Below are 72,089 nucleotides of genomic sequence, written 5' to 3' on the forward strand. Positions count from 1 at the left end.
TTGTGATGTATATTCACTTATCTGTGCAAAAAAAAAAAAAAAGAGCACAAAATAATTCATTTTTCTTTTGTGCAGATGCTGGAGTCACTGTTACTTCTGGGCTTAGTGTTCTCCGGACCACAGAGAAGATGCAAATGTCAGGCTCATTATGCAGGGCGGGAGGATGGTAGTCAAGTGTGCACCTTTTCTGCGCCGGAGAACACTGGGAGCGGAAGATACACTGACTCTCCAGCACCTGCACAGATCAAAAGTGAAGCCAATGCCCATAGAAAGGCGGAGTGATGGCAGGCAGAATACGAAGGTGCGGGACTTCCCGCCACACACCTGGCATCACAGGGACACAGTGAAGAGAGGGGAAGAAAAATACAAAAAAAAAAAAATAAGCGAGAAGGCAGCATTATCTTCCGGGCAGTGTACGTCCCCCCCATAGCCTGGAAGAACAAAGTGATAAAATATGATTTTTATAGAACAAGGCATCATCCATGAGACACACAAGTAGGACTAATTTCAGCTGTCTGCAACCAGTGTGACCATATTAATAGGTCAGATCGCTCAAATGTGGTGACAGATTACTGCTAATGATGTATGGAGCTATAAGAAAATTTGCACACAAAACCTAATTTTTTTTTTATTGCAAAATTTCTATTAATGAGACTCGATTTTTTTCTGTGTGGTCCACTTACTTTATAATAATAATAATCTTTATTTATATAGCGCCAACATATTCCGCAGCACTTTACAGTTTAACAGTTTCAAAACACAAGTCATAAGTAACAACGTTAATAATACAATAATTAAAGCAAAATAAGACGACCCTGCTCGTGAGCGCTTACAATCTACAATGAAGTGGGGGAGATACAAAGTACAGGTGTGTATTTACAGTGATGTATTTACAATGATGGTCCAGCCATCTTGAGGGAGTGAGGGATGGATGGAGATAGTGAATGGGCTACTCATGTACACTTACACATAGAATGACTTTGATTAGTGAACGTGATAGGCCGCTCTGAACAAATGTGTTTTGAGGGAGCGCCTAAAACTATGCAAATTGTGGTTAGTCCTAATTTCTTGGGGTAGAGCATTCCAGAGGATAGGAGCAGCACGGGAGAAGTTTTGGAGTCGGGAGTGGGAGGTACGGATTAGGGCAGAGGTTAGTCGAAAGTCGTTTGCAGAGCGCAGCGATCGGCTAGGCCGATAGACAGAAATGAGGGAGGAGATGTAGGGGGGTGCTGCACTGTGGAGAGCTTTGTGGGTGACAAGTACTTTGAATTGGATCCTATAATAAATGGGCAGCCAGTGTAATGACTGATGAAGAGCGGACGCGTCCGAGTACCGATTAGCCAGATGGACGACCCTGGCTGCTGCATTAAGTATGGACTGGAGAAGGGATAGTCGAGTGACGGGGAGGCCAATTAATAGAGCGTTGCAGTAATCAAATATTACGCATGTCGTAGAGACTGCACATTTGTTAGCTTGTACTTTTCTGCTGCAACTCAATTTATTACAGGTACGTTATTTTATTACAAAGGTTCACAATAAACAGCTTGTCTAAGCCTCGTACTTATGCAAATTCTCCAACAGCCGCATATCAAGTTCACGGCCCCTTTTGTGGCAACGTAACCGGAGATTCACTGAATCCAAGTTCCAGTAATACAGGCAGCGTATAATGGGGGGTAGAGTAACAGCTACTGGTCCTCCAAGAGGAGTGTGAGCATTTTAAGGAAACCTACTGTGCACCTTATATGTAGGGTGGGTCCGGCTTCTGGATGCACAGATTGTCTCAAAGTACTGCAAAGCCACACCATTCCCAAACTACCCGCCAAAGCAAATCTGGGGAACAGAACTTTTATCAGCTTTGGGGACTTTTTGATCTGGTGGGGAAATGCTCTTGCTTCTAGGGCACCAAAAAAAAATGTTCTGCCTTGGTCAGGCTCACATGGGCGTATTTCACGAGCCATATACCAACCAAAATACTTGCACCGATCGGGAGTCTTATGATCAGTTCTTACAACCCTGTAGACACATATGAGACTATAAGTTTGAGTTGTGAGAACTGCATTGCTGTCCATATACAGACCGTGAAATAAGCCAGTGTCAACCCAGTCTTACAAATTAGACAGCTGTCAGACGAAAAATAGTTTGGCCAGCATCCATCTCCACCCCAACTCCTGCATACACAAGACCGTCCAACTCTGCCAAGTGCTCCTATGTTCTCTGTGCCAGAGCTGATGCCAGACTCCTCGGGGGCGGTTCTTCTCCTAAAGAACCAAAAGATTGGCAGTCTGAAATCAGACATGTTGGATCCTTGTCTCCCTTGATATCATCTGTCTGGGGCCAATAGGAGGGGGCTCCATGCACTGTCGGCTGATGACACCAATATTGACGAGATCGGGTAATTTTAATCTTGTGTATTTTGATAAACGCCAGCTAAGTGCCTGCTTGGTTTGCATGCCTACTTTCCGACCCCCAGTAAATGAAATTCATCTGCTACCTGACCCCTTTGGAGGTGGCTTATCTGCCCCAAGAACATAAGAAGTCCATTATACCTAACCCTTCTTTTCTACAATATCTGACACCCCCATACAAATTAGATGGCCTCCTTTCTTTCCCCACAATGGCAGTCTAAACTAAAACGGGCTGCACAAACAAGATGGGTGGCAATGTACTGCCTCGCATGGACTAGATGTCATCCTATTGTGTGATACTGGGTCAATTTTATTTTTTGGGTAAATTTTCCCTTTGTAAGTTGCCCTTAAAAATGGAATTACTGCAATTAACGGTTAAAAACAAAAGGTCACGTTACTACACAAGTAGAGTAAAAGTGATCCAGAATACTCACCAGATCTCTCCTAGGTGCAAACATCTCAAACACTTGTATAAGTTGCCCATTTTCTAATGAAGGTATTACTCATAGCCAAACCCACATACTCGACCTTCTTTCAAGCCTGCAGCCTCATTAACTCAGGATGGGCAGGTCTCCACATGAACTATGTCTTTGAGGCTAAAGATTTATTATTCGTTCCTTTCCTTCCCTCTACACCGCGCCATGACTTGTCCACTTACGCAAGTTGTAACATTAAAGCAAGTCACCGACGGCGAGTCTCTCACCGGCTAAGTAGCATTTTATGGGGATAAAACAAACCAAAAAATACTAACTTTCACGATGACTTAAAGGATTTGGCTACAACATTTTTTTTTCTCATAAAAATAGGCCAGTGGGGGTCGACTGCTCAGGAATACTTATTTATTTGTATTATATGATTGTACACACCAATACTCAGTTTCCCGTCCCAGCACTGCCTCTTCAAGTTTTTGCAGACCGATAGCAGCTGTGGCAACATGACTAGAGCGCACTTGACTCCCTGCACTCAATAGTGATGACCAGACCACTGAGCCTAGTGATTGGCTGCAGTGGTCAGGTGAACCTAGGATGGCTGCGGTTGTTATATTCTACATCTGCACCCCTATAATAAAAAAAATAAAAGAATTAAATCTATAAATTTAAATCCGTCACCTACTGGACCTTTCCTTTTTTTGCTCCGTCTTCTGCCAGTCGTTTGGCTTCTTTCATCATGTCATCACTGCAACCAATCATCCAGTGATTGGCTGCAGACATCACATTCCGCATCAGCCAGAAGACAACTTGTTTCTTCTGGATGGAATGTGAAGGATAGCCCTTTTTTAAAAGGGTATGTTCCAATAGGACAGATACACTGGGGATTTTATTTTTAATCACAGATCTGCTTGAGGAAAATCCACAGCGTATTTCAGTACCAGAAAAGGGAGTAGGTTTCCAAAATTGTATTCAATAAAAACAAATAAAAATAAATAAATGTGCAAATCTGTGCCGCAGAAATTAAATCTGCGTCATGTCAATATATGTTGCGGACTTTCACCCATTGCAATAATGCATAAGATTAAATATGCTGCAAATTGGTAAGAAAACCATTCGATTTGGTGCAGATTTTTGAAGTGCAAATTTATCAAGTTCTGTGTTGACGTAGAGTCAAGGGCTTGTTCACACGCTGCCTTTTTATTCCAAAGTGAGAGATTTCGGAAATCTCATGCACAGTGCGACTTTATTTTTTTCCTTGCGGATTTGAACCAAAGCGTTCATTTCATATCTGCAGCGTGTCAATTCTTTCAACCATTCAATTGAATGAGAAAAAAAAAAAAATAACTCAAGGAAAAAAAAAATGAATCAAAAACACGTATTTTAGGCAGTGTTTTTCTTACCAACACTATTGGTTAATGGCGCAGAAAAACCTGCTGCAAATCCTCAATGTGCGCACATAAGCTTAGAAGACTTGTCACTAGAACAGAACACCCCATACATACAGGCACCAAGAAGAGTGCAGAAGTGCGAGAGTAGAATGGGGGGGAAAGAAGCGCCTGAGAAGTTCCAAGATGCAGAATGATTTTCAATCTTTTCTCATTTTTCGATTTTTTTTTTTTATTTACGTAAGGTAATTGTATAAGCGGTGTTCACTATATTTCTGTAGTTATTTTCATACATATTAAGGTTAAAGACATTTACTTGGGGGTACAGATTGTGTTGACAAGGGTGCGGCGTTTTGCCTTAATGATTAGCGGACAAGTAAATAAAATAGCCCTAAATTGTGATGTCTGCTCTTGCTCGGTGAGGGGCATGTAATGATCAAATGAAATGGTGCAAGCATGGCCACTTCTACATTAGGGACACAGAACCCCCATTCTTGTAATTGGTTGGGGGTCCCAGGTGTATGACACCCAGAGAGCAAACATTTATCAGCAATAACAGTCAGTCTTAAGGTACTAAGAGTCAGTGATAAGCGGTCAGAGGAGCGCTTAGGAAGCAACCCAGGGGCAGACAAATGTCAGGTCAGGTCTTCTTTCGCCAGGTCAAGGGCTGCGCAATGGGGACGAGATTCGCCCCCAGTTATGCAAATCTCTTCATGGGGGCATTTGAATCTCTCTTCATCGCGCAGTCCGACCTGGCAATGGGCAAAATAGCCTTTTATAGACACTTAATAGATGATCTGTTCATCATCTGGACTGGCAGAGAGGAGGAAGCACTTGAATTCAGCCGCAATCTAAATTTGAATGCCTGGGGCCTCCGCTTCACAGCTAATACCTCCACTACGTCCATCCAATTCCTGGACCTGTTGGTACATGTTGATAAATTGGGATGGTTTTTCACCACCACACATTTTAAAGAAGTAGATGTGAACAGCTACCTTAGTTTCAGCAGTGGTCATCTACACAAGTGGATTCAGAACATTCCATACGGGCAATACTGGCGTATACGGAAAAAATTGTACAGAGGATACTGACTTCATTGAGGAGGCAAAAGTTCTGAAACAGCGGTTTCAGCAGAAAGGGAAGCCTAAAAAAATTGGTCCAGGATGCATTCCTGAGAGCCAAAACTTTCACACAGAAAGACTGTATAAGCAAGATTATGAGTAAAACCGCTTGTTCCTTCTGGTACGGATCTAGGTAGACGGAGTTTCGTTACCACTTTCAACCAATCCTATGGGTTGATTAAGAAGCTCCTTACCAAGTACTGGTTCATCCTGAAAGGGGACCCAGTTTTGACCAAGCATATTCCCCCCCCCCCCCCCCGACCTAGAACGGTATTCCGCAGAAACCGCACGTTACGGAACCTTGTTGCACCAAACACCACCTTGAGTTCAGGCTCCCTTTCCTCTCTCCCAATTTCTCTGAACCCTGGTTGCTATGCATGTAGAGCCCCCAAATGTCTTTGCTGCACCTCCATTTTAAATGGGGTACATGAATTAAATCCAACACTACAGGTACCTCATATAAAATTAATTTTCATGTTAACTGTCAATCTATTTCTGTGGTATACTTGATTGAATGTGGTTGCGGCCTACAGTACGTAGGTCGAACCATACAAACGATGCATGCTAGATTGAACAAGCATCAACAGAATATCCGAAATGGCTTTCTCCTGCACAGCCTTTCCAAACATTTTTTAACTGTGCATCAAAAAAATCCAAAAACTTTGAAACTAACGATTATTGACCATATACCTGATACCGTGGCTGATCGCTTCAACAGTTTAATCAATAGAGAAAGCTTTTGGATATTCAAGCTTGGCACACTTGCCCCTGAAGGCCTGAATTTAACTATAAAGTGACCAGATAACTTTATTTGCCTTTTTAGCATCAGTGCGTTTTACCTAGATGCTATTGTTTACATGCTTTTATTATTAATATGGGTTCTCGCTTTTTTTTATTGGTCTTTTGTTTTATTGTTAATAATTTTATTCATTTTTATCTATATTATTTTATTGCTCCTTTTAGCACATTTTATACATTTAAAACTTGTTTACCTAATGCTGTTTTATCTCATGTAAGTTGTTTTTATCTCTTTTTTTTATAATATATGATGTCATCTTGTCGTAACATGTGACTATCATAACGTGACTATTTTGACTGTTGTGATTGGCTGCCTCCCATTTAAATACCCCATCCCCTATGTCATTAATAAACTTCCACCTGATGAAGACGGATTCTCCGTCGAAACGCGTTGTGGTTTAACCCCATCTCTTGTCTGAGTCTCTTTCCTGCGCTCCTAAGACCGTTTCCATTTTCTCCTAGTCTTAAGGTATTGTCACACTTAGCGATATGACGCGGTCAGGATCGCTGGTGCATCTCTAAGTGGTGGCTAGTGAGCTGTCACACAGGCAGATCTCACCAGCGACATCGCAGGGGATGGGGGTCTCTACTTACCTGTCACACTAGGCGATCCTGCGTCCTCCCGCCCGGCTCCACGCTCGTCGCTCATCTCTCCACAGGAAGCGGATGACGAGAAACAGTCCTGGATATTCTCGCGCGATCAGCGATAACCAGCGGGGGAGCGGGTCGTAGGTAAGTATCACACACAGCGATATCGCTAGCAATATCACGTCACAAGTTATAGCGATATCGCTTAGTGTGACAGTACCTTTAGATCAACCTTTAACTAGCAGGTCACATTTTCCTAACCAATTAATGTCCAGAAGCGACAAGCTCCACCTCTGAAGGTTGTGTATGTAGCCATATAAGAGGTAGAAACTATGAAAACGTTCTTATGCTCACTTGTATAGCGCCATCATATTCCTTATCACTGTGGAATATAGATTCCCTATCAGTATGTCTTTGGAGTGTCGAGGAAGCTGAAGAACCCAGAGGAAACCCACGCAAACATGGGGAGAACACACAAACTCCTTGCAGATGTCGTCCTTGATGGGATTTGAACCCAGGACCCCAGTGCTGCAAAGCAACAGTGCTAACCACTGAGCCATCGTTCTCTGCTCGATCACCCAGGGCTCCTAGGCCTACGGTCCCGGGTGCGCATAGAAAATAAAAAATATTTTGGCTGTGAGCGTTTATAGGGTCTAATCTGGTAACCGGACACAAAGCACCATAGTAAAAAAACTGTATCTGAATGTGATAAATAAAAATCGGCATCAGGTTCCATAGTTTTTTTTTTTCTTATTATTTAATAGATATAAAGCCAAAATATATAAATAATGAAATACTTATAGCAACAAATAATAATATTAGTGGCGCAGACTCCGCATCATTTTGTAGAGCTTCTTTGCACTATAGGAAACGGTTTTCTTTACTCCTGAAAGCGGGGAAAAAAAAAAAAAAAAGAATTAACGGAAACTGTTCATAATGACTGTAATCTATTCAGAATAAGAACATACAACGACAATATTAGCAGGCTTACGGGAAAGCAGAGCAAAATAATTCGTTGGACCCATGCCCGGAGGTCATGTTGGATCAGAACCTCATCTTCTTGGTCTGAGGCAACACCACTGTTGCGGCACAAGACGTTGCGCCAGGACTACTAATCAGAAGAGGCGCTGGGGACGCCAGCAGGTAGGAAAAGGTTTCCCAGGGCTCTGGTCCATCTGCCACGGACTACCGGTGTGCCTACTGGTCCAGGGTCCTGGGAATGTTTTTGTGCAACTTTAATTTCCGGATCTTAAAATGATTTGGCAATACAAGATCCCGTTACCACTGTAGGATACAACTGTCATGTATTACACCTTATTACAGGGTGGTCTCGGTGTCGACAATTCCTTATTTGTCAGACGGTTCCCCAAGAATTAAAATGTTTTATGGTTTGTATAGCTTCTCAATAGTGTTCAATTTTCCAAAAGAATCATTACCCAATTCCTACAAAAACCAGTTGAGTGTCTGTGTAATAGACAGATGTTTTGGGATGTCCAAGACAAGAGACACTTTTTGCAACTGCTCTTTACCCTGGCTAATAGAAGGTCTTGAATGGTGGACTCTGCTCATTCAAGTCTATGGGTCTGTGAAAAAACTGAACCGCACTCGAATGACATCCGAGTGGGGTCTGATTTTCACAGAATGGAGAATTATTTTTTTTTTTATTCTCCACATCCAACAAAAACAGATCCCACTCTGACCAGTGTCGAATTAGCATAAATCGGACAATTTTTCTCGGATGGAGCAACAACAGTTGTGTGACCATAGCCTAAAAAATAAATGACTCCGCCATTAACTGTATGTGCGAAAGAATTTTAATTCAAGCGAGTCCGCTCCAAATCCTGGAAGAAAAAGTGCTAAACACTCAAAAGAATGAACATAAGCATTTTTGCGCACATACAGCTTGTTCACACGTTCAGGCTTTTGAAAGACTCAGGTTTGACCTGACCATGCTTCAGGCATTTTCCGCTCTATGGACACTCTGCATTTTATAATGCAAATCAATGAGTCGTTTTTGCTTAAAAAAAAAAAAAAAAAAAAAAAGCCAGCGGTTTCTTCATTATTTGTTGAAGTTAAAAAAAAAAAAAAAAAAAAGTCCAGAAAATGCTAGTAAAAAATATGCTAGATAGATGCTCAAAGAAGAAAAAAAAAAACAAAAAAAAACACACCAGCAGCCAAAAACATTGAAAAAGCACTAAGGAAATGGATTAAAGAAAAAAATAAAACAAAAACCACCAAGGTTTCCACTTGAAAATCTCATTGGGTTCACCCGTCAGGAAAAGATATTCTTATGCCACGTTGAGTATTTGGTCAGTATTTGACAGCCAAAAATCAAGAGTGGTGACGGGTTTATATTATACTTTTCCTCTTTTTTGTTCCACTCCTGGTTTTGGCTTACAAATACTGAATGTGTGCGCATGGCCTTACGGTCCCCATACACATTTGATAAAAAGTTAAAGCAACCCACTAATTTTGGTAGGATGGGCAAACTTGACTCCCACGTGAGGATGACTCGCCACGGCAGATAATGTTGGGGAAGAGAAGGATCGGACAGTTTACACTTCTGCCAGAGCCAAGAGTTCCTATGTGTGGGGGGGGTGATAAGTGGGAAGGAATCAGCAATCTAATCTGTATGGCCGTAGGGTGTGATCGCACATTGCAAATGGAGTCCAGACAAAATTTATTATCCTTTTTATGCAAGTACTAAATAAAGATATTCTGATTAACAACGACAGCAACAAAACAAAGATTTGGCCAAATGGTCGTAAAAGTATCTCTTTGTCCATTGCCAATCGGCACAGATCAGTCACAGTCTGGAGATGTCCTGGGGCATGTTTAATGACTTCATCACAGACTATTCGCAGCAGACAGAAGACTCGCACCATTGTCTTCGCTTCTGAACTAAATTGTGTCTGAAAACTCAACTGGCATTTACCCAAAGTCCAGACAGAGCAAAACATCTCACTCCTCTAAACACTAATGATGCAACTTTTTTTTGTTGTTGTTATTTTGTATTTGTCCTCCATCAATTACACCTCAACAATAAAAATGTGGGTAATTGGCAAAAAAAATAAATAAATACATTTTTCAGCCGAATTATTTTTGACCCTACACATTACAGATTAGCTACAATGGAAATCTGCAAGAAAAATACTAGGCTGAAAGGGAGTCAGGATAGGGCACCCCTAGCCAAAATTACTGTGATTGCAAACAGATAAGCAAGGTGAAGATGAAATGATCTCTAGAACACTGAAAGTTAAAGATTACACATTGCCTTTGTATTTTAGGCACACAAAAAAGATAGATAGATAGATAGATAGATAAAATTGAAATAGAATACATGAAAAAGGTTACTTCGGGTGCCAGGTCTCCCACACTTGGAATTCCCTTCCTTGCAATGTAATATAAAATATATATCAAGCTTGAGAAAGGCTCGCAGTAGCCAAAATGTTGCCACGCCACCTGGGCTATTGAAGTCCTTTATTGTACTTTAACCCCTTCACGACCCAGCCTATTTTGACCTTAATGACCTGGCCATTTTTTGCAATTCTGACTAGTGTCCCTTTATGAGGCAATAACTCAGGAGCGCTTCAACGCATCCTAGCGATTCCAAGATTGTTTTTTGGTAACATATTGGGCTTCATGCTAGTGGTAAAATTTAGGTCGATATTTTTTGTGGAAAAAAAAAAATATCGGAAGTTTGGAGAAAATTTTGCAATTTTCAAATTTTGAATTTTTATTCTGTTAAACGAGAGATTTATGTGACACAAAATAGTTAATAACATTTCCCACATGTCTACTTTACATCAGCACAATTTTGGAAACAACATTTTTTTTTGTTAGGAAGTTATAAGGGTTAAAAGTTGACCAGCGACTTCTCACTTTTACAACAAAATTTACAAAACCATTTTATTTAGGGACCACATCACATTTGAAGTCACTTTGAGGGGTCTATATGGCAGAAAATACCCAAAAGTGACACCATTCTAAAAACTGCACCCCTCAAGCTACTCAAAACTACATTCAAGATTATTAACCCTTCAGGTGCTTCACAGGAACTAAAGCAACGTGGAAGGAAAAAATGGACATTTTAATTTTCCCAACAAAAATTTTCTTTTAGCATCAATTTTTTTCCATTTTCACATGGGCAACAGGATAAAATGGATCCTAAAATTTGTTGTGCAATTTCTCCTGAGCACACCAATACCTCATATGTGGTCATAAATCACTGTTTGGGTGCACGGCAGGGCCCGGAAGGGAAGGAGCGCCATTTGACTTTTTGAATGGAAAATTAGCTCCAATCGCTAGCGGACACCATGTCGCGTTTGGAAAGCCCCTGTGTGCCTAAACATTGGAGCTCCCCAAAAGTGACCCCATTTTGGAAACTAGACCCCCCCAAGGAACTTATCTAGATGTATGGTGAGCATTTTGAACCCTCAAGTGCTTAACAGAAGTTTATAACGCAGAGCCGTGAAAATAATAAAAAAAAATTTCCTCAAAAAATGGTATTTTAGCCCAAAATTTTTTATTCTCACAAGGGTAACAGGAGTAACTAGACCCCAAAAGTTGTTGTCCAGTTTGTGCCGAGTACGCTGGTACCCCATATATGGTGGGGAACCACTGTTTGGGCACACGTCTGGGCTCGGAAGGGAGGGAGCACTGCATGACTTTTTGAAAGCAAAATTGGCTGGAATCAATGGTGGCACCATGTCGCATTTGGAGACCCCCTGATGTGCCTAACCAGTGGAAACCCCTCAATTCTAACTCCAACTCTAACCCCAACACACCCCTAACCTTAACCCTAAACCCAACCGTAATTCCAACCCTAACCGAAAAATAAATATATCTTCTTTATTTCATTATATTTCCCTACCTATGAGGGTGATAAAGGGGGGGGGGTTTATTTAGTATTTTTTTTATTTTGATCACTGTGATAGGGTCTATCACAGTGATCAAAATGAATGAATCTGCTGGGTGTCGACTGTGCATGCGCCCGCCATTTTAGAAGATGACGGCGCACATGAGGGAAGACGGAGGAACACCGGGAGGGACACCGGGACTCGGGAGGTACCGTGGGGAACCGGAAGGCGGGGGAGCGGAGGGGAGAAGAGGGGAGGGGAGCAAATACTGATGGCGTCAGCAGATCGCTCCGTCAGTCGTGGGGGGGGGGGGGGGTGGCGGCAGCAGTTCGCGGTCTCCAGCCATGTCTGATTATATTGCAGCATCGGCCATGGCTGGATTGTAATAATTCACCAAGTTTCATTGGTGAAATATTACAATTGCTCTGATTGGCTGTTGAAAGTGAAACAGCCAATCAGAGTGATTGTAGCCATGGGGGGGGGGGGGGCGCAAAGCTATCCCCCCGGGGTGAAGTACAAGTCCTCCTGTACCTGTGGGTCGGGTGACCTATCAGTGGCCCCGGTCACCCGACCCGCAGGAACGCGAGTCCCCCATGACACATATGCTGCATCACAGGTCAGAATGGCACAGGTTTTCATGACGCATACGCTGTGTCACAGGTCGGGAAGGGGTTAACAAGTATTGGAGTGCTGCCTCTTTATTCCAATTTAGATAGATAATAGATTAATATATATATATATATATATATATATATTAACTTTTGGTCTGTACTGATTATATATATATCACACACACACACACAGATATATACATACTCAAGTAAAAGCTGACCCGAGTATAAGCAGAGGCCCCTAATTTTGGTACAAAAAAAACTGGGAAAACTTATTGACTCGAGTAAAAGCCGAGGGTGGGAAATGCGCAGCTACTGGTAAATTTCAAAAATAACAATGGATACTAATAAAAGTAAAAAGGTGGCCCCATATTAATATATGCCCCATATAAAGCTGCAGAAAGGTTAATAGCGGCCCCATAAGATGCTCCATATTAATATATGCCCCATGTAATGCTGCACAAAGGTTAATGTTGGCCCCATAACATGCTCCATATTAATATATGCCCCATATAATAATGCTGCTGCAGCGATAAAAAAAAAAAAAAAAAAAAAAAAAAAATTTACTTTCTCACCTCTTGTCGCTGCCCCTCTGCGTCGCCGGCTCTCTGCAGTGACTGTTCAGGCAGAGGGAGCGTACTAAACACGTCATCGTGCCCTCTGACCCGAACGTCACAGCCAGAGGATCCGGGAGGCTGAGCGCAGCGGTGGAACGGGACAGGTGAATATGGCATGGTTCACCCTCCCCAGTGCTACTCACCCTCCTGGCATCTACATATCAGGCTCTGCTACATCTCAGTCCCGCTGTCTGCATCTCTCTTCCTGTTGTCTTCCTGTGCGGTCACATGGTACCGCTCATTAAAGTAATGAATATGCTTCTGACAGGTATGTCCATCCACCCAGCTCTCCTGCTCTCCTGCTGTCTGTCTATGAAGGACACACAGTGCGTCACCCAGCTTTGCACATAGACTTGCCTCTGCACCTAGCATTCACATGGTATGCCTTTCAGCTAACCCCAGCGTTATTTATGACCTTGTTTACTCTGGCTTGATCATATACATCTGGTCCACTCTTAATTGTCTGGCCAAGATGAGCAGAGACCACTCCTCTCTGCTTCACACCTGACTGCACTTAGTTGTACATATATTGCAGAGTACAAGTCTGCATAGACTTCAGTCTGCATTGTGATTGCTATAAGTGTGTGCTAGAAGTGTGAAGATTAATTTAAGAATTAAAACCAGAAGGATGTATACAGACTGTGCCCTGCTACCTGCCACCATCGCACTCTAACAAGCATCTCTATTCTTCTGACAGGTATGTCCATCCACCCAGCTCTCCTGCTCTCCTGCTGTCTGTCTATGAAGGACACACAGTGCGTCACCCAGCTTTGCACATAGACTTGCCTCTGCACCTAGCATTCACATGGTATGTCCATCCACCCAGCTCTCCTGCTGTCTGTCTATGAAGGACACACAGTGCGTCACCCAGCTTTGCACATAGACTTGCCTCTGCACCTAGCATTCACATGGTATGCCTTTCAGCTAACCCCAGCTTACCCCAGTGTTATTTATGACCTTGTTTACTCTGGCTTGATCATATACATCTGGTCCACTCTTAATTGTCTGGCCAAGATGAGCAGAGACCACTCCTCTCTGCTTCACACCTGACTGCACTTAGTTGTACATATATTGCAGAGTACAAGTCTGCATAGACTTCAGTCTGCATTGTGATTGCTATAAGTGTGTGCTAGAAGTGTGAAGATTAATTTAAGAATTAAAACCAGAAGGATGTATACAGACTGTGCCCTGCTACCTGCCACCATCGCACTCTAACAAGCATCTCTATTCTTCTGACAGGTATGTCCATCCACCCAGCTCTCCTGCTCTCCTGCTGTCTGTCTATGAAGGACACACAGTGCGTCACCCAGCTTTGCACATAGACTTGCCTCTGCACCTAGCATTCACATGGTATGCCTTTCAGCTAACCCCAGCTTACCCCAGTGTTATTTATGACCTTGTTTACTCTGGCTTGATCATATACATCTGGTCCACTCTTAATTGTCTGGCCAAGATGAGCAGAGACCACTCCTCTCTGCTTCACACCTGACTGCACTTAGTTGTACATATATTGCAGAGTACAAGTCTGCATAGACTTCAGTCTGCATTGTGATTGCTATAAGTGTGTGCTAGAAGTGTGAAGATTAATTTAAGAATTAAAACCAGAAGGATGTATACAGACTGTGCCCTGCTACCTGCCACCATCGCACTCTAACAAGCATCTCTATTCTTCTGACAGGTATGTCCATCCACCCAGCTCTCCTGCTGTCTGTCTATGAAGGACACACAGTGCGTCACCCAGCTTTGCACATAGACTTGCCTCTGCACCTAGCATTCACATGGTATGCCTTTCAGCTAACCCCAGCTTACCCCAGTGTTATTTATGACCTTGTTTACTCTGGCTTGATCATATACATCTGGTCCACTCTTAATTGTCTGGCCAATATGAGCAGAGACCACTCCTCTCTGCTTCACACCTGACTGCACTTAGTTGTACATATATTGCAGAGTACAAGTCTGCATAGACTTCAGTCTGCATTGTGATTGCTATAAGTGTGTGCTAGAAGTGTGAAGATTAATTTAAGAATTAAAACCAGAATTGGAACTGAAGGTAACTGAAGGTAACTGGACACAGTCACTGTAAACAATGTTTCTGTTTGTTTTCACTTTCACCCCAATAATCCTTCACTTTCTGCTAATTCCCCTAATCCCTACTCCTAGTAAGGAACTGTTCATCTCTTCTTCAATCCTCCCCATCCACCTCACCTCCGCCTCAAAACTGTTCCTTAACAGACAATCCTCTGTCTCCAAACACAGACAGCCCCCTCATGCCCTCTCCTGCTCCCACCTGCTAACACTTTCTCTGCTCCTTCTCACTGCTGGTGATATCTCTCCAAATCCTGGTCCTCCTCACCACATTCCCACAGTCATTTCTACCTCCCATCCACGCTCTATCACAACCTTCCGTAACCTCTCCAACCTTATACCCATTCACCCAGCCCCCGCTTCCCCAGTCCCACTAACAGGAGCTCTGTGGAACGCTCGCTCTGTCTGCAACAAGCTTTCCTACATCCATGATCTTTTTGTTACTACCAAACTCTCCTTCCTCGCCATCACCGAAACCTGGCTCACCCCTTCTGACACAGCCTCTCCTGCTGCACTTTCGTATGGCGGCTTCCACCTTTCTCACACCCCCTGCCCCAGCAGCAAATATGGTGGAGGAGTTGGTTTTCTCCTGTCAGATACCTGCTCCTTCACCCCAATCCCACTGCCACCCTCTGTTACCCTCCCTTCCTTTGAGGTGCACTCTGTGCGCATCTACTCCCCCTCCAACCTCCAACTGGCTGTCATCTACCGCCCCCCAGGGCCAGCCACCACCTTCTTTGACCACTTCACCACCTGGTTACTTCATTTCCTTTCCGCGGACATCCCTACTATCATCATGGGCGACTTCAACATCCCCATTGACACTTCCCTCTCAGCTGCCACTAAACTTCTATCTCTCACTTCCTCCTTCGGCCTCACTCAATGGTCTTCTACAGCCACCCACAAAGATGGCCACACACTGGACCTCATCTTCACCCGCCTCTGCTCCCTATCTAACCTCTCTAACTCACCTCTTCCTCTCTCTGACCACAACCTGCTCACATTCTCTTCCCTCTTCACTCCATGTCTACAATCCCCACCCCACAAACTTTCACACCCTCGCAGGAATCTTAAACACCTTGACCTACACTCATTCTCCGAATCCCTCCTCCCTCTTACAGATATAAGTTCCTTACACAATGCGGATGACGCTGCCGCTCTATATAACACCACAATAGCTGTAGCTTTGGAATCCGCTGCCCCACTTACACATACCAAAACTCGCAAAATCAACAGACAGCCCTGGCACACCAGCCTGACCAAAGAGCTGAGGCGAGCTTCCAGGGCTGCTGAGCGCAGATGGAAAAGATCCCACTCCAACGAGCATTTCATCGCATTCAAACAGTCCCTCACTACTTTCAAGACCACACTCGCCACAGCTAAACAAACCTACTTCTCATCTCTCATATCCTCCCTGTCTCACAACCCTAAACAGTTATTCAACACCTTCAATTCTCTCCTCCGCCCCCCAGCACCTCCTCCCTCCCCACTCATCTCAGCTGAAGACTTTGCCTCATTTTTCAAGCAGAAAATTGATAACATCAGGGACAGTTTTGGTCAACAACCCCCAGAGCCCTTCCTCCCGACTTCCTAGCCCTCCACCTTCAAAACCAACTTCTCCACCATTACAGAAGATCGACTCTCCACTCTACTCTCAAGATCACATCTCACCACCTGTGCACTCGACCCGATCCCATCCCACTTCATCCCAAACCTCACCACAGTCTTCATCCCAACCCTAACCCATCTCTTCAACCTATCACTAACAACTGGTGTTTTCCCCTCAAGCTTTAAACATGCCTCCATCACACCTATCCTCAAAAAGCCCTCTCTTGACCCATCCTCTGTATCTAGCTATCGCCCTATATCACTTCTCCCATACGCCTCCAAGCTACTGGAACAACACGTCTACCTTGAACTGTCCTCCCATCTCTCTTCTTGCTCCCTCTTCGACCGCTTACAATCTGGCTTCCGGTCACACCACTCCACTGAAACTGCCCTTACTAAGGTCACCAATGACCTCTTAACTGCCAAGAGCAAGCGACACTACTCTGTCCTCCTCCTCCTGGACCTGTCGGCTGCCTTTGACACAGTGGACCATTCCCTATTATTACAGACCCTCTCATCCCTCGGCATCACAGACTTGGCCCTCTCCTGGATCTCATCATACCTAACAGACCGGACATTCAGCGTCTCCCACTCACACACCACCTCCTCACCTCGCCCCCTATCTGTCGGAGTCCCACAAGGTTCAGTCCTAGGGCCCCTGCTGTTCTCTATTTACACCTTTGGCCTGGGACAGCTCATAGAATCTCATGGCTTTCAGTATCATCTTTATGCTGATGACACACAGATCTACATCTCTGGACCAGATATCACCTCCCTACTAACCAGAATCCCTCAATGTCTGTCCACTATTTCATCCTTCTTCTCCACTAGATATCTGAAACTCAACATGGACAAAACAGAATTCATCATCTTTCCCCCATCTCACGTGACCCCCCCATCAATTACAGTAAATGACTGCCCACTCTCCCCAGTCCCACAAGCTCGCTGCCTCGGAGTAATCCTTGATGCTGATCTCTCCTTCAAACCACATATCCAAGCCCTTTCCACTTCCTGCCGACTTCAACTCAAAAATATTTCACGCATCCGTTCATTCCTCACCCAAGAATCTGCAAAAACCCTAGTCCATGCCCTCATCATCTCTCGCCTTGACTACTGCAACCTCATGCTCTGCAGCCTCCCCTCAAACACTCTCGCACCCCTCCAATCTATTCTAAACTCTGCTGCCCGACTAATCCACCTGTCCCCCCGCTATTCCCCAGCTTCTCCCCTCTGTCAATCCCTTCACTGGCTCCCAATTGCCCAGAGACTCCATTACAAAACCCTAACCATGACATACAAAGCCATCCACAACTTGTCTCCTCCATACATCTGTGACCTCGTCTCCCGGTACTTTCCTGCACGCAACCTCCGATCCTCACAAGATCTCCTTCTCTACTCCCCTCTTATCTCCTCTTCCCACAATCGCATACAAGATTTCTCTCGCGCATCACCCCTACTCTGGAACTCTCTACCACAACATATCAGACTCTCACCTACCATCGAAACCTTCAAAAAGAGCCTGAAGACCCACCTCTTCCGACAAGCCTATAACCTGCAGTAACCACCGATCGACCAAACCGCTGCACGACCAGCTCTACCCTCGCCTACTGTATTATCACCCATCCCTTGAAGATTGTGAGCCCTCGCGGGCAGGGTCCTCTCTCCTCCTGTACCAGTTATGACTTGTATTGTTTAAGATTATTGTACTTGTTTTTATGTATACCCCCCTCACATGTAAAGCGCCATGGAATAAATGGCGCTATAACAATAAATAATAATAATAATGCTCTCCACCCCTATGGGAGTGAAGATGCGTCCATATTCATTACTTTAATGAGCGGTGTCACATGACCGCACAGGACGAGAGAAGCAGACACTGGGACTGAGATCTAGCAGGCCTGATATGCAGATGCCAGGAGGGGGAGTAACATGTTTCCTGCTCCCCCGCCAGCTTTCTGGTGTATGACTCATGTATAAGCCGAGAGGGTCTTTTTCAGCCCAAAAAAGGGGCTGAAAAATTCGGCTCATACACGATATACGGTATCTATCTATCTATATATTATTTTACTCACTTATATATCGCCATTATTTCCACAGCGCTTTCCGAACATTATTGACATTGTCCCCATTGGGACTCACAACCTAGAATACCTATCAGTATGTCTTTGCAATGTGGGAGGAAACCCATGCAAGCACGGAGAGAACATACAAACTCCTTGCAGATGTTGTCATTGAGATTATATATATTAGATGGAGGCCCGATGCCCCAATTTTCAGTTTTTGAATTTCCACAAAAATTTAAAATAACCAATAAATTTCATTCAACTTTACAACTGTGTCCCACTTGTTGATTCTTCACAAAAAATTTACATTTGGTATCTTTATGTTTGATGCATGATATGTGGGAAAAGATTGAAAAGTTCCAGGGTGTCGAATACTTTCGCAAGGCACTGTATATACAGCTGTTCCCCAACTCTAAGGACTGTTTTTTCCAGCAGGGCAATGCGCCATGCCACACGCTAGGTCAATCAATGTGTGGATGAAGGACCACCACATCAAATCCCTGTCCTGGCCAGCCCAGTCTCCAGACCTGAACCCCATTGAAAACCTCTGGAATGTAAACAAGAGGAAGATGGATAGTCACAAGCCATCAAACAAAGAACTGCTTACATTTTTGTACCAGGAGTGGCATAAGGTCACCCAAAAGCAGTGTGACAGACTGGAAGCATGCCAAGAAGCATGAAAGCTGAGATTAAAAATCATGGTTATTCCACAAAATACTGATTTCTGAACTTTTCCCTGAGTTAAAACATTAGTATTGTTATTTCTAAATGATTATGAACTTGTTTTCTTTGCATTATTTGAGGTCTGCAAGCACGGCATTTTTTTGGTATTTTGACCATTTCTTATTTTTTGAAAATAAATACAAAATTTATTGCTTGGAAATTCGGAGACATGTTGTCAGTAGTTTATAGAATAAAAGAGCAATTTACATTTCACTCAAAAATATAAAGAGAAAAATCAGACAAAATGAAAACTTTGCAGTGGTCCAGAGCTGTGTATATATCGTATTGAAGTCAATGCGCTGTCAATCAACAACTACAGGTGATTTTGCTGCGCAGTTTCTAAATGAAAACCATGCTCCTTGCCGTGGCACATGATCATCCTGCAAACAGCACATGAAAAATGAGCCAGGCATTTTTCCTACAGGGAGGAAGGGTGACTTTAATCCTTGTAAAGGCCCCATCACACTTAGCGATGCACCAGCGATCCCGACCACGATATGACGCGGTCAGGATCGCTGGTGCATCGCTAAGTGGTCGCTAGTGAGCTGCCAAACAGGCAGATCTCACCAGCGATGCAGCAGCGGTCGTTACTTACCTGTCAGACGAGGCGATGAAGACGTCCTCCCGCCCGCGTCCACGCGTCGCTCGTCAGTGCCAGCAGGACGCAGCCGACGAGAAACGGCCCAGGACGTTCTCGCGCGATCAGCGATAACCAGTGGGGGAGCCGGTCGGAGGCAAGTATCACACATGGCGATATCGCTAGCAATATCACTGCTGCGTCACAAACTCGGTGACGCTTTAGCGATCTCGCTTAGTGTGACGGGGCCTTAAGACATGACCATAAAATAAGAAGCACATTGTCCTTCATTTACTATTTCCCGCAGTGGATGATTTTGTGACTCATTACTTTTAGTAGACGGAGACCTTTGTCTGCAGTAAAACGCACAAAAAAATCCACGTAATTAGTAAAGCACATCACTGTTGACGTTTCCAATTTTAGGGGAAGTGTAAAACTTTCCCAAATGTAATAATACTTTTAATGTTCTTAAGGGGTTGGCCGCATTCAGGAAAGCAGACCAGACACTCTGCAAAATAGCAGGTACTCGCCTTCCCTGGGTCCAGTGCAGTCATCTGCTGCTGCGATCTCAGGGTTTTGGCTGCAGCGATTACATCATGTCAGCAGCTTACATCACCGCTGCAGCCAATCAATGATCCCAATGGCTGCGCCGAGATATACAGCACAAGCCACTGAGCTAACAGATTTGATGCAGCGGTGTTACATGTTGAAAAGGCGATGTCAACACTGCAGCCAAAACATAGACCGCCGAAGCCTGCGTTGGACCCCGGGAGGGAGAACACCTGCTGTGTTGCGGTATTATTTTACAGTCCTGAAAGTGGACAACCCCTTTAATGTACGTCTGATCTACTGCACACTACATAGTAATATACAAAGGTATGCAGCGAGTCGGCAGCAAGGATGAACAGAATTGCTTCTCATCAATGTAAAGCCGAGATAGTTTCCCCAAAGCTTCCTCAAGGGTTTAGACTGTCCCTTTGCTGTCCCTTAAGACTTAAGCCTTAAGCAAAATACTGCAGTGCGCAGGCGCCGGGAAAGGTCAGAGAGGCCCAGCGCCTGCGCACTGCAGTACTTTGCTCTGCCCTCAACAGGGAAGATAAGTACATCTACGCAGGAGTGCGATGCCGGGGAACCATGAAGCAAGCAGGAGGGCGGCATCGCAAGAAGATGGTAGGCGCCGGACCCGGACCTGCGACACCCATCGGACAGGGCCGCCCCCGGGTGAGTATAATAAAACTTATTTTTCTTATCTTTCAGGTCGGATCGGGGGCAGATATACAGCATTACAGAATGCTGTAGACAAGCCCTGAAAGGCGATGGCCGCATCTTATAGCGGCCAAAAGTGCTGACAGGTTCCCTTTAAAGATTGTTATAGGAAATACGAGTGTTTTCTAAAAGACACATGCCAGGACCCCCTTATGAAAATGCATCAAGAAAAGGGTTTACGTATTCAGAAAACCCTTCTTTACTGCCTGCAGTTTGTTTTAAAAATGAACAAAACTGTGCTTTATTCATTCTCACCAGGTCCACTGCTAAATCTCCACCGCTGCGTTTTTGTCGGCAGATCTTACATCACATCGAAAGCGCTGCAGCCAATAACTGAGCTTAGCGGCTCGTGTCATTAACTAAGGCAGAGCCGTTGAGCTCAGCTGTCTGAAGCTCTGTCGATGTGACGTCGGCACCGCAGACAATAACAGACACAGGGAGCAGCGGTAATGACTGAGCTGGACCTGGAGAGGGTTAGTAAGGCGCACATTTTAAAAAAAAATTTTTTAAGCAAACTGTAGCTGGTGAAGAGGGATTTTCCAAATCTGGAAAACCCCTCAAAGACGCGTCCAATCCACAGGCAGTCAAAGGCTGGGAATAAGGAGGCAGGTGCCGTCACATTGCTTAGTGTACGAGTTCATTTAGTTAATTAATAAAGTTAATAAGCTATTAACCTGCATATTAACCAGGGGGATGCCTCTTATCAGCCTTACCTGCCGGCCCCCTTCTGAAGCCACAGCTATAGGGAAACAGAAAAAGGGTGACTTTTGTTTCACGCCCCCAAGTTAGGGCTTTTGGGGATTCCGTCTAGAAACTAAGGGTATTTCCTTGAACTTTAGGGAATCAATACAAGAACATTGGGGGTCCGGCTTCTGTAGGGCTAAGTGTAGGATCCACAGAGCTAAGAAGTGGCTCAGCTCCCGTTGCTTGTGATATAGTGGCCATGGGTGGTACTGCAAGCTCTATCATGTAAATGGTGGGAGAGAGCTTGTAGTACCATTTGTGACCACAAAAAAAAAAAAAAAAAAAGTGTGTGGTTGTCTCACTTCCGTTGAGCCAAGGCTCTTTCAATCAGCTGATCGGTGTTGGTGCAGAGTGTCGGACCCTCACCGATCTGATCCCATTAACCTATTCCTGAGCATAGAGTATCACTATCAACTCCTCAAAAATTGCCGTACTTGTACATCCTGATGGAGTATAATGCAACGGAAAGTACATGTATAGCACGGGCACATGAGTTGTGTCTGCCCCATCTGCAGAAAGAGCCGTCTGTAAAATACTGGAGCTAGCTCTGACCCTGGCCGCTTAACCCCCGATGCTTTGGACAACAGCAAACAGCACTGAAGGAGTACGGCAGAGGGAAAGCGCTCCTCAGTCAGCTTATCGCCCCCAACACCACCTGGCTGCAGGGTGCAGATGGGTTATTTTGACAACTATAGAAATTTGGTATCACTGAAATTGTGCTAACCCACACAATAAAGTTAAAGGGGTATTCCAGTCTCCTATCCCAATATGTAGGTGTAATAAAATTAGCAAATACCTCCAATTAAAAATGTAGTATAGTTCTCCTGATAACCTATGTCGCTTACCCCTTGTGCACGGCGTTGCAGTAGCTTAAGTATCCATGGTTACAACCACTGGCAACCATCTGTCACGCTGTGAGTCGTCGTAGCCAGATACCTAAAGGGGTTGTCCACTAGTTTAAATTAACCCCCCAATGTATCCCCCCGGGCCCCTAATGAATTTTGTAAATACCTCATTTTGCCTATACTGCCTGTGAGTGGCGCTATCAGTGGCCGCTCACAGGCAGCACGTGACCCTCGGCTGAAGCCGGCTCTTGCTTCTGCTGACGTCCCGACAAGTGCTGGCAACAGCCGGGGTCCCTCTTCCTCCTTCCGCGCAGGCTGCCAGCCTTGTTTGTTGGGGTTATCCCCCCCCGCATCACACCCGGCATCGACCGCGCGCCCATTCATTGAGAAAGCGCGCGGTGGATGCTGGGTGTGACGTGGGGGGTAACCTCGCCCACAACCCAGCTGCCACCGCGGGGACCCAGCGCCGAGTCACGCCTCACTTGTCGTGACATCAGTGCTGGGTCACGTGCTGCCTGTGAGCGGACACAGATAGCGCCGCTCACAGGCAGTATAGGCAACATGAGGTATTTACAAAATTCATTAGGGGCCCCGGGGGGATACACTGGGGGTTAATTTAAAGTAGTGGACAACTCCTTTAAGCTACTGCAATGCCTGCACATGAGGTAAGCGACAGTGAATCAGAAGAACTATACTGCATTTTTATTTGGAGGTATTTGCTAATATTCTTATTACACCTACTAGATATTGGGATAGGATCTTGGAGATGGGAATACCCCTTTAACGTATTTTGTGCAGCATCTGGATAGTATAAAATGTACACAGACAAAATCAGAATTGCATTTGTTTTTTCTTCATCTCCATAATGAGTTACTAAATTTCCTCTATGATCCTGCTTCAGGTATAGAAGCATTTTGTGACGTGCGGAGGACTGGTTACGGAGCTCTTACCAGCGGTGACTATTCCTTTAGCGCTTTGACTCAAACTAGAAGATTTCACTATGCCAGATATAGCTGTGGAGAGATGGAAAACAGGCGTCACTGCGTCATTCAAGGAACAGTGTGCGATAGTAAAAGGAAGTCATGGTCACAAAACTAGTTACTAATATGCCCTACAAATAAGATTCAGAAAGGGGCACTCCCATCTTTATCATTTATGGCCCAAATTAAGTCTTCATCAGTGGGACCTGGACCGAAGAGGCTCAGACGGGGAGGACTAAGTGCCGGACTGGGCAATTCGGGTTCACTGGACCCCCATTCTCTGGCCTATCTGATGGATAAGCAATAACTTATTGATCGGTGGGCCTCCGACTGCTGGGACTACCATCAATCGGCAGAACGGGGAATTTTCATCCCTGTTACAATGGAGCGCCAGTGCCCATGCCCGACCGCCACTTCCTCCGTTCATTCATCCCTATAGCGCCACGCTTGGCTTGATCCGGCAGCACCATAGGAATAATAATCTTTATGTTTATATAGCGCTAACATATTCCGCAGCGCTTTACAATTTACACACATTATTGTTCCGGCAGCACCATAGGAATAAATGGAGGCAGTCAAGTGTATGAACGTGGTGATGAAAAATACCCTGTTTTGCCAATGGATGCAGGTCCCAATGACCGAACCCCACATTGATCAGTAAGCTATCACCGATCCAGCAGATAGGGGACGCCCTCTTGACATTGGAGAACCCCTTTACTGACTCGGTGCTCATTCCGATTACTTACAATTTGGGTATTACTTATGGACTGTACTGTCAGCTCCAATAACACTGAAGAACATATAGCCGAGGACTAGTTTAGCTTCACACTGTGACCTGTGAGATCGTTCAGCACTCTGAGCTCCTCTTTCTTCGGTCAATATTTCAGGTCGGGAACGTATGGGCCCCCGGCGAAAACAAAGACAGCTCTGAAAGTCTTGTCAAGAGGAAGGGGCTTAGTAGAATGGGCCGATGAAATGAATGCCTCTAGGAAGGAGAAGTAGGCTATCCTATTCTTCTGTCGTACACATGATGAACATATTTAGAACCAGCAGCAGCTATAAAAATGTAAGTGATCTCATACAATGGCGGAATCTGACAATTTTAGGGGAGGCTAAGAATCAGTTGAGGGTTATATTAGTCTGAGATAACAGGACGTGTCCTTTAGAAAGCTTTTCTTGGAAAAGTCAACGCACAAAAAACAAATAAAAAAAAAAAAAAAAAAAAAGGCGCATTGCTCAAAAATGTATATGCAAACCAAGTAATCACTTAGAGCAAAAAAAAATGGTGCTACACTGGTCCGGCGTCCACTTCGATAATTTGTGGCAGCCGGATTATGACAGAGTGAACTTCCTCTACCAGCACTCGAATGCTGGCGTACTTGACATCATAACCCAGGGTAAGCAGCAGAGATGACAGTACATAGGGCTAAAATGAATATACACTCACTGGCCACTTTATTAGGTACACCATGCTAGTAAGGGGTTGGACCCCCTTTTGCCTTCAGAACTGCCTCAATTCTTCGTGGCAGAGATTCAACAAGGTGCTGGAAGCATTCCTCAGAGATTTTGGACCATATTGACATGATGGCATCACACAGTTGGCGCAGATTTGTCGGCTGCACATCCCTGATGCGAATCTCCCGTTCCACCACATCCCAAAGATGCTCTATTGGATTGAGATCTGGTGACTGAGGAGGCCATTTGAGTACAGTGAACTCATTGTCATGTTCAAGAAACCAATCTGAGATGATTCGAGCTTTAGGACATGGCGCATTATCCTGCTGAAAGTAGCCATCAGATGTTGGGTACATTGTGGTCATAAAGGGATGGACATGGTCAGCAACAATACTCAGGTAGGCTGTGGCGTTGCAACGATGCTCAATTGGTACCAAGGGGCCCAAAGAGTGCCCAGAAAAAATTCCCCACACCATGACACCACCACCACCAGCCTGAACCGTTGATACAAGGCAGGATGGATCCATGCTTTCATGTTGTTTACGCCAAATTCTGACCCTACCATCCGAATGTCGCAGCAGAAATCGAGACTCATCAGACCAGGCAACGTTTTTCCAATCTTCTACTGTCCAATTTCGATGAGCTTGTGCAAATTGTAGCCTCAGTTTCCTGTTCTTAGCTGAGAGGAGTGGTACCCAGTGTGGTCTTCTGCTGCTGTAGCCCATCTGCCTCAAAGTTCGACGCACTGTGCGTTCAGAGATGCTCTTCTGCCTACCTTGGTTGTAACGGGTGGAAATTTGAGTCACTGTTGCCTTTCTATCAGCTCGAACCAGTCTGCCCATTCTCCTCTGACCTCTGGCATCAACATGGCATTTCCGGCCACAGAACTGCCGCTCACTGGATTTTTTTTCTTTTTCGGACCATTCTCTGTAAACCCTAGAGATGGTTGTGCGTGAAAATCCCAGTAGATCAGCAGTTTCTGAAATTCTCAGACCAGCCCTTCTGGCACCAACAATCATGCCACGTTCAAAGGCACTCAAATCACCTTTCTTCCCCATACTGATGCTCGGTTTGAACTGCAGGAGATTGTCTTGACCATGTCTACATGCCTAAATGCACTGAGTTGCCGCCATGTGATTGGCTGATTAGAAATTAAGTCTTAACACACAGTTGGACAGGTGTACCTAATAAAGTGGCCAGTGAGTGTATATAATAGGTCTAAAAAATATTTAAAACCAAAAATATAATGAATATCTGTATGTATAAAATAGTCATAAGCCCAACGCTAATCAGTATAGGATACGCTGATTTTATATTATAATATATATATATATATATATACACACAACGGAAAAAACAGTGCATGAACATCCAAGGTAAATAGAAATATCACAAATCTTCATTAAAGACACAGATAAAAAATGGCATAGTGGCATAACAGGAGTGACACAAAAAACGCACAAAGATGCATAGTATCCCTAAGATGTGTGTACATAATAAGACATATTATGTCTCTGCTTCCGAAATGTGCGTTGGGCTTGTTTCTCTGCGCCAGAGGTCTAGTGTCCTCTCTTAGGTATGAGTACTACATGCTAAATTTAACTTCTTAACCCTTCATTGGGTCGCTGACTGTCTGGGGATTTTACCCTTTATGCTGTAATGACTGGTCGGCTGCCTATTATATATGGATATATGTCTTATTATGTACACACATCTTAGGGATACTATGCATCTTTGTGCGTTTTTTGTGTCACTCCTGTTATGCCACTATGCCATTTTTTATCTGTGTCTTTAATGAAGATTTGTGATATTTCTATTTACCTTGGATGTTCATGCACTGTTTTTTACGTTGTTTCTTTAATCATAACCCAGGGTGCCAGCATCTGAGACATGATCAGGGCAGTGTGAATATTTTTCTGCATCTCTAATTTTAACTTTTTTCATTGGGTGAAAACCTCAGCAAGTCTGTGGCATTACCTGCATTTAACATAAGCGCGTCTCCAAATAAAACATAATATTATATGGATATTGGGTAACCTGAGAAATCATGTAAAATCGCTCCTGTATTGTAGAAAACATTACATAATTAATAGTGATGAGAGCATGTGATGGGATAAGGTGTTATCTGAGCATGCTCGGGTGCTAACCGTGTGTCTTCGACGTGCTCGAAAAACAAGTTCACGTCCTCGCGGCTGTATCCATCATGGCTGTTACACAGCCAGAACACATAAAGGGGACTGCCTAACAAACAGGTGTGTTGTGGCTGTCCAACAGCTGTGAGACATGCAGCCGCAGGGAATCGAACATATTATTCGAGCACACCGAAGACACTTGGTGAGCACCAGAGCATGCTCAGATAACACGTTTCCACTTAGAGGGAAATTCCAAAAAAAAAAAAAAAAAAAAAAGTGGAGTTCCCCGAGCAATTATTCATCATCCTAGTGAGTAATTATTACTTTGCTCAGATTTGCCGGGAATATGTTTAATATGCAGATCTGCACGTTTCCTCCATATTTCCTGCACGCACGAGCAGTAAGTGACTGACTAATGTTTTTCAGATTCGTAGCTACACGTCACAAACAAACTACAAACAGGAGTTAAAGGAGTCTACCTGAACAACCCCTTAGTAAATACTATATTCTCAGGTGTAAAATGAAAAGGCACCGTTTTAGCGGCGTTAAAACTCCTGGTGCTCGCTTCATACTGTTGTGCCATTTGAGCGCTGCTGCCAATCAGTGACGATCAATGGCCTGTAGTTCACACTTGGACATCAGAGTTTTGTCAAAAGGAAGTGTAAACGACACAGACCATACGTGGACGCTGATTGGCTGCAGCACTCACTTGATATTACAATGTCATGCTAGCACCCATGCCAACATAGCTGAAATGGAGCTGATGCGATAGGTGTGTACCGGGTTGTTTTTATTTTCCACTAGGGAACAAAGCATTTAAAAAGGGGCTGAGTGGTGGACGACCCCTTTAAGAAGTCAATCAGTACAGAAGCAGGGTACCGTTGAGGGAAGTGTGCATACAGCCCATTAGTGGCAGAGCAGCAGGATCGTCACTAAGAAGTGCTTACCTTGCTGTACCACATTCCCACAGTCCGGGTCCTGAGCTACTTGCAGTAATACCTCTTCCACATCTCTATTTCTTCCTGGCTGGTCCATAAGAGCCGTTATATTCTGCTGTAAATGCTTTGGCAAGCTCATCAGCTGAAGAAACTGACCATCTGGGCTCTTATCCACCTACAGAGAAAAGGAGAGGATTGTACGATGCACTGAAAATTGGATTTTCAATGGCGTTTCTAAAAAAGTGAGAAGTGTATATGTGTAATCAAATCTAATGTATTATATGTCAGATCGCATGATGCTTGGCAACTATATTCCATGTACGAACCAAGAGAACTCCTCGTGCATGAGCAAAACACATCCGCAGGCCCCTAGACCCAATACACATCCACGGGCCCCTCGTCCCAAAACTTTGGTGGCCAGTGTGCAATGTTATATTTATTCTTTCAATGTATCAAAATAGCATAATATGATTATCTGGATGTCAATAAACATTCAGGACACGGAGTCAACTAATGTCCCGATTATATGAGAAACTGTTCATCTTCTCATAAGGTAAAAAGCCCACCGTCTCCCTTAAAGGGGTTAACCTTAAGACAGGACAAGTTCTGATTGGTGGGGACGCGACACCCAGCACTCCCGCCACTCAGCTGTTCCCGGTGTCAAATCAATAGGGGGGGGCATGCGCAGTACCTGGTCGCAGCCACCATTCCATCAACAGAGCTGTGCCGCTGCCTAACTGAGCATTTCTGGCTGCCATCGACACCAGGAACAGCTGATCAGCGGGGATGCCTGGTGTCGCACCTCCACCAATAAGACACTGATGACCTATCCTAAACAGAGGCGATCAGTGCTAAAGTCCTGACAACCCCTTCAAAGAGAACCGGTCATCACATTCATGCTGTCAGAGCCATGGGCCCATGAATCAGTCTGCCTGTGTGATTGCTGGTAGGTATGGATTTCTCTGCAAAGCTGCTGTGTTTCAGAGTAAGCTTACTTTGAAAAGTTGGTTGGCGACTATGCGACGTGGATGACTAATCTGATCTTAGGTTGGTGCCTCGGCAGCTTTTGACCCTCTCCAGTTGATGGACAGGTCTCTGCCTGTGTGCATACATTCAGAGGGATTGGGGCCAAGGAGAGCCTGCCGGGGATCTAGTTATCCAAGACACGCAATCCTAGGCCGGCTCTTCAAAACAAGTTTACTCAAAAAAAGCTGCAGCGTTTCAGAGTAAAACATACGTGTCTGCAATTGGGCTGCCGGAGGTTTGGGCAGCATGAATCCAATGACAGGTTCCCTTTAATGTGATAGGGAGCACATTTCCTCCATTTAGTAAGAGGTGATAACTTTGATGAGAGAACGAGCTCTGATAAGGTGTTATCTGAGCATGCTCGGGTGCTGATAGTGTCTCCGGTTCGACTCCCTGCGGTTGCATGTCTCGCGGCTAACTTAGAATGACTTAACTACTGATGTCTGTCCCTAACTGAGCTGATCCACCTAGAGGAGGCCTCTCCAGGATACATGATGGTTTTTTTTTTTTTTTAGATATTAACCACTTCCCAAAATTTGACATACTTGTGCATCACACATCGGGTGGGGGTGTACGACGTGGACACAGAACCTCCTCTAATCTATCACAGAAAATAGAGAAAGCCGAGCACCACTGGTGATACACAGAGTCAATACCATCAGCTGATCAAAAACACCGCAGGCATAAAACCTTTTTTTCCCTTCAGGTGCACACCAGAGCAAGATGTTTAATCCAAATAAAATGAAAAGAGGTGGCACTCACCGGAATGAAGTCCAATCTTTATTGGTCCAAAAAAATGTTTAAAACATCTCAGGCAGGTGGGGGGCTAGAGACTGCGAAGACGACGGCCGTTTTGCGCCGTGTTGCTCTTCTCAAGACCCGAAGAAGTGCCACCTCTTTTCATTTCATTTAGATTACTCCTCCAATCTATGTTCTTTCTAAAGTTAATGTCAGACAGCGGCATCTAAGTGATTCTACCTGATGTGGGCGTCCATTCAGACAGTTCTTGATCAGCGAGGAGCTAGATGCCAAGACCCCCACCGATCGCTGGAAATGGGCAGAAGTGCTTGGCTGAGTACTGTGCCCCTTTGGCTGTAATAAGACATGTAATGTTAGCATTCAGACCTATTCAGAGGTAGGATCAGAAATGAGGGAATGTGCGCACAACATCGGCACGGGAGACATGTGTAGAGTACGGACTACGGCCGCTTCACGCTACTGCGCTTCAACGGGTCCTGAATTTTTGTTTCCTGAATTGTCTATTTTTTTTCCCTTGGTAAGTATAAAAATAGGGAATGGCTCCAAGCAGAAGAAGCCTGAAGAATGGTCAGGTCACTACTGTTAGCCGCTTGGTGGCTTTGGAGACATGAAGCACATAAATGGAGCTCAAAACTACTGAACATTTGAGCTGCAAGTCAATTTTATATTGCTGTGCATTATGTTCAAACATTTTGTAGAGTTTCTTCAGCACTTTTTATAAACGATGTACCCACAGGAGCGGTTTGAGGTGTATGTTTCTGGATATTTAACAGTTGTTGTCAGTAATTGACAGCAGCGGTAAAACTGTCAGCTTGTCGCTGTTACAAGCAGGTGGCATCTGCCTGGTATAAAGTGGGCTCAGCTCCTCAGCCCACTCCATACCCGTATACCCCGGTTGTGATGCACAGTTACGTCAAGGTGTACGAAAGAGTTAAAATAAGACTATATTAGAGAACAGAAGATATTGACCATTCACTAATATCAATAATAATGAAGCACATATTACTTTTACAATGTGGCAAATACCCCGACTACCCTGGTTCCTTTTACCTCTATTTTGCCCATTGATTGCTTATACACGGCCTGAGGACACTCCTGTAAGATGTTACTGTACAGCTTCTGGAAATGTCCGAGGTTAGGCCTGACAATATTTGTCACTTTAGCTTTATCTTCACCGACTACCATCCTGAAGTCGCCTAAAGATAAGGAGTAAGAGGGATAAGAAATAAGAGGATTAAAAAGTCAATCTACGTTTTTTTTTTACCTTTGCAATAAAAATGTATGTGCAAAATGGAGGACCATCTCTAGGAACAATCAGTGCTGCTCTCATCCCAAATGAAATGATAAAACAAGCATAAGAGTGGCAAACGTAAAAAAAGGAATTAAAAAAAAAAAAATAATGACAGCATTATTTTTAATTTGAGTTTATTAAACTTTAGTTTTCTTCCTTAATTGAATCTTTTTTTATGTTCTAGTGAAAGAAAGACAAATCCCACAGTCTGCCCATCACTGAATTAGGATGTGTTCACACTGAGGTTTTTTTTTTTTTTTTTAGCAGAAACTGTCAAAACAAAAAGCTCAGTATGAACAATTCTCTTTTTGCACACCTATTTTTGGGTTAAAAAATTGATAAATCAGAACTTTTTTTTTATGTTTTTGCTGCCATTTTTCTCTTTTTTTTCCCCATTTTTGGAGGGGTAGAAGAGTTTTTTTGTGAGTGATGTTATGTAGTTTTTAATAGTGCCATTGTTGGGTTTGGGTGGAAATTTTTGATCACTTTTCTTTTGGGTGAGGTGCAACAACTGAAACGCGGCAATTCTGGCCTTTCAACATAGGAGATCACCTATAAAGGATATGGATATCTTTGGGAAGGGTAAAAAGGGAGGGGTTAATAATCAATAAAACTTTAGCAATGTTTCTCCCTCTTTGTTGCTGGATGAGTTAACTAAGAATCCATCACTGAGCTCATTATGACAGAGCGTTTGTAACTAGTGATGAGCGAACGTGTTCAAATAAGGTGTTATCCGAGCATGCTCGCATGCTAACAGAGTGTCTTCAGCATGCTCAAAAAATATGTTTGAGTTCTCACAGCTGTTAGGAAATCCCTGCATGTGTTGTGGCTGTCGAATAGCCATGAGACATGCAGTCGCGGGGACTCAAACATATTATTCGAGCACACTACACTCAGTTAGCACCCGAGCATGCTCAGATAACACCTTATTTGAGCACATCCGCTCATCACTACTTGTAACGCTTATCCATCTCTTCTCAGTCGATTTATTATCACAGACCACCTAAAAAGGAGAGAAATACTTTCATGTTGTCATATATCTGCTAAGAGGAGCTCGGCAAAAATCACTGATGGATTCTTAGTTGACTCATTCAAATCCTATAAAATGTGACTGCACATTTACAAATTATTTCCCTTCAAGTGTTTTTTTCTTTTTTGCACAAGTTTTGAAGCTTTTTTTTTTGTTCAGTTTTTCAAAATCTAAAAGAGGAAAAATAAAAAAGTTCTAAAATCTGAACAATTGAACAGCAAAGTTAATGGAAAAGTCAAATTAATCGGAAAAGTATTTTGAGCAGATCTGCTCAATAAAAAAATGAAGACATGCATTAAAAAAAAAAAAAATGATAACCACCACAAAATGTTTCCGACAGCCCCAAAGAAAATGAATGGAGCAGCGATGAAACGTGTGCACTGCCCTTCATCTAAACGGGGACAAGTGTGACCCATTGTGGCAAGCAACGGCTTTCTCGCGGGTCGGATCCCCACCTGTGTCCGACCCTACAAGAAGTGCTCACCGGAGTATGAGAGACCAGCGATCTGCAGGTAGAGATCTTCTTCAGAAAAGCTTTCGGGTAACATGAGGAATGAAGCAATGACCGCGCTCTTCAGGTTGGCGGTCAGCGCCGTCTCTAGCCTCCCGTTCTCTTTTTGCACCAAAATTTTCACCTGTAAGAAACATTTGTTTTCATTTTCTTTTGCACAACAACCAATCAGCACTATGTTTAACACATAAAAGAAATGCAGGGGGAACTCACCACCATAAATGACATGTATGGCTTATATAACCTCGGATTTAATATTGAGACTTTACAAAGAGGGCGACACGTTTGTAGCTGATTCCATGCTGGGGCCGTCAGGTGATACGTTCATCCCCGAGGCGATAGATAGAATAATTGAGCTAATAAGAATGAAGACGTACAGCCGATCACTAACCATAATAAATGTGCTACAGCACACGACCAGCTATGGAAAAGTAACGTGCTGCCATCTAGTGGAGAACGCAAGAACTGTCAGGTCAATGTAAATTTTTATTTCTATAGCACCAACATATTCCGCAGCACTTTACATCTTAGAGGGGACTTGTACAGACAATAGAGGACATTACAGAAAAACATGCAACTCAGATACCAAAAGGAGAGAGGGCCCTGCTCACAATCTATGAGGAAATAGGGGAGACACGAAAGGTAAATGGTAAAATGTGCTTTTATTATATGGTCCAGTCATAATATAAATAGGGTGTTCATGAATTTCTGCTTGTACCGGTCACCAATCAGAATATGTACGGACACAGAGGGTGTTGTGAACAGATGTTGTGAGGGTCCCGATTTTGAAGAAAATTTTGTATGGACAAAACAGGGATAGTCATACAAGTATGTTCAAGCGATAGGCCAGTTTGAAGAAATGCGTTTTTAGGGCACGCTTAAAAGTGTGAGTATTGAGAAGTAATCGAATTGTCCTGGGTAGTGCATTCTAGAGAATTGGTGCAGGAGACGGGAGTGGGAGATTAAGCTCATTGGGGATCTTAGTTTCCACCCTTAGAATTGGCAAAATCGGGCATAGGTAGGAAGGAAACATAAGGAGTTCAGTTTTTGACATATTCAGTTTTAGATCAAGGGAGGATATGATGCTAGAGACAGCGGAAAGACAATTACTGGTATTTTGTAATAATGCAGGCGTGATGTCAGGAGTAGAGGTGTATAATTGGGGTTAATCAGCATAGAGATGGTACTGAAAACCAAATCTACTGATGTTCTGTCCATTTTGGGGTGGTATATAAGGAGAAGAGGAGAGGGCCCAAGACTGACCCTTGAGGAACCTCAACAGTAAGGGGAAAAGGAGCCAGCAAAAGATACAGCAAAGGATTGGTCAGAGAGGTAGGAGGAGAGAACGGTGTCCTTGAGGCCGATAGAGCAGAGCATAGTGAGGAGGAGCTGATGATCCACAGTGTCCAATGCTGCAGAGAGATCCAGAGGGAATCAGCATGGAGTAGGGACCATTAGCTATAGCCGTAGATCGTTATAGACTTTAGTGAGGGTAGTTTCAGTAGAGGGTAATGAGCGAAAACGGGATTGTAAAGGGTCAAAAAGAGAGCGATCTAAGAGATAGCGGATTAGATGGGAGTGGACCAAATGGTCCAGGAGTGTAGAGATGAAGGGGAGATTAGAGGATTTGAGACAGGTCTGTAGTTAGCAGAGCAGTTAGGTTGAGGGATGGAGGGATGGATTTTACAACCCCTTCACCACCTTGGGTTTTTCCATTTTTGAGTTTCCGTTTTTTGCTCCCCTTCTTCCCAGAGCCATAACTTTTTTACATTTCCGTCAACATGGCCATGTGAGGGCTTGTTTTTTGTGGGACGAGTTGTACTTTTGAATGACACCATTGGGTTTGCCAAATACATGTAATGGAAAAAAAAAAAAAAAAAAATCAAAGTGCGGTGAAATTGCAAAAACAGTGTAATTCCACAACAGTTTTTGTTTTGCTTTTTTACCATGTTCACTAAATACTAAACCTGACCTGCCATTGTGATTCTCCAGGTCATTACGAGTTCGTAGACACCAAACCTGTATAGGTTCTTTTAGTTAGGCGAGTGGTGACAACTGTGGAAAGGGACTGGAGGAGATGTGAGGGAATAGGGTCACTTGTGCAGGTAGTAGGGCGAGAAGATGCAAGGACACTTCATCCGTGATTGGTTCAAAGACAGAAAGTGGGCTAGATGCAGTGTAGGAGGGAGGACAATGCAGAATATTAGGGGATTGGGAGACGATTTCCTGTTGGATATAATAAATTCTGTCTTTGAAATAATTGGCCAGATCGTCGGTGCTGAGGTTGGTGGTGGGGGCCTGCACTCTTTGCTTGACGAAAGAGTGAATAGTGTCAAGGAGTTGCCCGGTCGGAAGTTTCAAGGTCGAGCAGCTGCATGCAGCCGTACATCATCAAACACAATGCCATGTGTAGGATAATGGTGTAAAGCTGTCACCACTGCACCCTGGATCAGTGGAAACATGTTCTATCCAGTGACGGATCACACTTCTCTACCTGGTATCCGATGGACGGGTTTGGGGACTACCAGCAGAGCGTTACTCCCTGACTGCATTGTGCACTGCCAGTGATAAAGTTTGGTGGAGTAGGGATAATGCTATGGACTTGTTTTTCAGGGGTCAGCTTTGGTCTCTTAGTTCTAGTCAAGGGAAATCTTAATTTTTAAGCATTCAAGAACATTTTGGACAATTGTAGCTTCCAGCTTTGTAGCAACAATTTGAGGAAGACCATTTCCTGTTTCCCACAACTGTGCCCAGTGCACATACACACGGTTGGGGGAGTTTGGTGGAAGAACATTACTCTGTAGAGCCCTGACCTCAGCCCCATCCAACACCTTTAGGATGTACTAGAACATTGTGAGCCCGGTCTCCCCAAGAGAAATGTCTGACTTCACAAATGTTCTTCTGGATGAAGCGGCAAAAAGGCCCACAGACACCTCTAAACTCTTATAGAAAAAACTTTCCCAGAAGAGCGGGAGAGGTTATAGCTGCAGAGAACCCAACTCCATATTAATTTCTATGGACATAGAATGGGAGGTCATAAAAGCTCCTGCAGGTGTAATGTGCAGGGGGCACATACTTTATCCATATAGTGTAAGTAATGAAGATTTATCAGAACTCATGTAACATCACAAAGGATTGTATTACTGATGTTTTCTTCTATCAGTCTGGATCGTCTGCCGCCGCTGCACAGCCGGTGACATGGCCTCCAAAAATTTTTGCACTTAATAATGTGTTTGAGTGACAGACAGTGGTTCTCACACACGATCTGGGCAGGCAGGTTTACTGCCAAGGTCACAGAGTTTCTCATTATCTCCTTGATGGCCACTGGCTGCTGATTGGGACAATTAGGACAAGCAGGGTTTTTTACAGTTCTGTCCAAAATAAATCTGCTCCAAATCCACAACGATTCTACAGTAACATTGAGCTGGGAATTCATTGTACATTTGCAGTGAAAGGAAATTCACCGAATGGCTGCACCACAGTGACCTGCTAATTTTCCATGAGAATATATATATGTTTATGATGCTTTGCAAACAACAATTCAGACTAAAACCATACGGTCAGATTTTGGTCAGCGTATCAGTTTTTACCATCAGTGATTTTCTAATTTGCTTAACCCCTTAATGTCTATGGACGTGCAGAGTCCGTCATGGCAGGAGGTGACTTACCGCACCATGACGGACTCTGCACGTCCTGCCTTTGAACTGTCATTGCGTGTAAACACGCAGTTTCAGTTTTAGTGCCGACAGCTGTCTATGACAGCTGAGAGGCACAGCAAGGGGGGCCGGGACCCTTGCACTCGGTCCCTGCACCCACAGCGCTGTGATTGGTCAATCTGACAGACCAAACACAGCAGTGATGAGCAGGAGAAGCTGAAATTTGAGCCTCTCCTGCCTGATCAGTGTAGGAGCTCAGCGCTGCAGTGGCTGAGCGTCCTGCACTGTCAGCTAGGAGCAGAGCCCCCATTGCCCCTGTTAACCCCCTCACTGCTGCGATCGCAGCGTTCAGAGGGGGAGGCAGAGGGTAGGGGGCTCCCTCTGCCTCAGGTGGGTCCCCGCGATGTAATCGCGGGGCCCGACCTGTGCCATGATGACCCGGAGGTATCATGACAACCTCCGGGTCATTTACCTATGGAAAGCTGGTGAGAACATGCTCACAGCATGGTGTCAGCAGCTCTCAGCATTGGTATAATGCATTACAATGATGGAGCATTGCAATGTATTATACCTAATGTGAAAGTGAAAGTCTAAGTCCCATGAAGGGACAAGGTAAAAAAAAAAAAAAAAAAAAAAAAAAAAATTTTTTAAAAAATATGTAAAAAAAAAAAAAAAAAATTCCCTAAAAAAATCCCCTCAAAATTACATTTTTACGTAAAAAAAAAAAAAAAAATACACGTTTGGTATCACCACATCCATAAAAATCCTATCAATAAAAGTGTCACCCTAGTTAACCCCTTCAGTGAACGCCATAAAACACAAAAAAGTAGCAAATTATTCTTTTTCTAAGCGGTATCATCATACCGCTTGGAAAAAGTGCAATAACAAGCGATCAAAAAGACGGATATAAATAAACATGGTACCGCTGACAACGTCATCTTGCCCCGCAAAAAACGAGCTGCCATACAGCATCTGCGAAAAAATAAAAAAGTTATAGCTCGCAGAATAAAGTGATGCAAAATTGTTTTTTTCTATAAAAGTTTTTATTGTGTAAAAAACACTAAAACATAAAAAAAACGATATAAATGAGGTATCGCTGTAATCGTAGTGACCCGAAGAATAAAGCTGCAATACTAATTTTACCACACGCGGAACAGAGGGGAAAAACAAAGCATTCTTAAATTGCTGGTTTTTGTTCATTCAAAAAATGAACAGAAAAATCAGAATAGAAAGCGATCAAAAAACGTTATGTGCCCGAAAATGGTACCAATAAAACCGTCAGCTCTTCCTGCAAATATCAAGCCTGCACATGACTCTGTCGGACGAAATATGGAAAAATTATAGCTCATTAAAGATCAGTTTTGTGGAAAAAAAATATGATTTTTTATTTTCACGCCCGGGCGTTATAAACTTCTGTGAAGCACTTGGGGGTTCAAAGTGCTCACCACACATCTAGTCAAGCTCCATGGGGGGTCTGGTTTCCAAAATGTGGTCACTTGTCTGGGGTTTCTACTGTTTTGGCACATCAGGGGCTCTGCAAATGCAACATGACGCCCGCAGAACATTTCCATCAAAGTCTGCATTCCAAAACGGTGCTCCATCCCTTCTGAGCTCTGCCATGCGCCCAAACAGAGGATTCACCCCACATATGGGGTATCAGCATACTCAGGACAAATTGCACAACTGTTGGGGTCCTATTTCTCCTGTTACCCTTGTGAAAATAAAAATTTGGGGGAAAAAAAAAAAAAAAGATCATTTTTGTGGAAAAAAATGATTTCTTTATTTTCACGGCGGCTCTACGTTATAAACTTCTGTGACGCACTTGCGGGGTCTAGTTTCCAAAATGGGGTCACTTGTGGGGGGTTTCCACTGTTTAGGCACACAGGGGGTCTCCAAATGCGACATGGCGTCCGATCTCAATTGCAGCCAAAAAAGTCAAATGGCGCTCATCCCCTTCCGAGCTCTGCCATGCACCCAAATAGTAATTTACCCCCACATATGGGGTATCAGTGTACTCAGGACAAATAGCACAATAACTTTAGGGGTCCTGTTACCCTTGGGAAAATAAAAATTGGGGGTGAAAAGATCATTTTTGTGGAAAAAATATGATTTTTTAATTTTACGGCTCTACATTATAACCTTCTGTGAAGCCCTTGGGGGTTCAAAGTGCTCAACACACATTTAGATAAGTTCCTTGGGGGGTCTAGTTTCCAAAATGGGGTCACTTATGGGGGGGGTTTCCACTGTTTAGGTACATCAGGGGCTCTCCAAACGCGACATGGCGTCCGCTGTCGATTCCAGCCAATTTGACATTCAAAATCTCAAATGATGCTCCTTCCCATCTGAGCACTGCCGTGCGCCTAAAGATTGGTCTTCCTCCACACATGGGGTATCGGTGTACTCAGGAGAAATTGCACAACAAATATTGTGGTTCATTTTCTCCTGAAACCCTTGACACAATAAAAAAAAAAAAAAATTGTGTCCAAACAAAAATTTAGGGGAGAAAAAGTTCATTTTTTCCTTCCACATTGCTTCAATTCTTGTGAAGTACCTAAACGGTTAATAAACTTCTTGAATATGGTTTTGAACACCTTGAGGGGTGCAGTTTTTAGAATGGTGTCACTTTTGGGTATTTTCTGTTATATTGACCCCCCCAAACTCACTTCAAATGTGAGGTGGTCCCTAAAAAAAAAAAAAAAAAAATGGTTTTGTAAATTTTGTTGGAAAAATTAGAAATTGCTGGTCAACTTCTAACTCTTACAACTTCCTAAGAAAAAAAAAATTTGGTTCCAAAATTGTGCTGATGTAAAGTAGACATGTGGGAAATGTTATTTATTAACTATTTTTTGCGACATCTCTCTGATTTAAGGGCATAAAAATTAAAAGTTTGAAAATTGCAAAATTTTAAAATTTTGCCATATTTCCATTTTTTTCATAAATAAGCGCAAGTCATATCGAAGAAATTTTACCACGAACATGAAGTACAATATGTCAGGAAAAAAACAATGTCAGAATCAGCGGGATCCGTTGAAGCGTTCCAGAGTTATAACCACATAAAGTGACAGTGGTCCGATTTCAAAATTAAGGCATGGTCTTTAACCTACAAAATGGCTTGGTCGTTAAGGGGATAAAGAAAAAAAAAAAGTTAAGTCTTCTCCCTTCCACTACAATATCAAAAACATGGTCAAGAACGTTGCAATAAGAGAAAGGAGTGGTCCGCCCAAAATGTTCCAAGCCCTGGTGTATAATCGCTCCCCAGTGAACACGCCATTCTAATTCTTTTGGACAACTTGCTAATATTGGACTCTCTGGATCATGCAGTGAATATATCAGATTGTCACATCTCGTACTTTACTGTTGGGATTTTTTTTTGCACATATGCCATTACATTTTTATTGCCTATAGACCTAGTGTGTGATTTTTTTTCTCTTTCGCCGTTTTGCAAACCCCATCACCTGTGTATTGTGCTTTGTCCAGGGCTGTGGAGTCGGTAAGCCACAGTTGCGACTCCGACTCCTGGATTTTATCAGGCTCCGACTCCTTCATAAATGGCCAATTCATAACAACAAATTTACTGTTGTAAAATATTAAACATCGTGCTTATTCAGTTTCTCACCATCATATAAGTAATCAGACCACTTAGAGCAAAAACTACATTTATTAGAATACAATTAGAATATACATAGCAAATAACTTTTATAAACTTTTCTAAACTGTAAGTAAATATGCAATAAACACTTTTATGCAGTTAATAAGAAGAAATCTATAAATTTGTCCTCAGAAAAAGTATTGCCTCTGTCAGATCCTCCTTCATGGATGCCCTCAAATCTGATCTAATTATTTTGAGAGCAGAGAACAACCTCTCTACACTAATTTGTGTTGGTGGCAAAGCAGTAACCACTCGGGCAACATCTCTGACAATGTCAGGATACAGAGGAATCGCTTGTTGCACTGTTATTTTTGATGAACGGTCAAATTTCTCAATTTCTTTTAGTGCACATGAAAAATTCTGCTGAAATGTACTGGCTGTGTTCCTTGATGGGGATGACTCTTCTTCTATGTGGGAACGCTTTGCACGGTCCTTGTGATCCAAATATTTTTCGAAATTAAATTCTTCATCAGTTGATGATGAGGGTGAAGATGTGGCAGGACGACCAAATTCTTCTTGTTCCTCCTGACTGTTCTGCAACCCTTTCATCCTTACTGCTATTTCAAACAGAGCTTCTTTTCCTTTACTTAGCTGTTGATCATCTAGAAGAATCCGATGCATTGGGTCTACATAAACAGCTGCCAAAAGAATGTTATTTTGTAATAGTAGCTCCTCTCTCCGTTTCATTGATGTAGCAATGCCACTTGCAATTAACCCTCCTCTTTGGGACAGGCGAAACATCAGGTTCTTCCACTCCTTTAAGAAAATACCTGGAGTTAAGTCCTCTGCTTGTAATTTTTTAGTCACTGTAAATGGGTGCTCTAGCAATTTTTCCAGCTCAGTCACCTGATTCCACTGACTTTCATTTAGCGTCAGTTGAGGGTTAGCCATGTCTACAAGAAAGGTTTTCAGTTCAACCAAGCGCTGAATCATTAAGTAAGTACTGCCCCATCGTGTGGCTTGATCAATAATTGCCCCTTTTCCAGCACGTCTCTTCAAAATTGAGTCAACTTTAGGGGTTCTGGCAACAGTAGCCAATTTTCTCACCTTGCCAATCAGTGCAGCAGCATGTCCTTCTTGCAGACTGTCTCTTATAGCCAGCTGTAGCGTATGCACAACACAGCGCATGTGATGAATGAAAGAACATATTGACAAAGTTTCAACAAGATCATCTAAACTATCATGTTGCTGTTTATCTGAAGCAACTTCAGTTTGCTCCTCAGTTACAATACTGTGTTCCTCCATTTCAAACATTTCTGTGTCTGTGGACCCAGAATGTTCTTCTAGCTGCTGGTCACCATCATTACTCTCATTCATTAGCTTAATAGTACTTATCATATTTGAAGCATTGTCAGTTACGACAGAAAGAACTTGCTCTTTAAGTTCATAGTCTTGCAGAACCTTTTCCACCAAGACCTGGAGAAACTCACTGGTGTGATGAGCAGCTTTGGTGTCTTTTACTGCCAATGTCTTGGTAACTATTTCATTTTTGTCACAAACAAATCGGACATTGATGGCAAAATAGTTCACTCTGTGACGTGTGCAGGCATCCATTTTAAGAAACAGAAAGTGTCCCTTGAGAGTTTTTTTTAAGTTCTTCCTTTTGTTTAAAAGCATCTTCGATTACTAATTTTCTAATACTCTCTCTCTCCAGAGAAACACCAAGCTTGCGGGCCATTTCCCCATTCAGACACATAAAAGCTGGTCGTGAAAATAATGAAATAGGCACACTATCCTTTACAACAAGCTCTATGATCTGTTTTTTAAATGTATCTACTGTCATTGTCACAGTAACTTTGTCACTGACAAAATATCTTGCAACTGATGGCTGCAAAGTTCTCTGCTCCTTTGTTTGGCTGGAAGAGCTGGGCACTGGTTCATTGGTTTGGATGCAGTCTTTCTCATCCACTGCTTTCAGTACTTCTGGATGAAAGCGCTGTAAATGTCTCTTTAGATTAGAAGCTCTGGTAGGAGCATTTTTATCTTTGCCTGAATATGCACTCATCTTGGCTTCACAGCATTTGTTTTCATCTGGATCATTTGTCATACACTGACAGACAATGTTTTCTATCTTGAGTGATGGTGAAATGTTCAAATACAGCTGATTTAATGTGCTGCTTCTTTGACATTCTCAGGTTTTTAATTCTGCATTCACAATCCAAATGACAATTGTTTTTCCTAAAAACAATTGTACAAAATTATTGCCAGGTCGTACAACTGATATAGTGGTCAGTAATACTGTTATTATTCCTCATGTACTCACAGTTAACTGATGCAAAGTTTGTTGAAAGGATAATACTTCTTACAGTCTACCTCTTCTGAGTAGCAGGCAGCTGTGAGATGCTTGGAAGACGCACACCTAGTATGATCTAGAGGAGGAGCTTTACTACTAAGAATTTGCAACACATTTTCACTTTCAGTTTCATACATTGTAAGTAGGGGGGTTGGGGCAGCATGAGGTTAACCAAGTATAAGATTAGATAAGGGCAGTGGAGAACAGTGACACACAAGAAGTAAGAAATGTCTCTATCTCCAGCAGAACTGCTTATCACTGTTGTTCATAGTTTGATAGAACATATATTTGAGTAACATTTATAAAATTCATATGAAAGTTCAATTATGAAATATTAATACATTTTTTTTTTAAAGCCGGAGTCGGTACATTTCTACCGACTCCAACCAAAACTAACTCCGACTCCACGACTCCGACTCCACAGCCCTGGCTTTGTCCCATCATCTGACGTGAATTTGTAATGCTGAATTAGCGACACAACTGGTATGTGCTCATCAGGTTGCAGAAATGAAGCAAATTCTTGCTCTTTTATAGTACAGGCGTGAAATCTGCAGAAAACTACATACAAGACCCATGCGGATTTTGCTGTGTCATCACCAGAGTCCACAGCAGACTTTCTGCTACGTTTGGACAAACAGCAGCTTACAGGGGTTTTCCTCTTCAGGAAAAGCCAACCTCTTACCCCAAATCCAGGGTCGGCAGTCCACCGAATCCATGCTCTGCAAGACTGGCACCACGACTACAGCTGCAGCCAATCACTGAGCTCAGCCGATGTGGATGACGTGAACCGCTAAGCTCAGTGACTGTCAGCAGCGGTGATGTGCGCTGTAGTTGTGACGTCACTGCTCAACCTAAAACACAGTCGCCCCCTGAAACGTTTGAGGTGCGACTTTTCCAAAAGAAGAAACCCCCTTAAACACTAGAGGCGTTAAACAGCCATATATTACTCCAATGAACTCTATATAACACAGCTGCTTTTATTTCATGGTGTAGCGATCAGCGGTTACTTACGGGTTTGTGTAAGCGGCCGGCAATGTACAGAGTTCTCCAATGCAGCAAATCTTCAACAAGGGTATCAGTGCTGACAATCCCATACTTTATTACCTGGCGGAGAGAGATGTCAGATCAATTACATTATATAATGGCAGAGTGGATGGATCACGTCTTCAGATATTTTTAAACTATGTACATATTCCGCTTTGTTTTCTGGTATAACCATTTCCTCCTCAGCAGTTTTTACAAAGAAACCTCACAAGTTTTTCCTCTTTGTACTCAAATTTTGAAATGTTGTTATAATGGAGAAAGATGCAAACCAGGAACATTTTCACATAATGATAATCTATGCGTTTCTACTTTTAGGCCATGTTCACACGTTCAATATTTGGTCAGTATTTTACATCAGTATTTATAAGCCAAAATCAGGCGTGGAACAATCAGAGGAAAAGTGTAATAGAAACTCGTCACCACTTCTGGGTTTATCACCCACTCCTGGTTTTGGCTTACAAATACTGATGTAAAATACTGACCAAATACTGAACGTGTGTGAACATGGCCTAAGAGATACATCACACAGTACACGCACCTTCCCGTCACACGGCACCAGCGTGTTATAGTACACCCCAGCGCCATACTTGTCCTGTATGTTACTAATGTTCTTTGGCCCCAGATATTTCAGCACGGAGTAGTGACTTCGGTTCTGCATCAGGTTCATCGTATGCCACGTGACGGGGTCATCAACTGCAAACACGAAGTCCACCATATTCTAGGGGGAAACAAATCACCAGGGTCATTGTTATTAATATGGAGATATATAAAATGTCATATTCTTCATACCATGGGATATGTTTCTTTTAGGGAATATTGCAGAAAAAAAACAAACTGTACTGTTAGGATACATTCACGTGTAAAAAAAAAAAAAAAAAAAAAAGAATAAAAAGGATATATATTTGGGATAGAATCCACAGATTCGCTTCATGGAACTGCAGACTGAGCTGTGGCAGGTCCGCCCACAGACCTGCTCCAGTCTCTTGGGCTAATTTGAATGTGGCCATCATTAAAATACCCAAAAGGCTGTTCTCATCTTCGTGAACAGCAGCGCAGCACATCCCACCCTTCCGGCTTCCTGCATGATTGACAGTTCAGAGCAGCTACATGGTTGCACCACTGACCCAAATTGTGCACTCTGTAATGCTGCTATGGGAGGCGGCTTTTCCTCTGCAGCATCGGAGAAGCGCAGAAGCTGGCAGGGATCAAGAGCCAACAGCGTGCTCTAGCAATCCGGCTTACTTTGGAGGAGCGCTTACAAGCTCTGCAGGAAAGAGCTTCAAAGCACTGAACATGTTCAGCCAGTAACTTAGGTAACGGGCAGTAAAGAGTGATGAGTGAATGTGCTTGAATAAGGTGTTATCTGAGCATGTTTGCTCATGTACTAACCGAGTGTCTTTGTAGTGTCCGAAAAATAAGTTTGAGTCCCTGTTGCTGCATTTCTCACAGCTGTTAAAAAGCCGCAGCACATGTAGGGATTGTCTAACAAATAGGTAGTCCCTGCATGTATTGGGGCTGTCAAACAGCTGTGAGACATGCAGCCACATGGACTTAAACATATTATTCGAGCAAGCCAAAGACTCTCGGTTAGTACATGAGCATGCTCAGATAACACCTTTTCCCCAGTATGTTCACTCATCGCTAGTAGTAAACTATATAACTAAAAATCCCTCCCTCCGCTCACAGCACTGCAGATGCGGCTGTAAATCACAGTGCCAGGGCCGCCAAATACAGCGCTGTGACCATGTTATGCCACAGCTGTGTGTTGATGCCCAGAGGATGGTGGGGTATGCAATGCTGAATACATAGGTGCAGAACCAATACAGGAGTTGAATATCATCCCCCCCGCAGCGCCTTGTGCTCATAAATAATGGGTTGTCCAGTATTGAATAACCCCTTTAAGATTATTATTCATTTTCTTTTACTACTTATATAGCACCAACCTATTCTACATCACTTAAAAGATATTTTCAAAACTTTTTCCCCATTGTCAGAGAAAAAAAAATTAAATTAATTTCAGCAAAATTGTGCCGGCGCATGTTCAGTAGCATCTATTTTTATAGAGAGAAAAAAAAAAACAAAAAAAAAAAACAAAAAAAAAAAACAACACGAGGCTGCAGCAAAATGGCTCAGGCGTTTGCACAGTAGCATCTATCAGAATGCGATAGATGCTACTGCACATGTGCCGCCATTTTGCTTAAGTTAAATATTTTTTCTTACCCAACAATATTATATGCATTATGCGATAAATGCTATTGCGCAGGCGCTGCTGCCGGCGCCATTTTGCTGAATTTACTTTTTTTTTTTTTCTAACCCCACAATATTCTATGCATTATGTAAAACAGGAGGCAGGTCACTGAAGGATCAGTAACCTGTCATAAGCCCATAAACATGCATATGAAAGCAGAATATTACATAAAGACCCACCACTCCCCCACCCCACAGGCCACCCAGAAGCACCAGAATCTCTAACTGAAAACTACAAATAAAGATTAAACAACCATTAAACGGATTTCATCACCAGGTATCACTGTAGTCAGTATAATGGCGCCAACCTGACACTGTCTGTAGGTTACTGAGCACAATCCCGCTGACAGGTTCCCTTTAATCAAAATCTGGCCCAGTGTTTCTATACGTCAATCTGTAATATTATCCACACAATATGAGAGTATCCCAGACTATACAATAATCGACATTACTTGCCATTTCACCCTCTTACCTTCGCATTGATCTGTGATGCGCCAATCTGCTTGAAGACAGCAGATCCATAGGCAAAGGCGAGGCTGATGTCCTGGGGGAAGTAACTCAGGATCCTACGGAACTGGTACCCGGTGCCCTGAATTGCTGGCAGAGCCATGACCTGTGTGCAGCAGCCTCATACACTGCACTACTGATGCCAACACATCATAAGGCTGCAAACACTGCACCGAGACTGCAGGTAGAGAGCACACAGTCCTACGCGCCGCCCCGCGCACCGCACGCAGTCCTACGCGCCGCCCCGCGCACCGCACGCAGTCCTACGCGCCGCCCCGCGCACCGCACGCAGTCCTATAGAACGCACCGCACGCAGTCCTATAGAACGCACCGCACGCAGTCCTATAGAACGCACCGCACGCAGTCCTATAGAACGCACCGCACGCAGTCCTATAGAACGCACCGCACGCAGTCCTATAGAACGCACCGCACGCAGTCCTATAGAACGCACCGCACGCAGTCCTATAGAACGCACCGCACGCAGTCCTATAGAACGCCCCGCACGCAGTCCTATAGAACGCCCCGCACGCAGTCCTATAGAACGCCCCGCGCACCGCACGCAGTCCTATAGAACGCCCCGCGCACCGCACGCAGTCCTATAGAACGCCCCGCGCACCGCACGCAGTCCTATAGAACGCCCCGCGCACCGCACGCAGTCCTATAGAACGCCCCGCGCACCCCACGCAGTCCTATAGAACGCCCCGCGCACCGCACGCAGTCCTATAGAACGCACCGCACGCAGTCCTATAGAACGCCCCGCGCACCGCACGCAGTCCTATAGAACGCCCCGCGCACCGCACGCAGTCCTATAGAACGCCCCGCGCACCGCACGCAGTCCTATAGAACGCCCCGCGCACCGCACGCAGTCCTATAGAACGCCCCGCGCACCGCACGCAGTCCTATAGAACGCCCCACGCACCCCACGCAGTCCTATAGAACGCCCCGCGCACCGCACGCAGTCCTATAGAACGCCCCGCGCACCGCACGCAGTCCTATAGAACGCCCCGCGCACCGCACGCAGTCCTATAGAACGCCCCGCGCACCGCACGCAGTCCTATAGAACGCCCCGCGCACCACACGCAGTCCTATAGAACGCCCCGCGCACCACACGCAGTCCTATAGAACGCCCCGCGCACCACACGCAGTCCTATACAGTATCCGGCACACACTCTTATATAAAGACCTGCACACAGTTCTGCATCTGCACACATGTACACTCACTTCCGGGTTCTGTGGAACGCACTCGTTGATTGGTTAGGTCTTACGTCTCTTGCTATTGGCTCATGCGGGCTCTGATGTGATTAGTCAGGTCTGAACCAGTATTTAACCCTGGACACTGTATACTGTATAATATCCTGTAGCTACACATATGACCTGTATGGCACACACACGTTACCAGGTTATGGATCTAGTCACACATATGTAAATAGTGAAAATAATGAATAAAACCAGTGTAATACACTGTCTCTTCTGTCAGTGAATAGGAACAATGTGTACCATGAGACTACTACAAATCTACCACAGCTGTATGTGACTGACAGGATCTAATGCCGCCGGCGTGTGTCTGAGAACTTACTATATTTGGCTCATATCTCTCTCAAATTCATTATTCCTAAGTTCGTAGTGTAGTCATTGGATTTTATTTCCGCTCTGAAAGTCAAATCCTATTCCTCATTGGGAGCTATAAAAATAAATTACAATACATTGCCTTGAAAAAGTATTCACACCCCTGGAACTTTTCCACATTTTTTTCACGTTACATCCAGAAACTTAAATGTATTTTATTGGGATTTCATGTTATATATTGACACAAAGAAGCAAGTATTTGTGAAGTGTCAGGGAAATGATGCAGGGTTATCTAATTATTTTAAAAATAAACATTTGAACATTGTGACTTGCATTTGTATTAACTCCCCCCCCCCCCCCCCCCCCCGGTAGTCTGATACCCCTAACTATAATCCTGAGTACTGAATTACCTTCAGAAGTAGTACAGCATGGTTCTCCTGACAGCAGGCGCACAAGTAGGAGCCCGGGACATCGTGTAATATCTATGAAGAACTCGGCACTCAATTGATGTAGAAAAAAATGATTTATTTGCCATCCACAGTGATATATATGATGTTTCGTTCTCAGTTTAGACTTTCTCCAGAGATACAGATTAGCCTAGAAGAATATAGGACTCAATGCTGAAATGATACAGAATACAGTGCATCTGGACAGTGGGAATTCCACAAAAGGTAGGGTCAGATACCACCACAGTAGAACTATTTGGGCTAAATACAAGACGCTATGTGTGGCGGAAAACTAAAACTGCACATCACCTTGAAAACATCATCCCACCATCAAACATGGTGGTGGCAACATCATGCAGTGCGGATGCTTTTCTCCAGCAGGGACACTGGTCAGAGTTGATGGGGAGATGGATGGAACTAAATACAGGGCAATACTGGAGGAAATCTGTTAGAGGCTGCAAAAGACTTGACAATGGGGCGCACGCACGTTCTCTTTCCAGCTGGACGATAACCCTAAACATACTGCGACAGCCATAATGGAATGGTTTAGAATGATCAGACCTGGGTAAAATGCGGCCCACACGCTACATCTGGCACTTTGGCTGTTCCTGTTTGGTCGGATACTGAAACAGTAAAAGGGCTGAAAAGGGTGGCCCATACGCTGCACTGCACTCATACTGTATATAGGGGCTATGTGGGGGCTCACACTGTATATAGGTGGCTGTGTGAAGGCTCATGTGTACGGGAAGGCTATGTGGGAGCTCATACTGTATATAAGGGGCTATGTGGATGCTCTCACTGTGTATAGAGAGGCTATATGGGGGCTCATACTGTATATAAGGGGATTATGTGGGGCTCCCTGTATATAGGGGGCTATGTAGAGGGCTCATACTGTATATACAGTATGGGTATGGGTATAAGTAACACAAACTGGCCATCACTTCGAAACAGAAAACTGATGTGTACAGATGGAAACTAAGAGTGGCCATCTCTATACTGAACTAACAAATAAAGTAGCACTCTGCAGCGCTGTAGCATGTAAACATGAAATATACGAAATTTGATTTGCATTGCTGCTGTAGGGGGTGTCGCATTGTATGTTAGAAATGCGTATATCTGCACAGAGATTGAAGCTTCAGAGACTGGGAGTTCTGTGGAAACTGTTTGGGTAAGAATACAAGGACAGAACAATGGAAAGGACACCATTGTAGGCATTTACTACAGGCCGCCTGTGCAAGCTGAAGATATGGATGAACTCTTTATGCATCAAATGGCCAAGTTCTCCAAAAAATATGACATAGTTGTCATGGGAGATTTCAACTATCCAGACATTTGTTGGGAATCTCTCTCAGGCAAAACTAACAGGTCAAGGAAATTCTAATCCTCTCTTGCTGACAACTTTATCTTCCAAAAGGTAAAGGAGAAAACAAGGGGAACTGCTACCTTGGATCTAATCCTTATAAACAGGGAGGAAATGGTTGAGGAGGTAAAAGTGGCTGGGACCCTAGGAGGTAGCGACCATGCTATTTTAGAATTTTGGATAACTAGAGGCGGAAGACCTGTGAAGACTCAGACGTCAAGGTTAGATTTCAGAAAGGCAGATTTTAAGGGATTCAGAAAGAGAATTGGAGGGATCCAATGGCTGGATATCCTTAAAGACAAAAATGTCCAGGAAGGATGGGAAATCTTGAAAAATGAAATTCTCAAAGCACAGTTGTTAACAATTCCGAAAAGAGGGAAGAATAGGAAGCATTTAAGGAAACCAGGATGGATGAACACAGAACTTAAGCACATGCTAAAAAGGAAGAAAAAAATGTTTATAAAATGGAAAGAGGGAGGCATATCTAAAGAAGAATATAATGCTGTCTGCAGAACCTGCAGGGCACAAATCAGATTATCTAAAGCTGAAAATGAATTGAGGCTTGCAAGAGATGTCAAAAGCAATAATAAAGGATTTTGGGGATATGTCAAAAGTAAAAGAAAAGTCAAAGATGCTATAGGATTTTTACAGGATGAAAATGATGAAATGGTAAGACAGGATGTTGAGAAGGCTGAACTTTTAAATTCCTATTTTGCATCTGTTTTCTCTCAGAAAGGAAATGTAACATCAACTGTTATTCACTGTCCTATTAAGGGAATAGAAGAATCCAGGATATCTATAAACAGAAAGATAGTGAGGAAACACTTAGCTAACCTAAATGAATTCAAGTCTCCAGGTCCAGATGAATTACACCCCAGAGTACTGAAGGAGATAGCAGAAGAAATTTTTGAACCCCTCTCCATAATCTTTGAAAATTCTTGGAGAACAGGAGAAGTGCCAGAAGACTGGAGAAGAGCAAATGTTGTTCCTATCTTCAAAAAGGGGAAGAAGGTGGACCCAGGCAACTATAGGCCGGTGAGTCTGACTTCTATACCAGGAAAGATCTTTGAACAAATTATTAAACAACATGTATGTCAATACCTGGATAAGAATGAAGTGATTAAACAGAGTCAGCATGGGTTTGTAACTAATAAGTCATGTCAGACTAATTTAATTTCCTTCTATGACGGTATTACTGATTGGGTGGATCAAGGAAATGCTGTAGATATAGTATATCTTGACTTCAGCAAAGCATTTGACAAAGTCTCTCATACAATCCTTATTGAAAAAATGACTAAGTATGGAATGGACAAGGCAACTGTTAGGTGGATTCATAACTGGCTTAGTGATCGGACCCAAAGAGTGGTCGTAAATGGCTGCACATCCAGTTGGAAGAATGTCTCAAGTGGGGTACCACAGGGCTCTGTCCTGGGCCCTGTATTGTTCAACATCTTTATCAACGATTTAGATGAAGGAATTGAGGGTAAACTGATTAAATTTGCTGATGACACAAAGCTAGGAGGGATAGCTAATACTAGAGAAGAGAGAGAGAGGATTCAAAAAGATTTAAATAAACTGGAGAAGTGGGCAGCAACTAACAGAATGGTTTTTAACAGGGAGAAATGCAAAGTACTACATCTGGGCAATAAAAATGAAAAAAGCATATATAGAATGGGAGGAATAGGGCTAAGTGACAGCACATGTGAAAAAGACTTGGCTATACTAATAGATCACAGACTGAATATGAGTCAACAGTGTGATGCAGCAGCAAAAAAGGCAAATGCAATTCTAGGATGTATTAACAGAAGCATACAGTCTAGATCACGTGAAGTAATTATTTCCCTCTACTCCTCTTTGGTCAGACCTCATCTGGAATATTGTGTCCAGTTTTGGGCACCACATTTTAAAAAAGACATCAACAAACTGGAGCAAGTTCAGAAAAGAGCGACCAGAATGGTGACCGGTCTGCAAACCCTGTCTTATGAGGAAAGGTTGCAGGATTTGGGAATGTTTAGTTTGCAAAAGAGAAGACTGAGAGGAGACTTAATAGCTGTCTACAAATATCTAAAGGGCTGTCACATTGTAGAAGGATCAACTTTATTCTCATTTGCACAAGGAAAGACTAGAAGCAATGGGATGAAGCTGAATGGGAGGAGACACAGATTAGATATTAGAAAAAACTTTTTGACAGAGTGATCAATGAGTGGAACAGGCTGCCACGAGAAGTGGTGAGTTCTCCTTCAATGGAAGTCTTCAAACAGAGGCTGGACAGACATCTAACTGGGTTGATTTAGCGAATCCTGCTTTGAGCAGGGGGTTGGACCAGATGGCCCAGGAGGTCCCTTCCAACTCTACGATTCTATGATTCTATGATTCTTAAAATAGGAAAAGTGGAGATACTTAGTACATAATGTGGCCAATTCATGCAGGCCCAGCAGCCAACGACTAGGCGATCTCCTGTTGCTGAGAACCTAACCTAATGTGAATCCTCTCCTAGGCAGAACACTACCTTTATATGGGTAGGCAGGATCCTGATGCAATCAAAGCTGCCATGGGCTGATGGGTGGAGTGCTCGGTCCGTGGGCCGATAGATACACCTATGTACACACCAGTTTTCTGTTGGATGTGATGGTCAGTCTTTTGATATGTACACATAGGCTCTCTGTTGGAGCACTCCACTCATCAGCATGTGTCGGTTTTAATTATAGCAGGGTTCTACCTTCCCATATAAATGGAGTCTTCTGCCTAGGAGAGGATTCACATTAGGGTAGGTTGTCAGCAACAGGAGTTCGCCTTGTCATTGTCTGCTGGGCCTGTATGAATTGTCCAATTGATGTGCTACAGTAAGTATCTCCATTTTTTCCTATTATCTAGAGCAGTAATGCAATACAAATGTCATATATTTCATGCTTACCTGCTGTAGCGCTACAGAGTGCTACTTTATTTATTGGCACTGTATATATGTGGACTTTGCAGGCAGCATACTGTACATAGGGGCTATATTGGGTCTCATACTGTATATAGGGGCTATGTGGGGGAGTGATACTGTATACAGGGGGACTGTGTGTGGGCTCATACTGTATATAAGGGTTACACGGGGATAATAGTGTATATAGGGGGATATGTGAGTCCTCATACTGTATATAGAGGTCCTATGTGGGGGCTCATACTGTATGTAGGGGACTATGTAGATGAGTGAATCTGTATATAGGGGGACTGTGTGGTGGCTCATACTGTATATATGGGCTATAAGGAGGATAATACTGTACAAAGAGGGCTATGTAGGGGCTCATACTGTATATAGAGGGTCTATATGGGGGCTCATACTATATATAGAGGGCTATGTATGGGAGTGATATTGTATATAGGGGACTGTGGGTGGGCCCATACTGTATATAGAGGGCTATATGAGGAATAATACTGTATATAGGAGGCTATGTGGGGGCTCATACTGTATGTAGGGGTCTATGTGGGGGAGTGATACTGTATACAGGGGGACTGTGTGTGGGCTCATACTGTATATAGGGGCTACATGGGGATAATAGTGTATATAGGGGGCTATGTGGGTCCTCATACTGTATATAGAGGTTCTATGTGGGGGCTCATACTGTATGTAGGGGACTATGTAGATGAGTGAATCTGTATATAGGGGGACTGTGTGGTGACTCACACTGTATATAGGGGCTATAAGGAGGATAATACTGTACATAGAGGGCTATGTAGGGGCTCATACTGTATATAGAGGGTCTATTGGGGGCTTATACTATATATAGGGGGCTATGTAGGGGAGTGATATTGTATATAGGGGACTGTGGGTGGGCCCATACTGTATATAGAGGGCTATATGAGGAATAATACTGTATATAGGAGGCTATGTGGGGGCTCATACTGTATGTAGGGGTCTATGTGGGGGAGTGATACTGTATACAGGGGGACTGTGTGTGGGCTCATACTGTATATAGGGGCTACATGGGGATAATAGTGTATATAGGGGGCTATGTGGGTCCTCATACTGTATATAGAGGTTCTATGTGGGGGCTCATACTGTATGTAGGGGACTATGTAGATGAGTGAATCTGTATATAGGGGGACTGTGTGGTGACTCATACTGTATATAGGGGCTATAAGGAGGATAATACTGTACATATAGGGCTATGTAGGGGCTCATACTGTATATAGAGGGTATATATGGGGGCTCATACTATATATAGGGGGCTATGTAGGGGAGTGATATTATATATAGGGGACTGTGGGGGCCCATACTGTATATAGAGGGCTATATGAGGAATAATACTGTATATAGGAGGCTATGTGGGGGCTCATACTGTATGTAGGGGTCTATGTGCGGATTCATACCGTATATAGGGTCTGTGAGTGGGCTCGTGGTATATAGGGGGGTCAGCATACTTACTTCTGCTCAACATTAAGTGATACAATTAATATAAAATTATTATAATTGATATGTTAATATTAATATTCAGCAGAATTAATTTCAGCCTATTGGTTCGGCCCTCCACAACAGTCAAGGTCTCTCATGTGGCCCCTCGGGAAAATCAATTGCCTACTCATGGTTTAGCTCAGAGCATGCTCATGTGTGTGAACAGCCCAGTCACTGTCCAGACCTAAAGCCCATTGAGAATCCGTGGAAAAACCTGAAATTTGTTGTTCACAGACACCTCCATCCCATCTCTCCAAGCTAGAGCGAGTGTGCAAAGAAGAATGGAAACATGTTCAGCCTCCAGATGTGCAAAGCTGGTAGAGATAGACCCCCAAACACTTGCAGCAGTAATTGCAGCGAAAGGTGGTCTTACAAAGTATTAACTTTGGGAGTCTAAATACAAATATACGTCACCATTTTCAAATTTATGTTTTTTTTAAAAAAATCATTTTAAAAACGTATCTTTTCCTTTTACATTTCACAAATACTTGCTACTTTGTGTTGATATATCACACAAAATCCAAATAAAATACAATTATGTTTTTGGGGTAACGTGAAAAAGGCGGAAAAGTTCACGTGTTATGAAGACTTTAAGACACTGTATATTAGTGGATAGTTAATTTTTTTGTTTGTTTTTTTGATTGTGCTGACATGTTATACTGTCACATTGCCAGTAGATGGCGCTATGAACTATGAATTTAGCCAATCAGTGCAGTGCAGCAGTGTATTATTATGCAGCTCATTTCTTACAAACACATACTTTATGCGTAGGCGGATATTTGGTTTGACAAATCGTTGGAGAATGTTTCCTAAAGGTGTATCTGTCTTTATACTGTAGTGTGTTTGGAAAGATTTACCTTGCACGAGTTCAATTTACCCAATCAATAAATTGGAGGGGGGAGGGGGCTTTTGCTTCCCTCAGTATCAGTTGGATGACCACTGATTTCCATGCATTAAAAAGATAGCCTTGAGTGCATAATGCTTCACTTTTTTCACCTGATACTCTGCATTACGGCAATGTTTTCAACATCTCATTGCCGGGCTAACCACGGTATTCCCGTGTTCCTGGCATCCATACTGCCCTATACAAATTGCAGCCACCTAGCCCAAAAACAATGACTTCCACCCCGCACAACTGCATCCGCATACAACGCACGTCCCTGCGTACCCAATGTTAAAGATAGGGACGCAGGGAAACGCTTGACGCATGTGGCAGTACGCGGAGCATCACGGAGTAAAGAAGGAGGAAGTGGCTGCCATCCGCAGCCCTCCTGAAGGCTAGTCTGAAGCGAGCCTAAGTCCATCTAGTTCAACCCATAGCCTATCCTAACCTGCCCTAACATGTTGACCCAGAGGAAGGCAAAAAGACCCCATGTGGCAAACAGCTCCACATTGGGGAAAAAAATTCCTTCCCGACTCCACATACGGCAATCAGACTAGTTCCCTGGATCAACGCCCTATCAAGGAAACTAGTGTATATACCCTGTAATATTATACTTTTCAAGAAAGGCATCCAGTCCCTTCTTAAATTTTAGTAGGGAATCACTCCTTACAACCTCATATGGCAGAGAGTTCCATAGTCTCACTGCTCTTACAGTAAAGAATCCGAGTCTGTGAGTATGCTTAAACCTTCTTTCCTCCAGACGTAGAGGATGCCCCCTGTCACCGTCACAGGTCTAAGAGTAAAAAGATCATTAGAAAGGTCTTTGCACTGTCCCCGCATATATTTATACATTGTAATAAGATCACCCCTAAGCCTTCGATTTTCCAAACTAAATAACCCCAAGTGTAATAACCTGTCTTCAGGGCTGGACCGGGACTGAAAATCATCCCTGGCACACAAACCAAAGCAGCCCACATGCAAATCGCTATTCTTACATAGTAAAGAAATGTATCATCCATGCAGCCTTCTCTGTACAGCTTGTAGGTGAGAACAATAAGGGAGTTCAATAGGTGAAAAATGACTTTGTCTTTAAAAGTTGGGAGATGCAGCATTCTGTGACTGCGCCTATGCCCCGTGACCCCGCTGGCAATTTTTGGTTTTGTAAGGGGGAATCATAATAAAGACGTCTTCAATGCCTTCTCTAGTTGCAGGAGGACCTAACGTCACTACATATTATTTATACACTCAGCCCATACTCCAACATTGTTAAAGGGGTTTTCCACCCAGTGCACGTTGTTAGCAGTGCAGCTTGCTGAACACTAACAGAGTGTAATGTTGGGTTTCGGCTTTACCAGGCGGTGCAGGCAGATGTTACGTAACCATAACTTTGTGATTTGCCAAACACATTCTCATTACTTCTCCTCCAATTCTCTTTTCTATTGATGGAGGCAGACGAGAACTTGTTTGGCGCAGCGAGGGCTCGCTCACACTGGCGTATACAGCAGAGTGCTGTGTGACGTTTTATCAGATAGCACTCAGCCCAATGTTATACTATGGGGCAGAGCAGATCTGCGTTATTTTCTTCAGTCCAAATAGGTTTGAAATTTGCAGCATGCGGCGAGTGACTTCGGAATTTGGATCACCCGTACAAGTCTATGGGTGCGTGTGACACATTGGACTTCACTCTGACGCCATTCAACTACAGTCTGATGCAAGCTGACGTAGACAATGGAGAAGGTGGTGACATTAAAGGGAACCTGTCACCCCCTCCAGGTCGATTTTCAGTAAAAGAGCCACCTTGTGCAGCACTAATGCTGCATTCTGTCAAGGTGGCTCTTTTATTTAGGGTACCTTCCACCGCAGAAATAATCTTTTTTAAAACTGGTCAGACATACCTGATATTTGACAGGGGGGGCAGGGCTTTCCCCATCTGACCGAGACGCCTCACATCCATCAGTCATGTCTTCCGGCGTTGTTTGCTCCGCCTCTTCATTTTTCTTTTCAAATCCTGGTTGCCTGCGCTGCAGTATGTATTCTGGGGCATGCGCAGTGACCGCTGCCCATCCTCTCTCATGACTTCCAGGCCTTCCTATCGCGCGGCCAGAGATCCCGCCCCGCACTCGCTTATGATTTATTCACACTGCAGGGCTGGGAATCTTGGGCATGCGCAGTAGTTATCTGCGTCTCTCATACCCAAGATTCCCAGCTCCGCAGTGTGATTAAATCATAAGCGACTGCGGGGCGGGATCTCTGGCCACACGTCCACGCAGGCGCGATAGGAAGGCCAGGAAGTCATGAGAGAGGTCAGGCAGCGGTCACTGCGCATGCCCCAGAATACATACTACAGCGCAGGCGCCAGGATTTGAAAAGAAACATGAAGAGGCGGAGCAAACAACGCCAGAAGACATGAGTGATGGATGTGAGGCGCCTCGGTCAGATGGGGAAAGACCTTCCCCCCTGTCAAATATCAGGTATGTCTGACCAATTTTAAAAAAGATTATTTCTGCGGTGGAAGGTACCCTAAATAAAAGAGCCACCTTGACAGAATGCAGCATTATTGCTGCACAAGGTGGCTCCTTTACTTAAAATCGCCTGGAGGGGGTGACAGATTCCTTATAAGTTCTCCGTCTCCTCCACACCTGTGATACCATACTCTCATGCGAGAGAAGCAGATCACAGTAAACTGACACTGATCAGATGTGGATCAGAGTGTGAGCAAAGTCATTACCATAATCCATCCAATTCTCTGGCAATCAGCAATCATGTGAACAAGCCCTTAATTTTATCACCACAAAGAAAATTACAGCAGTAGTCGCCCTACTAAAAACGGACAGTCCTCCAGCCAGACCTCCACCAGAAGCTTATTTGGCTTAAAAGATCTGATTTATATAGGGACTGATTGTCCAGCACTGATAGAAATCATATGTTCTTGGCCAAATAAGCTCCTGGTGAAAAATCGGTTGGAGGACTGGCCATTTTAGTAGAGAGAAAACGTAATTATCATCAGCACGAAAAGTTAGCGACGAGCCAGGTTTGTACCAGAGGAGGAAAACATGAGTATTTAAAGGGGTTGCCCACTTTAACACTGATGACCTATCCTTAGGACAGGTGATCAATGTCTGACCGGCGTTGCTGCGACACGTGACACAATTGGCAGATCAGCTGCTCTCAGTGCCAGCGGGAACTGCTCAGTTACAGAACTGCACAGCAAGCTCAATCTACTGTATAGTGGCCACAACCGGGTTCTGCACATCCGCCCCTTATTGATTTGAATAGGTCACGAATGTGCAGTATGCGGCCGTGGCCAGTATACAGTAGACAGCTGTACCGTAACTGAGCAGTTCCTGCCATCACCGAGAACAGCCAATCAGCAGGCATGCCAGGTGTCACACCCACACAGATTAGACATTGATGAGATAAGGATAGGTCATCAATGTAAAAATAGTGGACATTCTCTTTAAATTTACTAAATTTGTCTCTGGGATGGGATAGAATCCTAACTCATCCAGTGACCCAGATTGCTGCAGATTGGGGCAGGAACGACAATATACTGCGGCTGACTGATGGTCTGGAGCTACATGGGGTCCCAGAGCAAAAGTCCTAATAGCCCTGCAAATATTATGATAGCCCCAGATATAATTGCATCACATACAGTACGATGGCCCCACATATAATGGCATCACATACAGTACGATGGCCCCACATATAATGGCATCACATACAGTATGATGGCCACCCGTATAATGGCATCACATACAGTACACTGGCCGCACCTGTATTCTTCCAAATAGTACACAGGCCACACCTGTAATCCCCCCATATAGTAAGCTGGCCCCACCTTTGGCCCCCATATAGTACACTGGAGCCACCTGTCATCCCCCATATAGTACATTGGCCCCACCTGTGCCATCCACCCTATAGTACGCTGGCCCCACCTGTATCATCCACCATATAGTACACTGGCCTCACCTGTGTCATCCCCCATATAGTACACTGGCCGCACCTGTATCATCCACCATATAGTACACTGACCCCACCTGTGTCATCCCCCATATAGCACACTGGCCCCACCTGTGTCACCCCCCATACAGTACACTGGCCCCACCTGTGTCATCCCCATATAGTACACTGGCCCCACCTCTGTCATCCACCATATAGTACCCTGGCCCCACCTGTGTCATCCCCCAAATAGTACACTGGCCACTGATGTAGTCCCCATATAGTAGGCTGGCCCCACCCGTCATCCCCCATACAGTACACTGGCCCCACCTGTAGTCCCCCATATAGTACGATGGTCCCACCTGTCATCCCCAATAAAGTACACTGGCCCCACCTGTGTCATCCCCCATATAGTACACTGGCCCCACCTGTATCATCCACCATATAGTACACTGGCCTCACCTGTGTCATCCCCCATATAGTACACTGGCCGCACCTGTATCATCCACCATATAGTACACTGACCCCACCTGTGTCATCCCCATATAGCACACTGGCCCCACCTGTGTCACCCCCCATACAGTACACTGGCCCCACCTGTGTCATCCCCATATAGTACACTGGCCCCACCTGTGTCATCCACCATATAGTACCCTGGCCCCACCTGTGTCATCCCCCATATAGTACACTGGCCACTGATGTAGTCCCCATATAGTAGGCTGGCCCCACCCATCATCCCCCATATAGCACACTGGTCCCACAAGTCATTCCCCCATATAGTACCCTGGCCCCACATGTCATGCCCCATATAGTACACTGGCCCCACATGTCATGCCCCATACAGTACACTCGCTTCACATGTCATACTCCATACAGTACACTGGCCCCACGTGTCATCCCCAATACAGTACACTGGCCCCACATGTCATGCCCCATACAGTACACTGGCCCCACATGTCATGCCCCATACAGTACACTGGCCCCACCTGTGTCATCCCCATATAGCACACTGGCCCCACCTGTGTCACCCCCCATACAGTACACTGGCCCCACCTGTGCCATCCCCATATAGTACACTGGCCCCACCTGTGTCATCCACCATATAGTACACTGGCCCCTGATGTAATCCCCCATATAGTAGGCTGGCCCCTGATGTAATCCCCCATATAGTAGGCTGGCCCCACCCATCATGCTCCATATAGTACACTGGCCCCACATATCATCCCCCATACATTACACTGGCCGCACATATCATCCCCCATACAGTACACTGGCCGCACATGTCATGCCCCATACAGTACACTGGCCCCACATCTCATGCCCCATACAGTACACTGGCCCCACATGTCGTCCCCTACATAATACTGTTTGATTTATAAAAAAAACAAAAGAGACACTCGCCTTGTTCCCTGCTGCTCTGGCTGGGCCACGGCTGCAGCGTCACCAGGGCCGAGGCTTCAGCATCACCAGGGCCACAGCTGCAGCGTCACCAGGGCTGCGGCTGCAGGATCACCAGGGCCACAGCTGCAGCGTCACCAGGGCCGTAGCTGCAGCGTCACCAGGGTCGCGGGCAGAAAAGCAGAGTGTGCGCTCTCTGCCAACAGAACGCGCTGTCACAACAGAATCAGCCCCTTCCTGGCTCCAGACACATGTGCCCCGCGCCGCCCTCGTTTATGCCAAAGCAGGCACCCGACAAATTAAAGGGCCCAGCAGCCGTAAAAACTGGCTGGCGACCCCTGAAACAGTGCCACACCACAGCCCACCGGGCAAGTGCCCGGAAGGGCAGATTAGCAGTCTGGGCCTGCCACTAATGCGAATGCTACCCATGCAGTCTTTCCTATAACAAATGGAGAAACTCCTCAGCTTGAAGAAGCTTATGAATCTGAGCTCCAATAAAGACTCCCTCCTTTATCATTGCTTCATTCAACCTTGGAAATTTATCAGTGAGACACTTGAATGCTTTTGCATTTTTATCCATTGCCTTTACAAAGTTCTTCATTAAACCCAACTTGATGTGCAACGGTGGTAACAAAATCTCATGTGGGTCAAATGCAGGACATTTCTACTCCCTGGCTAAAGTGAATGTCAGAGAGGTCAGTCTCTTTCAATGTAGTGATATTCGGTTGTACGACTATCCCACTCACACAGAAAGCAGCAGTACTTTGTGTATCCGCCCTGGAAACCAAGTAAGAGGGCAATCAACTTTATGTCATCACAGAGGAGCCACAAATGCTGGTCATAGTTCAGGCACCTCATCAGCTGTTTCATGTGGTCATAGGTTTATTTCATATGGACTGCACAACTAACTGGAATTGGACCTAGTGCATTGCCATTATACTGTGAAGTCCATGTCTTCTTCCATGAAACTGATTTCCTAATGGGGGGCACCAAGCAGAAATAGCAATTGGTAGTGTGATCAGTTGGCTCTCTCCAGATCATTAGAACTGCAAAAGGCATAGATTGCCTCTACCCACATACATCTATTGCAGCATATACCTATGTGTGGAGCCCAACACTTGTCTAAATCTATTCTGCTTCCATATCATGGCAGTCAAGTTTCGTCTTTGTGACACAAAAGTGATTTCTCTGCAATATGCTAAGAAACTGAGCTAAGAAATCATAAAACTGTATACCTTACACAGAGAGCATTTATAAAAGTAGGTGATGGAACTGTGATTAGGATTATGTCATCAGAGCTGAGTTGGCATTTTTTGATAGGTCACCCTAAGATGATAGAATATTGAATGCGCAATAGACTAAGTAGATGATGTGATAGACGAGTTACTAACAATGCAATAATGATGATGAAAGAATAAAGACACAATTCTTCAATAAGCCTGCATGAAAGATGTCATAAGTAATTACAATCTCCTCTGGATCTTGGAAATTAGAGTCAATCAGTACATTTAAGCATCATATTCGTTTTCAGCAGTACAAAATTAGTTAGGTTCACCTATTGTTGTCTCTGAACCAATTTGGCTGTAGAACAGTGTACTATTATTGGTATCACATGATGGCCTTGATGTTTTTCTTTTAGTTCTTTTATTGACGTAAAGGAAAGGAAAGGCCAACCTCTGCCGGGCCATTGGGAGGGCTGGTGCCAGACCGGGACTGAACAACAACCAAGGGATCAACCAAGGGATCTGTATTTAATTATCAAACAGCTACTAAACAGCTTTTGTTTTGCCTTTTAGGCAAGTTATACTAGTACTCTAAGGAATACTATCAGTATAAACCAGAGGCATAGCTAGGGGTTTGGTTCATGGGGGAGAAAATTCAGAGGTTGCCCCTAACCAGGTAACCCTGATTACAACTATGGTGGCGCACCCTAATAGTGAGTGTAGGAGAACCTCAGTAGATGACCCTACTACTACTAAAAAAAAACTCTATTCAAAGACCAACACGGACAATACCGCCATATGATGACTACAGTGGGGGAAATAAGTATTTGATTCCATGCTGATTTTGTAAGTTTGCCCAATCACAAAGACATGAACAGACTATAATTTTAAGGGTAGGTTAATTTTACCATTGAGAGATAGAATATCAAAAATAAAACCCAGAAAATCATATTGTATAAATTTATTTTCAATTTGCAGTGAGAAGTAAGTATTTGATCCCCCTGGCAAACAAGACTTAATACTTGGTGGCAAAACCCTTGTTGGCAAGCACAGCAGTCAGACGTTTCTTGTAGTTGATGATGAGGTTTGCGCACCTGTCAGGAGGGATTTTGGTCCACTCCTCTTTGCAGATCATCTCTAAATCATTACGATTTTGATGCTGTCGCTTGACAACTCGGAGCTTCATCTCCCTCAATAAGTTTTCTATGGGATTAAGGTCTGGAGACTGGCTAAGCCACTCCATGACCTTAATGTGCTTCTTTTTGAGCCACGCCTTTGTTGCCTTGGCTGTATGTTTTGGGTCATTGTCTTGCTGGGAGACCCAGCCGCGACCCATGTTTAATGTCCTGGCGAAGGGAAGGAGGTTGTCACTCAGGATTTTACAGTACATGGCTCCATCCATTCTCCCACTGATGCAGTGAAGTAGTCCTTTGCCCTTAGCAGAGAAACACCACCAAAACATAATGTTTCCACCTCCATGCTAGACAGTGTGTTCTTTGGGTCATACTCAGCGTTTCTCTTCCTCCAAACACAGCGAGTTGAGTTAATGCCAAAGACCTCATTTTTGTCTCATCTGACCACAGCACCTTCTCCCAGTCACTCACAGAATCATCCAGGTGTTCATTGTCAAACTTCAGACAGGCCTGCACATGTGCCTTCTTAAGCAGGGGGACATTGCCGGCACTGCAGGATTTGAAATCTTTATGGCGTAATGTGTTACCAATGGTTTTCTTGGTGACTGTGGTCCCAGCTGCCTAGAGATCAATAACAAGTTCCCCCTGTGTAGTTTTAGGCTGATCTCTAACTGGATACCCCACAAGGTGAGATTTTGCATTGTGCCCCATATCGATGTCGATTGACGGTTATTTTGTATTTCTTCCATTTTTTTTACTATTGCATCAACAGTTGTCTCCTTCTCACCCAGCGTCTTACTTATGGCTTTTTTACAAATCAAAAAGGGAAAAGAAAACGGAAACTATGTGCCATAAAATAAAGTTTTAATAATACACCATTAAAATACACAGCAGTACAATACAATATATATGGGAGTAATTAATGCAAAAATCTGGCCTATACTGTACACAGGTATAAAGGAGGCTCCAAACAAAGATTATTATGCACAAGTATGGATCCTATAGTTCATTTATCAAAGTGCGTTATATATCAATGGTAGCCCAACTAGAATCCATAGGACTAAAGAATCCAAGAATATAATGAAAACAATTTTTAATTTCCAAATAGAGTATATCTATGATGAATATCAAGGATCATAAAATCTTATTCTAATAAGAAGCCAATATAAGCCTTAAATTGCAGCAAAGTCTTTCAGCCGCAGAGATGGAAGATCTGAATAAAGACATTGATTCCCAATCACTTATTTGGGTAAAAGAAATTAAAGAGACTAAGGCTAGGAAATTTCAGAGGGATTTGCTAGATTTTAAAAATGGGACTGTCTATAAATGGCAATCAACGACTAATAGTGAACTAAACGTTTCTAGATCTGTATCCCTATCCTCTTTATCATTTAAAGACGAGGATGACAATCGCACTAGAGGATATAATCTGAGAAAAAAATTATGGGAGAAGACATGATACTCCTAAAAGACGAGAAAGACGTTTTAATGGGCCTTCCACCTCTAAACTACAGGTGATTAATCTCTCTCAGATTGAGCTTACTCCATCACAAGTAGAGGTGTTAAGTTTGGGCTTATCCTTCTCACCTGCCTCTTCTTTTAATTCCTTTTTAGCGGTGAAAGATTTGTAGTTATTTGCCCGTAAACTAGTCCTAAAAAAATGGCATGACAAACCTAGCACAGAAGAATCCTGGACTGAGCAGGAATTGCAGGCCATTGCCACACTGGAGGGCCTTTATGATGAGCAGAAGGAAAACGCCAAAATAGGTAAGTTTTTACCACCTATTCCGAAGAAATTCCCTCCACTACATCTATACTCCAATATCGACATTTGTAAAATTAGTAACACAGGCGTTTGAAGATATCCCCAGTAGAATTACCAATGACAACCTTACCACGGAACAAAGAACAGCCCTTAAGGAATTAAAAAACCTTAAGGAGGTTGTCATTAAGCCCGCTGATAAAGGGGGCAATGTGGTGATATGGCCGAGTAGGATGTATGAGAAGGAAGCATTTCGCCAGCTAAAAGATTTGAGATGCTGTCAAAAACTTACCTTTAACCCCACATTAAAATTTCAAGGGGAATTGCAAACTATCCTGGATGAGGCTTTTGATAAGGGTATTATCACCAAAGATCTGCAGAAATATTTAATTCCTGAATACCCTAAAATGGCGTGTATTTATTTTACCCCCAAAATACACAAGGATTGTTTAAACCCTCCGGGTCGGCCCATTGTCTCGGGTAATGGAAATTTATGTGAGACAATTAGCAAATACTTGGATTTCTACTTGAAACTAGAGTTGAGCGAAACGGGTCGAACAAATTCAAAAGTCGCCAACTTTCGCCAAAGTCGGGTTTCATGAAACGAAACCCGACCTTAGCGAGAGGTCGGCCACGAGGTTGGCGACTTTAGCGCCAAAGTTGCGCTTCAAAAGATGCTTTAGAGCCCTTTTGCAGCCAATCAGGAACAACGGACACTGTGGGCAACGTGATGACATAGGCAGCAGTCACCACCATCTTGGAAAAGGGCATGCAAGTGATTGGCTTGCTTTGTGGGGCGTCACAGGGGGTATAAAAGGGCGTGCACGCCGACCGCCATGTTACTCATGCTGATATCAGAATAGGGAGAGCTGCTGCTGCTGATGATGATGATTCTGTAGGGAGAGCGTTAGGGAGGCAAAAAGAAAAAAAATCTGCTTCTGCTGAGAGCGCTTTTCACTGTAGTTACTGTGCAGTGAAAGGTGAAGATTTTTGCTTTTGTGCAGCAGCGCTGTTGGTGATTAGCCTGCCTTTTATGGCTAGCTGCATTGCTGTGTGCACACTGGTGTTCAAACTGCTTTTTTAAAAGCAATCCAAATTATATTGTTTTGTCCAGGTGAGGTAGTGAGCGTTCATTTTTTCACACACCGTACAGCGGTGTACGCTCCTCACACAGTACCGTGTAACGGCTGTTATCACGGCCAAATTGAAGCTATATACGTGTGTGACTCTGTAATGAAAAGTCGAGTAGTTTGTCTGTTCTTACAGACCTACACCTTATAGTTTTGTTCGTTTTTCAAACAGTTTAGTATATTTGCTGTTTGTTTACATTCAAAACTAGAGAGAGACAGCGTGTGTCATTCCGTATACAAAAACACGGAGCTTGACACTTTTACATACACCGTACAGCGGTGTACGTGTACGCTCCTCTCTCAGTACCGTGTAACGGCTGTTATCACGGCCAAATTGAAGCTATATGCGTGTGTGACGCTGTATGGAAAAGTCGAGGAGTTTGTCCGTTCTTACAGACCTACACCTTATAGTTTTGTCCGTTTTTCAAACAGTTTAGTATATTTGCTGTTTGATTACATTCAAAACTAGAGAGAGAGAGCGTGCGTCAGTCCGTATACAAAAACACGGAGCTTGACACTTTTACATACACCGTACAGCGGTGTACGTGTACGTTCCTCTCTCAGTACTGTGTAACGGCTGTTATCACGGCCAAATTGAAGCTATATACGTGTGTGACTCTGTAAGGAAAAGCCGAAGAGTTTGTCGGTTCTTACAGACCTACACTCTAGGGAGATTCCAATTCTGCCCAATTCTATGTACACCTTGTAGTTTGTCATACACAAGGCAATTTCTGCCTGTCACATTGCGGTGTAATATACGCAGGGCCTGACAGAATCCAACTGTGTCCTGAAGTCTAGAGAGATTCCAATTCTCCCCACTACTATATACACCTTTCTTACACCATACAGAATCTGCCTGTCACATTGCGGTGTAATATAAACAGGGCCTGACAGTATCCAACTATGTCCTGAAGTCTACAGAGATTCCAATTCTCACCTGTCCTCTATCCACTTTTCTTACACCATCCAGAATCTGACTGTCACATTGCGGTGTAATATAAACAGGGCCTGACAGTATCCAACTGTGTCCTGAAGTCTAGAGAGATTCCAATTCTCACCTGTCCTCTATACACCTTTCTAAGACCATCCAGAATCTGACTGTCACATAGCGGTGTAATATAAACAGGGCCTGACAGTATCCAACTGTGTCCTGAAGTCTAGATTCCAATTCTCACCTGTCCTCTATACACCTTTCTAAGACCATCCAGAATCTGACTGTCACATAGCGGTGTAATATAAACAGGGCCTGACAGTATCCAACTGTGTCCTGAAGTCTAGAGAGATTCCAATTCTCACCTGTCCTCTATACACCTTTCTAAGACCATCCAGAATCTGACTGTCACATAGCGGTGTAATATAAACAGGGCCTGACAGTATCCAACTGTGTCCTGAAGTCTAGAGAGATTCCAATTCTCACCTGTCCTCTATACACCTTTCTAAGACCATCCAGAATCTAACTGTCACATAGCGGTGTAATATAAACAGGGCCTAACAGTATCCAACTGTGTCCTGAAGTCTAGAGAGATTCCAATTCTCAGCAGTCCTCTATACACCTTTCTAAGACCATCCAGAATCTGACTGTCACATTGCGGTGTAATATAAATAGGGCCTGACAGTATCCAACTGTGTCCTGAAGTCTACAGAGATTCCAATTCTCACCTGTCCTCTATACACCTTTCTAAGACCATCCAGAATCTGACTGTCACATTGCGGTGTTATATAAACAGGGCCTGACAGTATCCAACTGTGTCCTGAAGTTTAGAGAGATTCCAATTCTCACCTGTCCTCTATACACCTTTCTAAGACCATCCAGAATCTGACTGTCACATTGCGGTGTAATATAAAGAGGGCCTGACAGTATCCTACTGTGTCCTGAAGTCTAGAGAGATTCCAATTCTCACCTGTCCTCTATACACCTTTCTAAGACCATCCAGAATCTGACTGTCACATTGCGGTGTAATATAAACAGGGCCTGACAGTATCCAACTGTGTCCTGAAGTCTACAGAGATTCCAATTCTCCCCACTACTATATACACCTTGTACCTTGTTTTACAGGACCATAGAGTTGTTGGTTTTTTGGGGACATTTTCCCCAAAAATGAGGAAGTGTGGTGGAAGAGTCCGTGGAAGTGGACGGGGGTTGGCAGCTGGTAATGATGGTGTTGGTGTTGGTGGTGGATCTGCTGGTAGTGGCAAAAGCAAAATAGCACCTAATGCAGGAGGTGTTGAGCCTGCGTCATCATCTGCCTCCACAAGGCCTCGAAGGCTCCCTTTTCTGGGAGTAGGTAAACTGCTTTTAAAGCCGGAGCTTCAAGAACAAGTTTTGGCTTACATTGCTGACTCAGCCTCCAGCTCTATCGCCTCCTCTTCTGAAATTTAAAAAAATAAAAGCACTGAGTCGTCATTGGAGGCTCATGGTCATGAACCACAACTTTCCTTGTGTCCTTCACCCCAACCAAAATCGAAGGACGGCAGGCCACACTACAGATTACTCCATGGAGCTGTTTTCACATACCATGCCTGGGTTATCAAGTCAAATCGTGAATTACCCAGGCCAAGATGAATCTGACATGGAGTGCACTGATGCACAGCCACTGATAGATGATTCTGCTGGTACATTCACTCAGAGCACTACATTGTCCTCGCAGTGTACTGAGCCAGATTCTGACCCTGATGAAACTCAGGTGCCCCTTCCCGCATACTATACCACCATACACGGTGACACAGAGGAAGGTGCACATGACATTGAAGAGGAGGTGATGGATGACCCAGTTGTTGACCCAGATTGGCATCCATTGGGGGAAGAGGGTGCCGCTGCCAATAGCTCAGAAGAGGAGGAGGAGCATCTGCAGAGGGCATCGACATCGCAACAGCTGTTATCTGGCAGGCCCGGAGCAGTCCAAAAACAGGTTACAATAACCAAAAGAGTTGGAGGACAGCTTGACCAGACGGTCAAAATAGCACAGCGTGCAAGGCCTCAAAATGTCTTCCCTAGTAGCAAGAGTGCAGTGTGGCACTTTTTTGAACAAAATCCAAATGATCAGGCAAAGGTTATCTGTAAGAAGTGCGCAAAGACCTTTAGCCGAGGGAAAAATCTGAGAAATTTGAATACCAGTTGCATGCTAAGACATTTAACCACCATGCACTTGCAAGCGTGGACGGACTACCAAAACTCACGTACCACATGTGCAACTGCTCCCAAAGAAGGTAGTCAGCAAACACTACATTGTTTCCCCCACTGTAAGCCCACCGGTTAGCACACCCCAAGCAGCAAATGTTGAGTTGTCATCGCAAGGGCAAATCAGTCAGGGAATCACACTGTTATTGCAACGAAAAACTGAATCTAGGCCATCAGAAAGAACACCAACTCCATCACCATCATCAACCCTCTCTCAGTCCGCCATGCCCACCGCTAGTTCCACCATATGCAGCTCTCAAGTCCAGCTCACCCTACCAGAGACTATGAGTAGGACAAGAAAGTACTCATCCTCTCATCCGCGTACACTGGGTTTGAACTCCCACATTGCCAAACTAATCTCGTTAGAGATGATGCCCTATCGCTTGGTTGAAAACGCAGCTTTCCGCGAACTCATGGCCTATGCAGTACCACGCTATGACCTACCCAGTCGCCACCTTTTTTCACGCAAAGCCATTCCAGCCCTCCACCTTCATGTGAAAGACCGCATTGTCCATGCACTCAAGCAGTGAGTGGAAAGGTGCAACTCACAACTGATGCATGGTCCAGTAAGCATGGCCAGGGCCGTTACATGTCCATCACTGCGCACTGGGTTAATGTTGTGGATGCAGGGTCCACAGGGGACAATGGTGATGGGACAGTGCTGCCTAGCCCGCGGTATAGGAAACAGTTGGCTGTAGGCGTTAGACCCTCCTCCTCCAGAAGCGAAAGCTCGTCCACAGAGCGCAGTCGCACGAGCACTGCATCCGCAGCTGCCAGTGTTGCACACGAGGTGTCCCCCTATCGATCAGCTAGTGGAAAGTGTCAGCAGGCTGTGTTGAAGATGAAGAGTTTGGGCGACAGACACACCGCGGAGGTACTGGCCAAGTACTTTCAGCGACAAACTGAGTCATGGCTGGGCAGTCTACATCTTGAGGCAGGCAAGGTAGTTAGTGATAACAGCCGGAATTTTGTGGCAGCCATAGCCCTTTCAAAACTCAGACACATACCTTGCTTGGCTCACACCTTGAACCTTGTGGTGCAGTGCTTCCTCAATAATTATCCGGAGTTAACAGGTCTGCTCCATAAGGTTCGAAGACTGTGCTCGCACATCCGCCGGTCGCCCATACACTCCAGTCGAATGCAGAAGCTGCAGCGATTGCTCCACCTTCCCAAGCACCGCCGAATTATCGACGTTGCAACAAGGTGAAACTCCACCCTGCACATGGTGGAGCGGCTGTGCGAACAGAGGCAGGCTGTAATGCATTTGTGGGAGGATACACGGGCAGGCACTTTGAGGGCAGACATGGAGTTGTCAGGTGTGCAGTGGTCGAAGTTGAAAGACCTCTGTAAAGTCCTTCAGTGTTTTGATGAATGCACACGGCTGGTAAGCACAGACAACGCCATCATAAGCATGAGCATCCCACTTATGCGTCTGCTCATGCAAACCTTGACGCACATTAAGGAGCAGGCGTCTGCAGCTGAGGATGATGAGGAAGAGGAGGAGGGAAGCCTTGATGACAGTCAGCCATTGTCTGCTCAGGGACCTCTCCTGGACGAGGTGGAGGAAGAAGAGGAAGAGGAGGAGGAGGATGATGATGGGGATGATTATTTAGGGGAGGAGGATGCTTCTCGTGGGGCAAGAGAAAATGTTGGCGTGGCAAGGTCTGGTACAGGCTTTGTGCGTGACTGGAGGGATGTGGATTTGCCAGAAAGTGCTCCTTCACCCAGCACTCGCAGTGCATCATTGACACCGGGAACATTCGCCCACATGTCAGATTATGCCTTGCAGATCCTAAAAAGGGACCCCCGCATTGCCAAAATGATGAACGATGACGACTACTGGTTGGCCAGCATCCTTGATCCATGCTATAAAGGCAAATTCCAAAACATCATGCCACAGGAGAACCTTGACCTAATATTGGCTAACAAACAAGCAACTCTGGTAAACCGGTTGGTTTATTCCCAGCATTCCCAGCACACAGCAGTGGTGATGGTTCTCACACGAGCCGTAGGGGCCGGGGGCAACTTGGAAGAGGTGTTGGTGGTGCACACATCAGAAGTGGCGCTGGAGACAGGGGTTTCATGACCATGTTGTGAACTGATTTTTCAAGTCCCGCTCACACGACTGGTAATACTGCATCGATTGAAAGTGACAGGAGACAGCACTTGTGAACTATGGTTACAAACTACTTCTTGTCCCATATCGATGTTCTCCCTCACAGGTCATTCCCATTTGACTATTGGGCCGCTAAACTGGACGCCTGGCCTGAATTGGCCCAATATGCCTTACAGGAGCTCGCTTGCCCAGCTGCAAGTGTGCTATCGGAAAGAGTCTTCAGTGCTGCTGAACTGGGCCTGAGAACGTCTGAGCCTCCCTCCTGATCTATAGACATAGGTTTTTAATGTGTAAACAATGCTACATATATACGTGTTATCCGGTGAAATTGTACCCTTTATCACCTTTGTCCAATCACGTCAAATCCATACAGGGCCTGAGACCGTCTGAGCCTGCCTCCTGATATATAGACATAGGTTTTTAATGTGTATACAATGCTACATATATACGTGTTACCCGGTGAAACCGTACCCTTTATCAACTTTCTAGAATCTTGTCGAATCCATGCTGGGCCTGAGAACGGCTGCCGAGCTGTTAAGCAAGCTACAGCACCTTTGTTTTGGACACGTAATTTTTTCACTTTGTCAGGAATGCCGGTTAGCCCTAATTCCGTAATTGCGGTTGACCTGCACTTACTGGGAAATCATCGTTCGCGGGGAATAATTGAAATCACAGATCCCCATCACTAACGGTGTTCAGTTGTTTATCAGCACCTGTAAGCGACAAAAGCTGGTCCTTTCAGTGTAGCGCGTATGCAGCCCCGGACATGTAAGGCCATGATAGACCTGATATTGCTCGATCTCGCGTGCCAGAGCCTCGCGTATCCCTCTAGTAAGCTTGATGCGTACCGCGGGGGCATGCCGGAGTCTCGTTCGTTAACGGGGAATAAAGCTGACAAATCGCTAGCACAACTACAAACGGACATACCACACCACACACAGAATCAACAAAGCTTTCAATGTGTGCATCTTTTCTTGAGGTGGCATGGTAGTGGTTTCCCGGGTGGAGTCCAATGAAGCCGCAGGCTCCACTCCTGGTGGTGCCCTTTTGGACATTCCTTTAAGGTTCAGCTTTGCAATCATACTGCCCCTGGAAAGCAAACACTTTGCCTTCATGGACGCTGTTTGGATGTTCGTGGGAATAACGCCGCCCGATCACCAGTTGGCATAATTTATTGGTGGGAAGTCTGACGGTATATGATTGTGTTCGATTTAACTTTTTTTTTTTTGTTTGTTTTTTAGATTTTTATTCCAGCCTTTCTTGACTTCATAAG

At 44.2% G+C, this 72,089-nt stretch overlaps 1 protein-coding gene across 3 annotated transcripts; it reads right to left on the minus strand.

Moving 5' to 3' along the window:
* Window positions 1-7,458: 7,458 nt before the first annotated feature.
* TAMM41 (TAM41 mitochondrial translocator assembly and maintenance homolog) lies at window positions 7,459-47,561 on the minus strand. Of its 3 annotated transcripts, none has more exons than XM_073574248.1 (9): window positions 47,466-47,561; window positions 44,029-44,208; window positions 43,458-43,550; window positions 32,822-32,972; window positions 31,067-31,212; window positions 30,236-30,349; window positions 28,241-28,406; window positions 23,677-23,739; window positions 7,459-7,614 (listed from the first exon to the last, which is right to left on the minus strand). In XM_073574248.1, the coding sequence occupies exons 2-9, from the start codon at window positions 44,203-44,205 to the stop codon at window positions 7,547-7,549; spliced, it is 978 nt and encodes a 325-aa protein (XP_073430349.1). In that variant the 5' UTR covers window positions 44,206-44,208; window positions 47,466-47,561; the 3' UTR covers window positions 7,459-7,546. The 3 variants fall into 3 exon arrangements, with proteins under 3 accessions (XP_073430349.1, XP_073430347.1, XP_073430348.1); XM_073574246.1 differs by lacking the exon at window positions 47,466-47,561 and adding an exon at window positions 46,210-46,702; XM_073574247.1 differs by lacking the exons at window positions 30,236-30,349; window positions 47,466-47,561 and adding an exon at window positions 46,210-46,691.
* Between the last annotated feature and the right edge of the window lie 24,528 nt (window positions 47,562-72,089).

The sequence above is a fragment of the Dendrobates tinctorius genome, unplaced genomic scaffold (genome assembly GCF_039654945.1).
Source record: "Dendrobates tinctorius isolate UK_male_01 unplaced genomic scaffold, ASM3965494v1 ptg000038l, whole genome shotgun sequence".
Taxonomy (NCBI): domain Eukaryota; kingdom Metazoa; phylum Chordata; class Amphibia; order Anura; family Dendrobatidae; genus Dendrobates; species Dendrobates tinctorius.

What these genes read in the sequence shown, in the direction of transcription:
- TAMM41 (XM_073574246.1), bottom strand. Translation starts at nt 46,347, where the DNA reads ATGGCTCTGCCAGCAATTCAGGGCACCGGGTACCAGTTCCGTAGGATC. An exon ending in CGCTGGTCTCTCATACTCCG is followed by an intron (nt 31,213 to 32,821) that starts GTGAGCACTTCT and finishes CCTTATCTTTAG; the next exon opens with GCGACTTCAGGATGGTAGTC. An exon ending in TGAATGGACGCCCACATCAG is followed by an intron (nt 28,407 to 30,235) that starts GTAGAATCACTT and finishes TTTTCTCTGTAG; the next exon opens with GTGGATAAGAGCCCAGATGG.